The sequence below is a fragment of the Arachis ipaensis genome, chromosome B2 (genome assembly GCF_059453495.1).
Source record: "Arachis ipaensis isolate K30076 ecotype BB chromosome B2, ASM5945349v1, whole genome shotgun sequence".
Taxonomy (NCBI): domain Eukaryota; kingdom Viridiplantae; phylum Streptophyta; class Magnoliopsida; order Fabales; family Fabaceae; genus Arachis; species Arachis ipaensis.
The window spans coordinates 8,930,267-9,002,355 of NC_142437.1; the positions used below are offsets into that span (position 1 = coordinate 8,930,267).

At 34.5% G+C, this 72,089-nt stretch overlaps 6 protein-coding genes and 1 pseudogene across 11 annotated transcripts in view; 3 read left to right on the forward strand and 4 right to left on the reverse strand.

Annotated features, from left to right (window-relative positions):
• The window catches only part of LOC107628157 (protein PIN-LIKES 3-like), a 7,419-nt gene extending 4,458 nt beyond the window's left edge, over window positions 1-2,961 (forward strand). For all 4 annotated transcript variants that reach the window (XM_088503549.1, XM_088503550.1, XM_016330952.3 and 1 more), the window contains 8 exons: window positions 203-327; window positions 461-582; window positions 1,272-1,505; window positions 1,716-1,811; window positions 1,942-2,042; window positions 2,174-2,226; window positions 2,315-2,500; window positions 2,588-2,961. In XM_088503549.1, the coding sequence (XP_088359675.1) occupies window positions 203-327; window positions 461-582; window positions 1,272-1,505; window positions 1,716-1,811; window positions 1,942-2,042; window positions 2,174-2,226; window positions 2,315-2,500; window positions 2,588-2,715 (1,045 nt within the window). In that variant the 3' untranslated portion in view covers window positions 2,716-2,961. The remainder of the gene's footprint in view (window positions 1-202; window positions 328-460; window positions 583-1,271; window positions 1,506-1,715; window positions 1,812-1,941; window positions 2,043-2,173; window positions 2,227-2,314; window positions 2,501-2,587) is intronic.
• A 176-nt stretch (window positions 2,962-3,137) lies between these two features.
• LOC107626758 (uncharacterized) lies at window positions 3,138-5,745 on the reverse strand. Of its 2 annotated transcripts, none has more exons than XM_016329660.3 (5): window positions 5,244-5,745; window positions 4,787-5,097; window positions 4,636-4,692; window positions 4,135-4,472; window positions 3,138-3,537 (listed from the first exon to the last, which is right to left on the reverse strand). In XM_016329660.3, the coding sequence occupies exons 1-5, from the start codon at window positions 5,741-5,743 to the stop codon at window positions 3,346-3,348; spliced, it is 1,398 nt and encodes a 465-aa protein (XP_016185146.2). In that variant the 5' UTR covers window positions 5,744-5,745; the 3' UTR covers window positions 3,138-3,345. The 2 variants fall into 2 exon arrangements, with proteins under 2 accessions (XP_016185146.2, XP_088361528.1); XM_088505402.1 differs by having other exon boundaries at window positions 3,138-3,543.
• Window positions 5,746-10,174: 4,429 nt separating this feature from the next.
• Window positions 10,175-13,083, reverse strand: LOC107624786 (FKBP-like peptidyl-prolyl cis-trans isomerase family protein). The gene is made up of 7 exons (XM_016327242.3): window positions 12,943-13,083; window positions 12,756-12,831; window positions 12,467-12,678; window positions 12,100-12,209; window positions 11,276-11,384; window positions 11,082-11,158; window positions 10,175-10,545 (listed from the first exon to the last, which is right to left on the reverse strand). The coding sequence occupies exons 1-7, from the start codon at window positions 12,965-12,967 to the stop codon at window positions 10,426-10,428; spliced, it is 729 nt and encodes a 242-aa protein (XP_016182728.1). The 5' UTR covers window positions 12,968-13,083; the 3' UTR covers window positions 10,175-10,425.
• Window positions 13,084-16,196: 3,113 nt separating this feature from the next.
• On the forward strand, window positions 16,197-16,658 carry LOC148572983 (uncharacterized). Its single transcript, XM_088503630.1, has one exon. The coding sequence runs from the start codon at window positions 16,197-16,199 to the stop codon at window positions 16,656-16,658; it is 462 nt and encodes a 153-aa protein (XP_088359756.1).
• Window positions 16,659-24,290: 7,632 nt separating this feature from the next.
• LOC148572984 (uncharacterized) lies at window positions 24,291-24,722 on the forward strand. Its single transcript, XM_088505611.1, has one exon. The coding sequence runs from the start codon at window positions 24,291-24,293 to the stop codon at window positions 24,720-24,722; it is 432 nt and encodes a 143-aa protein (XP_088361737.1).
• Window positions 24,723-36,806: 12,084 nt separating this feature from the next.
• Window positions 36,807-37,768, reverse strand: LOC107626759 (hydroquinone glucosyltransferase pseudogene; annotated as a pseudogene). Its single transcript, XR_015905249.1, has 2 exons — window positions 37,447-37,768; window positions 36,807-37,241 (listed from the first exon to the last, which is right to left on the reverse strand). The product of XR_015905249.1 is annotated as a hydroquinone glucosyltransferase pseudogene (transcript).
• On the reverse strand, window positions 37,476-46,359 carry LOC148572985 (hydroquinone glucosyltransferase-like). Its single transcript, XM_088505207.1, has 2 exons — window positions 45,619-46,359; window positions 37,476-37,772 (listed from the first exon to the last, which is right to left on the reverse strand). Coding segments are annotated over exons 1-2 (699 nt in total). The 5' UTR covers window positions 46,317-46,359; the 3' UTR covers window positions 37,476-37,771.
• Window positions 46,360-72,089: the final 25,730 nt, after the last annotated feature.

Consider the following 72,089-nt stretch of genomic DNA (forward strand, 5'->3'; position numbering starts at 1 on the left):
TGTATAAAATATTTTATATAATTATTAAATTATATTTGTTAATTTTTATTGTTATTTCTTTAATGAAAAGAAAAATATTTTTTCTGACCTAACAATATATAATTAGATATACATGTACACCTTTTTTATACAGCATTAAAAAAAATTAAAGTTTTGTTTAGGTTGAACAAGCTTTTGATATTTTCTTGAATTATGTATGTAGGTGGTTCATGCCGGTGAATGTTCTTCTCACATTTCTTATTGGAACAGCTCTTGGATGGTTACTTATTAAAATAATCAGAGTTCCTCTTCATCTTCATGGCCTTGTCTTAGGTTGTTGTGCTGCAGGTAGGAAAATTCAAATGATTTTCTTTTAAAGAAACAACCAATAAATAAATAAATAAAATCATATACCAACAAAAAAAAATCATTCAAGACTGGAATAATTACCTAAAAGTACAGCAATTTTATTTGTGTGCAGGGAATCTGGGAAATTTACCTCTTATTATAGTTCCAGCTGTCTGTAAAAAAAGAAACAACTCTTTTGGAGATGTGGATGTTTGCAAAAAGAATGCATTAGCATATGCTTCTCTCTCAATGGCAGTATGTCACTAGCTCAATAAATAATTCAAATGTATATATCATAGGAAAGCTTTTAAATATATCCAAAATACTGGTATTTAAATAATTTGATTTTAATCAATATATATTATATATTTTTTATAATTGTAATTAATAGTTAAAATTATTGGAACATCGGTGTACTAATTGATACACTTAAAATTCTTTCTATATTATATGATAAAATGATAAATAAGTCATTGACCTTTTATCTCGAAAACAAATAAGTCTTCAACTAATTGAAAATACAAAAACGTTATTCAATTTCTAAAAAGCGAGATATCTAAGTCCTTTCCAAGACCTATTTGACCTTATATATTTTGGATGAATAGGCTTAAATGTCTCGCATTTTAGAAGATGAATGACATTTTTGTTTTTCAATTAGTCAGAAACGTATGTGTCTTTAAATTAAAAAATCAGAACCTATTTATCTTTTTCTCTTAATTTTAATATATTATTAGTGTATAAAACTATTTTACACGTACATTCAAATACGTAATATCATATTAATAAAAATAAATATCTTTTACATTGACTGTGTAAAATATTTTACATATCAATGCATCAAAATTAACCTCGTATAACTATGCCTCATTATGCAATTCTAAGTTGTTTTGAACCTTTTTCACCAAGTTTATTTCTTTTTCTTTTCTTTTATTTTTTTTCCCCAGCTAGGAAGCATTTACATTTGGTCTTATGTATACAACATAGTCCGCATATATTCAAGCAAGGTTTCATCAGTTGATGATTCAAAAGTAAAAGCAGTGATCATTGCAACAGAAAATGATGATATTGATTCAGAAAACCCTTCAAAATTGGTCACTGTTGATGACAAATCACAAACTAATGATCATGTGAAGCAACTTGAAATTGAATCTGTAGTGTCTCACCAACAAATAGCAAAGGTACTTTATTAACATAAGTTCTTACATAATAGTTATATATACTTATACGAGTTTAATTTGCATGCACTGACAGTGATTAACGACTATTTAATACGCTCACGGATGATATACATCACATAATGCTACTACTTTAATAAAATCTGGTATGGATTGTTGAAATAAATGTGATAGAAATTATGATCTTACATATTGAAGAGTTTAATTTTACAGATATCATCAACAAAGGAAAAAATTAGGAATCAGATAAAGGTATTAGCAGAAAAGATCAATTTGAAGGTACTATTTGCACCAGCAACAATTGGAACGGTATGTCACTGGTGTCTATTTGTTCTTTCATTGTCTCAACTATGCCTAAATAAAGCATATAATATATATAATTAGTATATTTTTAGTTCTACTACCTAAACAAAGACATATACAATTCCTCATTATGCAGATAATTGGTTTAATAATTGGAATTGTTCCTCAATTTCGAAAAGTATTAGTTGATGAAAATGCACCTCTTTTTGTGATTCAAGACTCTTTAGTCATGTTGGGGTAAGTATATATATATATACAAAGTATTCGAGACTCTTTATATTTATTTAATTATGACCAGGTTAGTCGGTTCAACTAGTAATTTACCGGTTGAACTAATGATTCGGTTGTAATCTCTTGTTGGTTTGCAGGGATGCAGCAATTCCAGCAATGACCTTGTTGGTTGGTGCAAATCTTGTTAAGGGTAAGCAAGAATAATGTCATTTCATCTTTATTGCAGATAAATGTTATGATATGTATAAACTAAAATAATTTGATGTTTTAATTTTCAGGTTTAGAGGGAGTAAGAAAGCAACTTCCACTTGTTATTGGGATTACTATAGTTAGATTTATTGCCTTGCCAGCAATAGGTATAGGAATTGTTAAAGGTGCTACTCATTTTGGCTTGATCCACCATGATCCATTATATCAATTTCTTTTACTACTTCAATTTGCTCTTCCTCCTGCAGTAGCCATGAGTAAGTATGATAATTGAACATTCCAGTCATGCCATGCCATATATATGTATTTATCAAATAATTGAATTCTGTATATATATATGTCAGGTACAATGGTTCAATTATTTGGAGGTGGTGAAGGTGAATGCTCAGTTATCATGTTAGCAACTTATTCTTGTGCTGCAGTTTCCCTTACTCTTTGGTGCACATTCTTTGTGTGGCTTGTATTATCATAATTGTTTCTCCATGCCTTAGTTATAGTTACAAATTCTCCATTGTTGTAAAAGTCAAAGCTCTATGTAGAGAGTTTTGATTAAATTAGTATACATGCTTTTAAAGAGTTAACTTAATGTAATTAGTATTAGTAAAGGTTTTTAAATATTTTACTTTAATAAATACACAACAAATACATTGAAAAGTTACACTTTATATGTTTGTAAAATCTTTTTCAATGAGTAATCTTAACATGCGTTTTTAAGACAGATGTTAGCTGCTAAACTCTAACTATGACAAAAATAAGTATAAGTATAATTTGGCCTTCAATTTTAATTAATGAATTTGACCACAAAATTAGAAAGGACTGTTTAGAACCAAACTAAGACGAATTAAAACCCAAAAACCAAAGCAAAATGACAAAAAAATCAATATGAAGGTATGGACTATGGAGCTGAATCCTGTTATCATATTCACAATCATGTACAATTGAACAAACAATTCCATAGGTGTAAGAGTATGAAAATATAGATGATATGGTAAGTATTTACTATTTACACATAAAACCAGAAGCACATCAGTTGCAACATGTTTGAGAAATTCTCAGTTCCTTTCAGATGCCTAACAACTATCTTAGATTCAGCTTACCCAAATTACATCCGGTTCCAAGAGGCAGATTTGTTCCTTCTTTTCCTTTTGTTCTTAGGAACATTTGACTTTGATGTGGAGCATACTTTTAAAGTAGAATGAATATTAGGCACAACATCCTCAACAGAAAAGTCAGATTCAGAAACTTGCAACTCTTTCTTAGCTTCTTGATTTTGTATAAGGGTCCCATCTTTGATCTGCACCTTAAGAAAAGGCTAGTATAACTAAAATGTATGTAATGATTCTAAAATTTATGCAAAAAGATTGTTTAGAATTGGTCCTTCCAACATACACCATTATACTAGTTGGATAATTGATCCTACAACAAACATTTTATTACTTCAAAATTCCAAACAACTATAAAGTAAACATTGTAACACATACTATTAACAAATCTAATGCTGCCATAGGAAATGAGGGTGGAAATTTCATGCCAAAGAGTTCTTCCAAGAAGTACATATGAATAAGGTTTAGGAGAATAGGACTCCATCTGGCTTTAAAACTAAATCCGAACACCGCAGGAAAACAACAGGTCGAAAGAATCCACAAATGCAAATTTAACTACACATATGCACATACCAATTATTTTCTAATCAAGGAATATGGCATTATCTAGCCATATTGATGATTCATGGAAAAGTTACAATGGAAGAGTGACATTTTGAAGCATGACTGCAAGCCGCATAAATGAACGAACCATATTCACTTGATTCATAGAGCATAAGTATCTTAAAATGTTAAAAGGAAAAAATGCAAATCTAAATCTTGAAATTGCTTTAGCATATAAAGCTTACCTCTTCTCGCAAGTCCTCAATCCGAGGCTTATCAGTCATCTCAACAAGAAGATTAAACCCTTCATCAGTTAATGATGCATTTCCAGGGATAAGTGGATCTACCGTCTGATACCCGGGTTCATGCTGAGGTGTCCCAGGCTTGTCCAATTGAGTTCCGGAATCAAATTTTCCTGAATTTTCTTTAATTACCTTATCAATTCGAGTTTTCAATTTGTGAACTTGTGATTGTACTGCTTCAATCTTTTGAATGATGTCATCCAATGACTTATCACTATTTTCATAGTCAACATAAGACCACAGATCATCCAACTTGAACTCAATATCATCAATGTTACCACCTAAAATAAGAAAGCAAGGTAAGAAATGTAGAATCTCATGGAATCAAAAGATAAAGAAAGAAATCACATGCTTATAAGTCAATACATAACGATAAAGAAGAAAGGCACATATGTAATTAGTTGGGTTTGTTTGACCTTGATTCATAGTTTTACTTGTACTCACCATTAGCAGCACCATGAACATCTTTCAAACAAGTATCAACAGTGCGATCTTTTTGTTCTGGAAAATGACAAGTAAAAGAAGACATCAGAACTAAGAACAAAAACATAGAGAAATACACTAATATACTATAACAAATGAAGAAATCCCATACCATAGTAAGAGAATAAACTATGATTAGACATGTACGATGCTAAATCATACTTCTCTTCAACTCTATTCCTTTTTTTCCTCTTCATAATTTTATTCCTATGCCTCCGACCAGATATAGGTACCGATTTGATATCAGAGCCATCTAATGTTAGGTGTGCAAAATCAAGCTGCTTTCTATAATTGTACGCTTCAAGCTCTTTTTCATACTTAAGCTCTTGAGACTGAAGTTGCTTCAGACGCAGTTCGATCCACTTACAACGCCACATTAGAGGGTGTATGAACTTTCTCCAATGACTTGTAACCCCTTTCTTTCTGAATGGTTAATGCAATTTGATCCATTTTTAAATACACATGTATATGCATGTATAGGAAAATAGATAAATATGCAGACAGATGTGAATTCCGTCATTTATTACATTTTTCAGACTGATGCAACAACGATTCAAAGTGAACTATACCTTCTTGGAGGTGATTCAAAATAATCATTGGACATGGATGAGGATGCATTGTCAGCACAAAGACACGATTCGACTTCAGGGTCACTGAAGGATGGGACGTTCTCTGTGTCAGATTCTGTATGACCAAAAGAACTAGAACTCTCAGTGGCATCCTCACGAGAATCTTCCACCACCAAGGCTTGTCCAGAATTTGTGGATCCAGTGATATTAACCTCTACATTCTCATTCTCATTGGAGAAATGAGTTTGTTCAATTCGCGATGGAACCATCGCGCAACCATCACCAATGTAGTCGACTCTAGGCTCTGGAACCTTCTTCTGTCCAGTGATATTAACTTCTACATTCTCATTCTCACTAGAAAAATGAATTTGTTCAATTGCTGATGTTTCCATGCCACAAGCATCACCAATGTAGTCGGTTCTAGGCTCCGGAACCTTCTGTCGAGAAAATGCAGGGGAGTGTATACTCCCTGACTTCTTCAAATCCAAGTCAGGCCCCATTCTTGTGCATCACACAATCTATAATGTTCACATATCCTTACTCATTATTCAATCAATATAAACTCATGTTTTAGGGTGAGCTTTTAAAAAAAGATTTTTTTTTTAATTATCTTTTTTTAAAAGATTTTATACACAAATAAAAGTAATTTTATGTTTGGATATCTTATATAAAATGATATTTTTATTTATCAATTATATTTGGGTATAACAATATAAAAGTATTTTTTTGTTTATTTATTATATAACAACCACCTCTTCTAGAAACAAAATTAAATTCAAAATTTGAAAATCAGTTAAGAGAGAACTTAGAATTTTGAATTTATAGATAGGAATCTAGTAACGGCCCTCCGTTTGAATTTAAAATTATCCCAACCACCAAATGTATATAAATAGGGGTGCACCTATAGGTAGAAAATCACACTTCTCAAATACTAATCTTCTCCCTTTTCTCTCTACAAAAAATATATTCTGTGTGCAAACACAAGAGGCAAGCTCAAAGAAGCATTAGAAAAAGAGTAGGAAATTATGCTTTTCTTACTTTTACGTTGGCATGTAATATGTTCTATTTAATTTCTTTCCATCCATGCATGGCTACTATCTTTTATGTGTCTTATGGCATTAATTATCCTTTACTCATCTTTTATCCACATTGATCATGATTATCTATTATGTCATTCATGCTCATCCATTAATATATATCCCATATTTTCTATGTGCATTTACATTACCTTTTATACCATTATATTATTATTATTCCTTTAATGTTAAGAGTACATACTCCTTTATAATGTTTTTATTTAATCTACAATAATTTTACTATGTGCATTTACATGTCCTTTTATACCATTATATTTTTATCCTTTTAATGTTGAGAGTACATGCCTTTTTATGTCTTGTTCAATGTACCCTATTCTATTGTGCATCTAAATGACCTCTTATATCATTATGTTATTATTACTCCTTTAATTTAAGGTTAAGACATGCTTTCTTATAATATTTTATCAAAGTATTTAAAATACTCCATTCTTATTATGTGCACTTAGATTATATTTTATACATTATATTATTAATATTTCCTTATGATCAAGAGTACATGTTTCCTTATAATTGTTTTATTCAACTAACTAATATCCTCTATTTTATAATGTGGAATTATATGAACTTTTATACCATTGGATTAATAATATTTCTTTTGAGTCAAGAGTACATGCCTCTTATAACTATTTTATCCAACTCTTATACCCTCTTACTCTACCTATATGATATATTTGCGGGTGGAGTGAACCGCTGCACGCATTCGAAAATTTTTTCGGAAAAATTCCCACTAATGAGTTTTGCTTAGTATTTGAAATCAAAGCATTTGGCTGATCAACGAAAGGCAATTCGTGTGATGTGTTAACAGTCAATCAAATGCTACCAATATCTCCTATTATGAGGAGGAAAAAACAAAACTATTTAGGACAGCTGTCACTCTCTCAATCATCGTTTAATAGATACTTTTAAATAGTTGGATAAAATAGTTATAAGAGGATATGTACTCTTCACTCAAAAGAAATATTATTAATCCAATAGTATAAAAGTTCATATAATTTTACGTAATAAAATAGGAGATATTAATTAGTTGAATAAAATAATTATAAGAAAACATGTACTTTTTATCCTAAGAAAATATTAATAATATAATGTATAAAATATAATCTAAGTGCACATAATATGAATGGGGTATTTTAAATACTTGGATAAAATATTATAAGAAAGCATGTACCCTTGACCTTAAATTAAAGGAGTAATAATAACATAATGATATAAGAGGTCATTTAGATGCACATAATAGAATAGGGTACATTGAACAAGACATAAAAAGGCATGTACTCTCAACATTAAAGGGATAATAATAATATAATGATATAAAAAGACATGTAAATGCACATAGTAAAATTATTGTAGGTTAAATAAAAACATTATAAAGGAGTACGTACTCTCAACATTAAAGGAATAATAATAATATAATGGTATAAAAGGTCATGTAAATGCACATAGAAAATATGGGATATATATTAATGGATCAATAGGGCATGAATGACATAATAGATAATCATGATCAATGTGGATAAAAGATGAGTAAAGGATAATTAATGACATAAGACACATGAAAGATAGTAGCCATGCATGGATGGAAAGAAATTAAATAGAGCATACTACATGCCAACGTAAAAATAAGAAAAAACATAATTCCCTACTCTTTTTCTAACGCTTCTTTGAGCTTGCCTCTTGTGTAGAAGGGAGAGGATTAGTATTTGAGATGAGTGATTTTCTACCTATAGGTGCACCCCTATTTATATACATTTGGTGATAGTGTGGTTGGGATAATTTTAAATTCAAACGGAGGCGATCTCCTGATTTTCAAATTTTGAATTTAATTTTGTTTCTAAAAGGGGTGGTTGTTACATATTACAAGAAAAACATCTTTCTTTAAGAAAAAAAAATATTTTTAAAAAAATATGTAAATTATATCTTCTCAAAAAAGATATTTTTTTTTTATTTTTCTAGTGCTTTTATTTTTACTACTAGAAATTTGCCAAACACACTAAAAAATAAAAAAAAAATCTCTTTTCATTAAAAAAAGATCATTTTTTATCAAAATAATGATGCCCAAACAAGCACTTAGTACTTAACCACAAAACAAAAACATTAGGAAAAACCTCAATGAATGACACACCATATTATACCTATATGTATTTGGTTTCACTTTGCATGTCATGATCTAATATCTATATATATCAATTAGTTACATACCAAGTAATTTGTCAAATACAATCTGAAAAGAATGATTTTTAGAATTAAAACATTTATTATCCCTAAATTAGAATCAACAAGCTCCTAGAAAAAAGTCTAGACTCTAAACTAATTCAATAAACCAAATTCAAGTTCAAGGCACAAAATTTCAGTTACACACACAATCTTCTAACCTTCATTTTCCGTTAGTTACAAGTACAATATCAACAGAATTCAAAAGAAAGACAGAAATTCAATTACCAAAAGAAATGAGAAAAAAAATTTACCCAAAAACCAAAATCTAAAGCAAAACATCAAGAATTGAAGAAAAGTCGAGATTTTTGCAACACTTGTAATAAAACGAAAAGAGTACATAAAGAGTAGGTAAAGATAATAAAATTGTGAAAGAATAATGAAGAAAAAAAAAGAAAAGATGAAAAAATTTTATTAATTGTTGATTGATTAAAGATTGTAAACTATGAAAGTAAAACTAAGTATACATAGAGCATTAACCTATGAAAGATAAAAGATAAGATAAAGATAAAAGATAAGATAAAGATAAGATAAGATAAAGACTATCCTAATAAAACGAAAAGAGTACTAGGCAAAGATAATAAAATTGTGAAAGAATAATGAAAGAAAAGAAAAGATGAAGAAATTTTATTGATTGTTGATCGATTGAAGATTGTAAACTATGAAGGTAAAACTAAGTATATATAGAACATTGGCCTATGAAAAATAAAAGATAAGATAAAGATAAAGATAAAATAAAATAAAATAAAGACTAAAATTATAATTGAATTTGTGTATTCTATTAAACCATAAGACGTCTTTATTGTTGTCATGGCCAAGGTGGCCTAAAAGAAGAATAAAATTACAGAATGCTCCCTTATGAATTCCAAGAAAAGAAGAAAAAGGAACAAACTTTTTTAACTAAATTTTTGGTTTAGTGTTTGTTTCTCCTTCGGAATTGGAAACGTTAATTCTGTCGTACTCCTCAGCAATAATAAATTAATTCTATTTAATTCAATGAATTGAAACCTTTCTCTGTTCTGATTCTTTTTCGCCAAGCCAAAATTCAGAACCGTCGCGCATCAAATCAAATATTTCTTAAAATTAAATAAAAAAAAAAGGTGTATTTGAAATTAAAAAAAAATGTTTACTTTTCTTTATGAATGTTTCTTTTTTCTGCACCTTTTTTTAAATGTTATTTGAGTACTCATTAGCTAAACTCGGTTTAAAATAAGAGATTTCTTCAACTGATAATTTGGATTTAATAATGAATTTTTATGTTATTTAAAATATTTATTAATTTAAATTAATAGGCTGTTTGACATTTTTTAACTACATTTTCTTTTTTAATAAAAATCACTAAACTTTGTCATATTTTTTCTTTCCTTAATATGTATGTTATAAAAAATAATTCTTATATTTACCTTTTTGCTTTATTTAAAAATTAAAACAATGATTAGAATAATAATATGTAAGAGGATATCTCATAAAAAACACGTGTGCATAGCACAAGAATTTGCGGAGCAAGAATAGGCAAGTGAAGAAGTCTATGGATCCAGAATACATTTTGCAATTTGAGGAGTCAAAATAGGAACATATTTAATGACAGATTTTGGTGGTAAAAGAAATTCATTTTTATAACAATTATCCCTTCTAATTATAACAATTTTATTAATGTATGCATAATTTACATTACATTTTTGTTCTTTCAATAATGTGCATGATTTCCTATTTCTAGAGAAACATGGTTTTATCTTAACTTTCTACAAGAAGAAAATAAATTACAAATAATCAATTATGTCTCCAAGTTCCAACTCATCCTTAATAAATCTTCCATAGTTAACCATTTTGGTAAGAAATTATGAAGGTATAGGTAACAAATAAAGTAAGGAACTTCAGTTGCATACAACATCAGAGTAGAAAGCTATGGTCCTCCTTTCACAGTTCTGTATGCTTAATAATTCAACATCAAAAACTTCAAATTGTTTTGAGCTGAAAAAGGTTGAAGGTCCAACCTGCATAACACAAAAAACAATCAGATCATAGAAATTACTTGCTTTGGAAGCATAAAATAGAGAAGAACTAAGATTGATGTACTGTTGTTAAGAGCTGCATAGTATTGAAAACTATATGCTAATGCAATCCCAACATAGTTCTGATCAATGACAATTGACAAGTCCCAAAAATAGTACATTATTTCATTTTATTATAGGTTGATTAATTAGTTGTTAGGAAGAAAGTTGTTTTAACATAGTTCAATCTTGTTTAGAATGGCAGGATTCTAAGTTCTGGATCCAACTTATAGACTTCAATATCCGGTCAAATTTCTTCAGTATAAGACTAAAGGTGGACTCGAAAAGCTTCCGATGCGTTTGGTGCTGTGACTGTGACAGTTCGGGGGAGATTTCGGCTAAGGAGTGTGCATCAGTAAAAGATTTCAGTTCTAACATAAATGAAGAGAAATCTAGAACTATTATGCAACTGCTATTGCTATATATTATATTTATCTAGTAGTTTCTAGAACAAGAAAATGAGACATGTTAGAACTCACTGGTGGCCCAAGTTCAGGGGGAATAATGATTCTTCTCTTCCCACCTGGTCTCATGTCTCTAATTCCTTCCTCAAATCCTGCATCAGAAGAAAAAAAAATGAAAAAGTAATAAAAAATTTTCTCAAGAACAAAATGAATAATCTTTCACATCCATTTCTCAAGGGAAAAAATGGCACTAAGATTTGAAGTTTTACCAGGAACCAATGCTTTAGTCCCCATACGGATTCTGGCAGGAGAACCCTGTAAGTAAGTGCTGTCTATACGACGGCCAGATTCGTTATAGCCGACATAGTGAAACGTTACCTGCCAAACATGAACAAGTAATCAGGTAATGAACAAACTGATCAATATATTTTGTGCACTGAAATCAACTTAAAAATGTTAGTGCCTAACGGCCTAGAAGTTGCAATTTCGCAATGCCGAAAAGTGAAAATGATACTTTTTAAGTATCTTCAAAGCTATAATATTGGCAACTTTCACTATTCACCTCATCCTTTTTCATTCAATCACACTTGAGAAGACATAAATGACAGAAAGAGTATAGCATCATCTATTGATTTCACTTGAGCCAAAAACCAGGTTTAGCTACAAACCAACAACATAAGCATCTCCAACACTTGGTCTCAGTTCAATTTCATTTTGAGACCACATGTCATAAATAGTGATTTGAGACTAAATATAAAATCTATCACTCTAATGTTTGGTTCCAATTCATTTTAAACTTTATAGAAGGTGGCAAAATTTAATTGGTTTTCCACCAATGCAAAGTGAAATTTCGAATCGTTTTCACTTCATGTTCACATCAGATTTGAAACTCCAAAAACACTCCATTGGAGTTGAGACTACTCAAACATCAATATCCATTTTCCCCTAGCTCAAACCAGCACAAATTATTCCTATTTCCTAGAAACAAATAAGTATGCAATTGAAGAACAATTGCCCCAACAATGAACTTAAGATTGAATCACAAAGAACAATCTAGGAAGTAGCAGATTGGGAAGAAAAACAAAAGAAAAACCTGCTGACCATCCTTTGGGCAATCACCTTTACCAACTTCGAAATCCCGGTATATGAGCCCTGAATCACTCTTGGTATAGTTATCCGGTGCTACTACTTTAACTTCAAAACCTGAAATGTACATCAATAAATCAGATCATTACTTAAAAAATCATACACAAGAGGTTCACAACAAACAAATTTTCCTTGTCAATCATGCTAGGTGTACGCCAAGATCAGCCATCAATATAGAATACACATTGAAATACAAAATACACACTAAAAATAAGTTAAACTACACATGTACTTACATAGCATTTTTGTTTCCTTATTTGACTCAAAAAGTAACATATTTTACTTAAAATTTGCAGAATCACATTGTTAATTACCTTCTCTGATGAAATTTGGGAAATCCTCAGGTGCATTGTTTTCTTGCTGTATCCGTTTATTTTGTTGTAGGAGGCGTTTTTCATCATATGGATTCTTAGTCTTAGTCTTGGCATAAGAAGATAAGGTTGGAAAAACACAAGTTGATACAAAAGCAGAAAGAACAAGTGTCCTCCTTAATGTTATTTTCTCAGATATGCAACTACCCTGTAATCTGTCACAGAATCATAAACAAAAAACAGAAGGATAATAAGCAATAAATCGCAGGAGAATGTGAAGGGTCAGTCTTACATGTCCTGCTCATGATTTGTGCATTGGAGAGTTAATTGTTTAGCTCCATGAAGAGCACAAGGGAGGGGGGCTGTAACTGCCACAAAAGAAAAGGAATAAAGTGTGAAGAAGAAGAAGAAGAAGAAGAAGAAGAAGAAGAAGAAGAAGAAAGAAAGAAAGAGAAGGAGAGAAGGGTTGTTGCAATTACAGTGTGTGAGTGAGAGTGGAACCATGGCCTTCACTTGCCTTGTCTTCTCCGACCAGAGTTCAAGTGCTGCGCTCTGCTCTTTTTGTTAATGTTATCCACTCTCCATAACTATTTACCGAAACACATATATAGTTAAAATATTCATATATTAAGTACATTAGATATATTAAATTACATAATAATTTTAATTATTATTTTTATGTAAAGATATTACATTCACCTTCAAATATATTATTATAATTATAATTTATAATACAATTTTTTAGATAATTATTTAAGAAATTTAATTTTTATATTTGTCTGTAAAAAAATTATATAAACAACCAAGTATATATATATAACTAATTTTAGATTTATTATTTAAAAATTAACTAAACACACGATAGTCATATAAATTAAATTCCTATTTTAAGAATAAAATAATTAAAAAAAATATTTTTCTCTTGATGATAGTATACAATATTCCTATTAACATTGACTCAATTTAGTGAATTTTTTTTACCAAGGCGATCAGTTTATCGCGTGTTCAATTATGAAGAATTTGGTTAATTTACAGTATTTTGATTGAATTGTCTTTCTTCAGTTAAAAAGTATTTAAAAATATATATATTTTTTTTATTAAATTTTGAAGTATTTAGATATATAATTTGAGAAATAAAGTGTTTTTTTTTAAAAAAATTGTTTTTCTAAAAACCAATAAATAATGATTATCATGTGATTAAGCACCAAAAGAATTTGGTTAATTCAACTAGTTAAACCTGTAGATAATTTTATATGATCTCAGTTTTATACTTTTAGTAATTCAAGATTATATATCAACTAAATAATGATTATTTTTTTTTTTCAAAAGACAGTAAGTTATTTTCTTTTAAATGAAAGAAAATATTTTGTACAAAATTTAGGACTATATTAAAAAAAAGTGGAATTCTTTTAATTTTTTGCTTAAACATTAGCGAAGCACAATAAAAAAATGAAACTAAGAAGAAAGCAAAGTTGGAATTAAGTTGGGATTTCAGTGGGTAAGTTTACAAGTTCCTAATTTTGTTTGGTAGTAATTGTCAGAAATTTTTCAGGATTTATAGATTGGCGTTCGAACACCCTCCTACACCTTTCTTTCCATATATGCCGGGCCATAATCAAAGTAAAACGGACTGAGTTCTTACTCACAGATCGGTAACCTGGGGCAACAATTTGGAATCTCCACCAATCGAAAAAGGAGATGCAGTTCGAATTTGGAGTCAGGTTCGCTGTTGGACTCTTGCTCAAAGTTTCTGAAGCATCTGGACAGTTGAAGATGCAATGTAACAAGGATTCTGGTTTAGCATTGCAAATGGGACAAATTGGTGAAGTGATGACTGCGCATCATGTTGTATTTTTCTATACTTTTTCATATTAAAATTTAATTAATCATACTTAATTATTGAGTATTTTTGTGTTTAAATTGTATATTGCTTTCACCTCTTTAATTTGATTTATGTTGTAGAAAATGGGAAAATTCCGCCGCGGGGGGGGGGGAGCAATTCGATATTCTGAGAATTGGCACACTCCCCTTAGGATTAGGTCTTCGGACCCCTCCCTTCCACATTTCTCTTCTCTATTTCTTCCATATCACTTTGTAAATATTATGAGTCTTTAATTTCTATATTTGGGAAAGGAGCTCTGTTTCAATTTTAATTGAATTGATGTTTATTTCTTCTTCTTTTTTTAATTCTATCTTCATACATAGAAGAGAGTTTCGTTCTTCAAAGATCAACTTGGATCTATTAGAATTCTATGTGAACCTTGAGAAGAAATCATAGAATTCATTTTGAACTCTCTTTGCATAATGAAATTGATCTTGATTTAGAGTTGATATTATGACATGTAACCGCTCTAATATTGGGGTCATTGGAATTATGTAGTATGAGATTAGAAATCATGTTTGTTGATCTAAGAAAGAGTCTTTGTGTTTCATAGATCTAATTACTATCGAGAGAGGGATTGGATCTACTTGAATTACATGATAAACTTGAGAAAGGAGTCATGAAATTCAGTTTGAGGCTCTTCTCTCATAGTCCGGTATGTGACATGTAACCACTTTGAATTGAGGTCTTGAGGGTCGTGTGGCCTTTGAATTAGAAATTGAACTTCACTTCTTCTCATGAGCAATTAGATCAAGAGATTGACAATTGATTATGTGAAGAGAAATTAAATCACCAAGAGATTGTGGTTTAATTACTCATAATCCACTATAGATCTACTTTACATGATTGAGAAGGAGTTGAGACCTATTGATTCAAGAGGAATCAACATCTCCAATCCCCAATATTTTTTATCTTTAATTTCTAGCACATTTACTTTCCTGCACTTTATATTTCAGTACTTTACTTTATTATACTTTACATTTATGTTATTTACTTTATTGCACTTTGTAAGACCCAAGACTTTTGAAAAGTCCTATTTTGAACTAATCTCAAATTATATATATTTATTTATAGTTTTAATTTCAGAAATTATTTTTATTGAAAAATAATTAAAGGCAATTAATTGGATTTGAAATAAATTAAGGTTTTTATCTAAACTCTATTCCTAAGGATTATTTTTCTACTTATGATTTAAAGTTCTAGAAATTTAAAAATAATGAGGTTTGGCTATTTAAATTAGAATTTTGTCTAATTTTATAATTATTGAATTATTTTCTATATTTAAATTATAAAATTAGTGGTTATGAAATAATAAGAATTTTATAAGATTTGATTTTAGACAATTTAATTTATATCATTTAATACTTTAAGTTAAAGATAAAGAGAAATTAATTATATTATCATGAATTTTCAATTAGAGTAATTTATTGAAAATCAATTAGTATTTTTATACTACAAATAATATTTTAAAGTAACTTTAGAGATTAAATTAGTTTTTCAATATTAATATCTTATGCTCTAATTTTATTAAAATTACCAAATTATCTTTATACCTAATTTTTACCAAAACCCTAAATCCCCAAAATATCACCCTAACCCTTAGTCACCACCGCCACACCCCCCAAACCCTTCAGCCAAACCTCAGCCACTAACCAAGAAAGAAATGAAAAAAAAAAAGAGAAAGAAACGGGGAAAGAGGGAACGGGAGAGCAGAGGGGAAGAGAGATCGGTGAGGGAGAAGAGTATAAGGAGGAGCATCGCCGCCGCGCCACCACGCCTCGCCGTCGAGCTCATCCCGCCACCGCCCAGCTGCGCCCAGCCCACCGCTAGTCACTGCTGTCATAGCCAACAATGGAGGAGAGAGAAAGAGGCGAACGCGAGGAGAGAGGGAAGGAGCTCGCGAAGGAGCTGTCGTCGTCGAAGCTGGGTCTGTCGTCGTCTTCGCGGGTTCCGGTCGTCATCGTCGTCTCTGCCGTGAAGCCCGTCGCCGCCGTCCTTCTCGCCATGAAGCCAGCGCCGCCAACGTCATCATCATGGATTGCTGCTGCACGTGTCGCCACCGTCGCCGCCTCGGAGTCCATCGCCGTCAAGCAGAACGACGGGCAGAGAGAGGATCCCCAGGTGAGAGAGAGAGAAACCAGGGAAGGCCGCGACCTGTCCAGCCGCCGTGCCCAGTCGCCGCTCACGTTGCCGGCACCGTCTCCGTCTGAACCGTCGCCAGATCCGCCGCTGCTGAAGCTTCTGGCCGCGCCTCTGCGTCGCTGGAGCTCCACGCCACCGCCACTGCCACCAAAAACCACCACTGAGGCCTAAGTCTGTTTGGGTAAGCGATGCGTTCTGAAATCTTTAAATTAGTATTTCTGTTTTAAATTGTTTGAGGATCTGAGGTCTTGGTGTCATAGGATCGAGTTACGGGTCTTGATTGCTGAGTTCTATGGCTGCTGCATATAGCATCAAGGTGCTGCGTTGTCATCGGGGCTGCTGTTGCTCCATTTTCTCGATCATTCGTGAGCCCAGTAAGTCGTTCCTTGTTCCAAACTCTTTTAGCTGATGTTCTGTTATAGATTATTGAGTTTTACGCGACATTAATGTTTTAGGATTGAGCTAAGGTTGTGTTTAGAGGCTGTGGCTGCTGCTGGAACGGTCGGTATTGATGCTGTTGTTGTGGGATAAGAATAGAAATGCAGTTTGTCGCGTAATTGAATCGCGAATGAGGTAGGGTTTTTCTTAAAATCTAATTTATATTACAGAGTTGTGATAAATAGATATTAATGTGAGAGAACATATGCCTGTGATTATAATTGTCTTCTAAATGTGGTTGTTTGTTGGACTGAATGACTGATTGCTTGACTGCTTGAGTAGTTTGTGATTGCTGAAAAGAAATTAGTTTGAAAGGTTATTTAGTTGATTATTATGAAAAATGGCTTTTCTTGGTTTTGAAGCTATTTTTGATGATGTAAAGGAATTGGCTTTGGAAATGGTTTAATTTTGAGTTAGTGACTTTATAAATGATTTAGTATTTGAGCTGGTTTGATTTTAAAAAGAGATTTATTATGGGCACTGATTCGCTTTGAAACTTATTTGATATTGGAACTAGCCGAATCTTGGAAAATGATTGAGGTTTTGGAAAGGTTTGAGAAATGTTTGGATGGGACCCGAAAAGGGTGGCAGAATCCGAGTTTTAGAGGAGATGCTGCCGAAATTTTATATAATTAGAAGTTTCATTTGAAGTAGTTATTTTAAAAGGTTTAATTTTGAGCATTATACGATTTAAGACTACATTTATCAAAGATAAAGTTATGTTTTGGATTGAGAATTGTTAGTGAACGAAACGGAAAGAAGGATGATGAGGATTGATTTGAAATATGATTTTTGAATGAATTTGGAAAATGGGATATGGATTGACGAATGATGATGATATTGAGAATTGCTTAGATATTGATGAATAATGAATGAATTATTTATGTGGCTTATGAATTTGAAATATCTGAGATACGAGGTTCCCTGGATTAAGTGTCGTGGCTTGCCACCACGTGTACCAGGTTGAAAACTCGATACTCTGTTGACCCTACGATGTAAGTGTGTGACTGGGCACTATATAAATTCCCGAGAATGTTACCCCCATTGAGTAATATTGATTATTTGAGAAAAAGCTATGCATAGACTCTTGGGGATGCACATCGGGGGACAGTCTAAGTACAATTCAGACTTGTCGGGTTGGCTGGATAACCGACAGATGAGCCTCATCAGCCATAGGACAGGCATGCATCATATGCATTTGTATGCTTTGCTTGGGTTTGAACTTGTTTTGGTTTGCCTAATTGCTAAACTGTTCTTAACTGCTACTTAAACTATTTGCTGTAACTGCTACCTACTTGTGCTTTCCTTGTCTGTCTTGCCTGTGTTTGTCCTGGCGTGCTACATTTGAGAATGAACCTTGGTGCTGAATTAATAACTGTGTTGTTTGATTGTGTGGTTGGTTTCTGATTGAGATTTGCTTACGAGAAAGGAAAGACTTTGAATTTCTGAAAATGTTAAACACTGCCTCTTTGAAAAGGTTTTAAACGATTAGCTATTGGATTTTTTAGAAGTATTTATAAGACAATGATAATCACAGAATCTGAAAACAGTTTTTTTATTGAATATCTTCTTATGACAACTTTGAAACTGCGTGGTGAGACCGTGTGGTTAGGTTCTCACCCCCCCTACAGCTTTACCTTTTCAGGAACCGGATGAAGAAGCGTTAAGAAGAGTTATACTACGTTTGGTTGATATGTTGTTGTATTAATTAGATTATTTTGTTCCCTCGTCTTTGTTATTACAAGTTTGTAAGAGGGATAGGAATTGTATGTTTTATATGTATATTATATTATGAGTTATTATGTAAGGAGACTTGTATATGAATCTATGCATGTTTGTATTTTTCTTAAGATAAAGTGTTTATTTTCGGTTTTCAAGGAAATCAGCGATACAGTATCGAGTCACAGGCTCCTATTTTAGTATTTAGTATGTAAAGTAGTCGTAATACTCCTTGCTATCAGAGTAGCGCAGCCGGAAACGTGACTTCTGATAGTGAGGATGTTACACACTTTATTGCTTTATTTTAATTTCTAGTAATTTACATTCCTTGTTTCTCATAACTCCAAATTGAACCGTCTAACAAGAATAATCAACTAACTATTGATTACTTAATCCTTTAATCCTCATGGGATCGACCTCACTCTAAGTGAGTTTTATTACTTGATACGACCCGGTATACTTGCCGGCAGTTACTACGGAATTAAATTTTTCCATATCATGAAGTACTTGGGAATCGCTGATTTATGAGCTGCATGATGGAGAGTTTTTCATGGAGGGACTTCCACCCGAATACCTAAAACTTGTGTGGGACTGTCAGACTCCAAAAGAAATTCCAGATTTTCGGTTGTTGCATGATATTTGGACAAAATTCTAGAGAAACATGGTGGAAAAGGTAAGCAACTCTATATTCTAAAGCTATATCATATAGCTTGGATCTGTTGAGTGTCCATTGAATTTCATCCTCCCCTTCTCCTGGTACTGTAGATAGAATTCTCTGGGCAATATCTTGAGAGAATATTGAATTAATTAGGGACTGATATAGAATTCTCTGGGCAACATCTTGAGAGAATATTAAATTAATTAGGGACTGATTCCATTGCTTATGTACAGAGAACAAATCACAAACTAAGAAGATTGAATGTCTAGTTTGGGACTGACTTGTAAGAGCTGGTACTGAAAATGGATATGGAGGTGGGAGCCATGGATCTCTAAAGATTTGGATTGCTGTTCCAGAACCAACTCTCCAGTTTAACCCCTTTTCAACGACACTTCTACTTGCAAGGATACTCCTCCATCCCCAAGAAGGTAAGGACCCCAATTCTGCATCTAGAATATAATTATATCTGAAATATTTTTCTTTTAAGATTCTAGATAATAAAGAATCAGGATTAGTGGCAATTCTCCAACATTGTTTACCTAAGAGAGCCAAATTTTGTGCACGTAGATCTTTAAAACCAAGCCCTCCTTCTTTTTTAGCCCTTGTCATTGTATCCCAACTAATTCAAACTATACGATGTTCCGCAGCTTGTTGACCCCACCAGAATTGATTAAGAATGCCATGGATTTTCTTGATTAGATTATCTGGAAGTCTGAAACAAGACAGGGTATATATTGGGATTGCTTCTCCTACTGCCCTTAGTAATACTTGTCTTCCTCCATTAGATAAAAGACATCATTTTCAGCCTTGAACCTTTTTTATAACCCTTTTTCTGACAGTAGAAAATGTGGCCTTTTTCGATTTATTTACTAAAGAAGGCAGTTCCAAATACTTGTCTTGAGTTCCAATGTGTGAAATATTCATGCTAATAGCAAGTGATGTGCGTATATCATGAGGAGTGTTATTGCTGAAGAAGATTGCATATTTATTAAGGTTAACTTTTTGGCTGCTGAAGCTTTCAAAGTCCCCTAATAAATCTAACATCCTCCCATAATTGTCTTCTGATGCCTTACAGAATAATATAGAATCATCTGCAAAAAGTAAATGATTAACTTTAGGACATCTTCTTGTAATTTGGATCCCTTGAATGTGTTAATTTTGCTTTGCTTTTTGTAGCAAGAAGGAGAGACCTTCTGCACAAAATAGAAAAAGAAAAGGAGATAGAGGGTCACCGTAACGGATGCCTCTATTTGGTTTAAAAAAATCATATGGTTGGCCTTCCACAACCACAGAGTAAGAAACCGTCATTACCAATTCATGAATCCAACCTATCCATGTAGAATCAAATCCCATCTTCTTCATGATAAACCATAAAAATTGCCACTCAATCTTGTCATATGCTTTACTCATGTAAAATTTAAGGGTCATCTCATACTCTAAATCTCTCTTTTTCTACTTGAGATAGTGCATACACTCATGTGCTATCAGGATATTATCTGAAATGAGTCTCCCCTTTAGGAATGCGCTCTGATTAGGGCTAATAATTTTATTCATACACCCTCGTAATCTATGAACCAGTATCTTATAGATGATTTTGTAGAATATAGAGGATAAACTAATGGGTCGTACCTGGGACATGTCACAAGCATCAGGAATCTTAGGAATGAGACAGATGTTAGTGTGGTTGAAACTCCTTAAAATGCACCCTCCTCGAAAGAAACTTCTAACTACCTTGAATACATCCTCGCCCACAGTATCCCAGTAAAATTGGAAGAACTTAGCTGTTATCCTATCTTCCCCTGGAGCACTCTGCGGGTGTACACTAAAGGTAGCTTTCTTTACTTCCTTAAAATAGACCGGACGTTATAGCCTACGGTTCATGCTAACTGTAACCTTAGGCTTAAAGTCTAAGAAAAAATGCCCAGGATCTGCCTGATTGGTGGAAGTAAAGATGTCCTTGAAATACTCCTCTGTCACCCCTGCGATGGCTGCATTAGAAGTAGCCTACTCTCCATTCTCAGCCTTGAGTCTCCAAATCTTGTTCTTCCTAGATCTAGCCTTAAATTTTCGATGGAAGAAGCTAGTGTTTTTGTCTCCTTCTTTTAGCCATTTAATTCTAGATTTATCCTTCTAATAGAGCTCTTCATTCAAGTAGGTCTTCTCTAATTTTTGCTCAAGTTCCATGATTTCAGAACCTCCCATTAAACCTGATGTCCTCATTTCTTCTAGCTGTCCTATAATTTCATCAATTTATTTTTTAGAGTTTGAAAGACTACTCCTCTGACCAGTCGATGTCGAACAAGTTTAAGCTTTTGAGCTAGTCAAAACATGGGGGAGCCTTCAATTTCTGTGTTCCAAACCTCACTAATCAAAATTTGGACTGAATCCTCCTCACACCATCGGGTCTGGAATTTAAATCTTCTTTTTGAACGTTCAGTTTGTGGATTAGTGTAAAAAAGGAGAGGGGCATAGTCTGAACCTGTCTTGGACAATCTAAGAATTGCTGGAATAGGAAACAATTGCAGCCATGTTTCTCCCACTAAGATTCTATCTAGTCATTCTTGAATCAATTCCCCTACTCTCTATCTATTACTCCAAGTAAAAGGTCTACCAATCATTCCCAAGTCAAGTAAAGCATTATCACGAATAAAATAATTAAAATCTGCTATAGAAAACTGTAATTTAAGACTAGCTCCACTTTTTTCACTTTAATCAACAATAGTATTAAAGTCTCCTAAAATACATGAGTTACCTTGTTGATGCTGTAAGATTGCTAACACCTCTTGAAATTGTGTTGAATGGATCTGTTCATGGCTACTAAAATGAACACCAACGAGATTCTATTCCACATTAACGGCTGTATATTTCACCAAAGCCACGATGAAAAAATCTGAACTATCAATTATTTGCACTACCACATTGTCCATCCAAGCTAGTGCCAAGCCTCCGGCGATACCCACTGGATCAATAGTCTTCCAATTTATAAAACCACATGACCTCAACTTCATTTCAACTTGTCGAGATTGTTTTTTAGTTTCGCATAGAAAAACCATCTCGAGAGAATGGGATTATGACATCCCTTTGAGATTGTGGATTGTTAGGGGTCTCCTCAAACCCCAACAATTCCACGTAATGAGCTTCATATCTCTTCGGGTGCCATTGAACGGCTAGCACTCTCCACCCTCGTTTCAGCAATCATATCATCAACCATACAGATCTTCTTAGCCTCATTTTTCATTTTCCTTCCTTTGATTTCTTCTTTTTGTTTTTCCGATCAGCTTACTTGAATCCGTCTCTTATCTAGCAAGTTGTTTCTACTTAGAACTCCTGCTAGTCATTCCTTCATTAGGTAAGTTCTGTGGGGCAAATTCATCAGTGTTTATAGTACTAGCAATATCTTGCAGGACTAATGCCTCACTAGTCTTCTCAATTGACTGCCAAACCACTTCCGAAAAATTATCATCCTCCTTACTACCTCCAGATGTCTCCATAGAGTTATTTTTTGTCTCTTTGGGGAGTGCTTGAGTTTGAGTTATTGAAGCTAAAGTTATCACCAGTTCCTCCATATTCGATCCTCTTGCCCACTTGATCTGCTTTGACCCGCTCACCAATACGATCCTGTTTAATAGCGCCCACTAATGAATCCTCCATGAATTTAGAACAGTGTTTGTAATCATGTCCTAAATGAGCATAGTAGGTACAGAAAATTCTAATCCTCTCGTATCGCAATCTAATTTTCAGCACCTTACCATTCAGTTCAGCCATACGAATGTTGTTTTTCACGCTTTTATCACCATCCAGCCAGACTTTGGTCTTGAGAATTCGAGATTCTCTTCCACGAACAGAGAAAAAACCAATGTCTATCACCTCTTAAATTTTCTCTCCAAGTCTTTTTCCAACATGAATAGTTTTAAACTGCTCAGACAGACTCCAAAATTGGATCCAGATTGGAAAACAAGTAATGCTTTTCTGGTCCTATTCATCCGATTCAACCCATCTTCTCACATGCAAGATATAATTCTTAAAGAGACAAGGAGATCCTTTTTCAATTATGAGAATATCAAGATCATTCTCAAAGAAGAATTGGAATTGATTAGGACTTCTCTCAATCGATTGGAATCCCTCCGGTTTACCCCATATCATCCTTAGGACATTGTCAATTATGCCAATCGAAAACACCTTATCTGTAAAGAGTCTCCACGAGATCAAAGCTCTAAATAGAGCACTAATAAAATCCTAGCAGAGCACTGGTAAAACCCTGACAAAACACTAAAAGAGAGTACTCAATAATGATTAGTTACTTCTACTATATATAATAGAAATATAAAAAAATTCTAGTACATAATTTTCTTTTATAAAATATTTTTTATCATATATAGTTTATAAAAAAATATATTTGATTATTTATATGACTTAAATCTAAAATTTCTTAATTAAAGTACAAAATACTTATTAGATTAGTCTCTTATTATTATTATTATTATTATTATTATTATTATTATTATTATTATTATTATTATTATTATTATTATTATTATCTAATTAAGTATGGATTAATACAGAGGTTATTAGTGAAACACTCTTCCATTCCTCCATGAAGAACTAACATCACTGAGCTCCACCAATCATCTTGTTGATATTCTCTTTAGCTTATTGTCAACACATGCTCTTGATGCTGCAAAGGAATTCACAAGGACAGAGGAGGTGTTTCCTTTTGTTTTTAGTTTTTCATTCTGTGGCATCGGCTGACTAGAAGTTTTGGAGTAACTGTTGAATTATTTTTCTGTGATTTCTCAATCCGTGAAATTAATTACTAATACAATTATTAGGTTTGGTTGTCTGTATTACATCCAAATCCTTCTCTATATCTCATGTTAAGGCGAAGGAAAAGTATTTAGACTGACCGGTCACTTCAAAAACAATGGGAAGTGGCTGCAGTTCACCTTCACAGTGATGACAACCGTAGGACTGCTCAGTACGAAGTGATTATGGAGATGGTCAGAAGAGGAAGCCCTTATTTCATGGTCATAGGTGACTTTAATGCAATAATTGCTCATCATGAAAAAGAGGGTGGGAGAATAAAATCGACATCTTCTATTGAGGCGTTTAACAACTTTATTAGTGGTGAAAATTTGGTGGATTTAGGATATGTGGGGAGCAAATTCACTTGGAGCAATAAGCAATATGATGGAGAACTTATTAGAGAAAGATTAGATAAATGCTTAACTTCAACGCAACTGAGACTAGACTACCCAAATGCACAAATCATCCATCTAGAAGATACAGGATCAGATCACCGCCCTCTTTTGCTTCAGTCAGACAGTGAAGAGAGAAGAGCTAAAAGAAGGCTTCGTTTTCAAGAAAGATGGTGTGAGCAGGAAGAAGTTATAAGGATTGTAAAGGAAACATGGCAGCTGTAAACGGATGGCTCACCAATGTATAAGTTATGCTGCAAACTAAAAAAATGCAGACATTTGCTTGTTGAGTGGCAGCGGAGTAATAATCACAATTCGCAAAAAAGAATTACTGAGATAAGAGAAAAGCTGGAAGTGGAGAAGGCTAAAGGGGAGTTGGCAGAGAAGAGAAGAATTTAACTTTTAGAGGCCGAATTAACAGATGCCTACGAACTAGAGGAGATATACTGGAAGGAGAAATCTAGGGTGCAATGGCTACAATGGGGGACCAGAATACAAAATTTTTTCATGCAAAATTTCAGAGCAGAAACCGAAAAAATAAGATACATAGACTCCAAGACAATTCAGGTTCCTACACAGCTGATCCGAAAGGCATGGCACACATTGCTCAAGTATACTTCAGTGAGCTTTTCTCCACTTCTAATCCAAGAAGGGCTATGGAGGATTTGGAAGAGATGAAAATGAGAGTGGAAGAGGAGACTAACAGGAGGCTTACAAAGAGGGTCACAGAGGAGGAAATCAAGAAAGCTACCTTCTCCATCAACCCTTTTTCAGCTCCGGGTGATGATGGTTTCACAGGTAAATTCTTCCAATTCTTTTGGAATATCATAAAAAAGATGTGGTAGATGCGGTTTCAAGTTTCTTTTGTGGTGGGAGAATGTTAAGGAGTTTCAATCATACCCATATTTGTTTAATTCCTAAGGTTTCACATGCCGACACTATGTCATAGATTAGACCAATCAGTTTGAGTAGTATTTTTTATAAAATTATTTCGAAAGTACTGGTTCACCGTATGCAGGGAGTTTTAAATAGGGTGATTAGTGAAAATCAAAGTACTTTTATTAAAGGTCGACTAATTAGTGATAATATCTTAATTGCTCATGAGCTGATGCATTTTTTGAAAAATAAGAGAAGAGGTGATTATGAAGTAGCTTTGAAGATTGATCTGAGCAAAGCGTACGATAGGGTAGAGTGGTGCTTTGTTTGGGAAGTAATGAAGAAGTTGGGTTTCTGCAATCAGTGGATTAGGTGGATGAAGGAGTGTGTAACTATTGTATCCTACTCTGTTATTGTGGATGGTCAACCACATGGTTTTTTCAAACCATGCAAGGGGTTGCGACAAGGCGACCCTCTTTCTCTCTATCTTTTTCTTATTTGTGCAGAAGGGCTCTCCCATCTGCTCCACAGAGGAGAACAGAGATTAGAAATCTCAAGATTGAGGATTAACAGTAGATTCCCGGAAATCAGCCACCTGTTATTCACGGATGATTCGATTCTATTTTGCAAAGCAAACGAGAATGCATGCCAAAATCCGATTCAAGTGCTACAAAATTATAATGAGCTAAGTGGACAGCAAATAAATCTTAATAAATCATCCTGTTTTTCAGCAAAAACACCCCCCCGCAAGTCAGAGACGATCTAGCGCAGAGAATGGATATTCCCCATGTTGGTGCCCAAGACAAATATTTGGGATTGCTTGCGGTTATACAGCGATCTAAGAAGAACACCTTCAACTATATCAAAGATAAAGTAGAAAAAAGATTGCAAAACTGGAAAAGATCCTTGCTCTCGGTAAGCGGAAGAGAAGTGCTTGTCAAGGCAGTAGCAACAGCTGTCCACTTTATACTCTGAGTTGTTTCAGATTACCTGATTCCTTATTAGAGGAAGTTCAAAGGAAGATAATGAATTTTTGGTGGGGGCAAAAGGGTTCGGAAAGGAAATAGTGGTGGATTAAATGGGATGTTATTAGTAGAGAGAAGAACCAAGGAGGCCTGGGATTCAAGGATCTAAAAGCATTTAAATTAGTCATGCTAGCCAAACAAGGATGGAGAATAGCCACTAAACCCGATTCACTAGTTATTAAGCTTTACAAAGAAAGATATTTTAGGTATTCTACTTTCCTGAAAGTTGAGACAGGTCACAATTCATCCTGGGCTTGGAGGAGCCTACTTGAAGGGAGGAAGGTTTTGGAGAAAGGTCTGCTATGGAAAATTGGTCGGGGGAACTCAGTGCGAATTCTTGAAGACCCTTGGATCAAAACTCATTACCTATTGCTACTATGCAAAATCAGATCCCTAATACTCAACTCGAATGGGTCAATCAACTCATTAACAACAACAGGCAATGGGATGAACACACAATAACAGCAAACTTTGATCCAGATATTGCAACTAGAATATTACAGACAGAAATCGAAGAAGGGGATGATAGACTAACCTGAGCCAGAGAAGCATCTGGGACATACTCAATAGCCACGGGTTACAAAATTGCGTACCACTTTTTTCACCCACCCATGGAGCAATTACCAGAAGTGTGCAGAGATAAGAAGATGTGGAAAGCCTTCTGGAGCTTGCGATGCGCCCCAAAAATAAAAGTGTTCATTTGGAAGGCTTGCCATGATGGACTTTCTGTGAGAGGAAGACTGAATAAAAGGTTCCACCGCATCCCAAATGTCTGCCCTAGGTGTGAGGAAGAGGAAGAATCAGTCAATCACTGCTTAATCCAGTGCCACCTCGCAAACCAAACATGGCAGCTTTCACCGGTTAGCCACTTGGTCCAAGCATTGGGAACTCAAGCGTTCTGGAAGTGGTGGTCGCATGGGTACACCAGTCGAACCAAACGACACAGGGGATGAAGAATGTGGTGTTCGTGGCAGTTTTATGCTGGGTGAACTGGAGAGCCAGAAACTTAAAGATCTTTGAGAACAATATTATTTCTCTTCAACAAGTTCTGGAACAAGCCATGAAATTGTCACAAGAGGTCCAAACAAGAACAAGGCTTTAGCGTGCCTTTTTCTTTCTCTCTTCTCTTTCTCTTTCCCTTTCTTTCTCTTCAGTTGTTTTATTAAAATCTTTCCTTAGTTATAAGGATTTTTTGGAAAGCCCCCAGTTCAGAAAGTGGCTTTTGATGTCCAAGATAGGACCGAATAACTCCTTGTATTCATTTTGATATTTTAATGAATATCTTTTTACCTTTGAAAAAAAAAGTTATAACAAATTTAATTAATAATTATTAATTTTAAATTTTTAAAAATTAAAATTTGAATATTCAACAACGTTAAACATATTTCAATTCAAATAATAAGAATCAGGCAAATAAGGCAACAGCAACCTCTTCTAAACGTCTTCATCTCTCTCATCGATCACGAGATCTCCACATCGCAGCTTCCGAAGTGCCCCGGCTCCCGTCGCGCAGACCGCCGCATCGCCGCCTCCACAGTGCACCGCACACATCGCCTCTCTCTCGTCGTACCGCCTTCTGATCCGCACCGCACTCGCACGCACAATACTTGCCTATGGTATCCTCGCCGCTCGCATTTCCAGGCCAAGCCCGCGCCTGCGCCGTCACGGCCTCCACCCCGACTATCCTCTGGGCAGTGACGGTGCCCTCCGCAACCAATCCCTGTGGCCGTAACGTGCACTTTGCCCCTCAGGACCACCGCAGGACCATCCCCCTCACGATCTGCATCGCCGCCGTCCACCGCAGCGTGCTCTCTCTATCTCTTTTCCACCTTCTCAATTCGATCAAAAACACTTCCACTAGAAGATATATGTATAAGAAGATACATGTAATAGACACTTCCATTAGACACAGTCATTAAAAAAAAATACAGTCCAATTAAAAAATATTTCTATTAGAAGTCCAATGCAGCGTGTGTGGAAGTCGAGCAGTGACGATGGTAACATTCGTGTGGAACGGCAACGGTGGCGCTGAGCACGGCAATGGTAAAAAAAAGTAGGAAAAAATGGTAAAATGTAATTCTAAATTATAGTAAATTTAAATAATTAAGGTGTGTTTTTTTTTCTTTAATGAATTTTGAAGTCTAACCCAACAAAAATTGACCGGAGCAATTAAAATGTGTTTTTTTGTTCGAAATACTTGTACACTTAACTGTCCTATCATTAATCTCTCTATTATAATAGGGTTATATTTTGAATTTGAAATTTCTTCTGGTGAATTTAATTTGTCCTTTACTTCCTGCTGCATGGTTAAGCAGAAAGTTTTAGAAAAATAGCAGTAGTTATAGTTTTTTGATAGGGTATGTAAATCTTATGTTGAAGAGTAATGAGAAAAAATCATATACAAGTTAATTTAATTATGACATCTTAGTTAAGTAGACTAATAAATTAACTACTAGACCAATTCAATTTAGTTGAATTTATATATCTCTCTTTTATCTTTAGCTTTTTGCACTTTCTTTTGATGAAGATGGATAAAAAAATTTTTTTTTTTTTGGTCATGGATAAAAAGTTATCTTCATGCTTGTAACGGACCTCCCACTCTGCCCACTAAAAAAACATTTATGATAAAAAATAGTTTTTGATCCAAATACATTTAATTTCAAAACTCCTAATTCCTAATGGTATAAAGCCCAACTAAAGGAATATAAATGATTTTTTTTGTTTTTTAGGACTGCTTTCTTAGAATTTCAAGTAAAGACAAATAAAATTCATCCATTATCATAACATTCAAATAAAGTTATTAAAGGTAACTAACTTGGGTTGGTCGAGTGGTCAACTCACTCGTCCGTTTAAGCAAGTGTCGTGAGTTCGAACCCTACCTTGTGCATGTAGCAATTCATTAGCCAGCGGCAAACCCTTAAATGGAGCTCAGATCCACAACGAATTAGTCCTTAACTTGTCGAGTTGGGAAATATCGTTTGGGTAAACAAAAAAAAAATTATTAAAGGCTAAGCAATAATTCCAATTGATGATCATTTTGTAGTGGTTGAAAGATCACCTTTAACTTGTCGAATTGGGGGATACCGTTTGGGTAAACCAAAAAAAAAAAAATTATTAAAGGCTAAGCAATAATTCCAATTGATGATCATTTTGTAGTGGTTGAAAGATCACCTTTAGCATTTAATATGAATGAAGAAAGTTTGTGTATAATCAACTAGAAAAATAATAAGATATGCTGGCTAGAATGATACATAAGATTAGGTTCCGCAAGTCAACAAAGTATCCATGAAAGTGGATGAAATAAATGGTGAAGAAGTAATTTTGATACTAAAATGTGTATTGTATGATCTTAATTATTTTATAGCGACTAAGTAGTATATAGTGCATGTTTGGGCGCTATTATTTTATTAAAAAAAGATCTTTTTTTTAATAAAAAAAGATCTTTTTTTATTTTTTAACGTGTTTGGTAAATTTCTAGTAGTAAAAATAAAAGCACTAGTAAAATAAAAAAAAGATGTTTTTCATGTAATAAATAAACAAAAAAGTACTTTTATATTGTTATACCCAAACATAATTGATTGATAAAAAGACCTTTTTACATGAGATATCCAAACATAAAATTACTTTTACTTCTCTATAAGATCTTTTAAAAAAAGATAACTCAAAAAAAGATTTTTTCTTAGAAGCTCACCCAAACAAGCCCATAATACGCATTAATATCTTTTATATTAATATCTTAATTATTTGATAGCGACTAATATGATCGGCTAACTGCTACATATTGAGGATGGTAGGGTAGAACCTCTTATTGTAGTGCCATAATAAGTCAAGTTAAACAGGTGAAATGACAAGACAATGATTTAGAACTACTTTTACATATTCAAGATGTATACAGATTTTGACTTAAAAAAATAGCTAGATTTAAAAATAGGTAGAATAATTTCTATCACTTATTAATTTGATTAAATATTCTATTTTGTTTAATAGAATATTCAGTTAATTTTAATATTTTTGTGATGAGAGAAATTTAATTACAAATTATAATATATTATAGGAATTTAATTAAAAAAATAAAAAATAAAAAATTAATTAAAAATTTAATAAAATTATAAAAAATAATAAAATAATTAAACTATAAAATAACATCAAGACCAAGTATCCTCATGGTATATGTTGATCATAATATATGAATCATCTAATTGTAATGATACTTTGTATCTAGCCATGTTAATCAGTGATAACAAGAGGAGACAAATTTTTAAGGGCTAAACGATAATTCCAATTGATGATTATTTTTGTAGTGGTTGAAGGGTCACTAACCTTTAAACTTTAAAGGCTAAGCAATAATTAATAATATAAGTTTTATTAAAGGCTAAGCGATAATTCCAATTGATGATCATTTTGTAGTGGTTGAAGGGTCACCTTTAACCTTTAACCTTTAACATGAATAAAGAAAGTTTGTGTATAATCAATTAGAAAAATGATAAGATAAGGTAGAATGATACATAAGATTAGGTTCAAGTCAATAAAATTACTGGTGAGCAACTTGAAGATGAAGAAAAGAGATTTGTCATTTATTAGGAGCAGCCAGTAGTTAAAAGTGTATATAATATAGAGATACTGAATTGTTTGGATTGACTTTTTTTTAATAAAAAAATGATTTTTTTTAAGAAATAAAGTACTTTTATTCAATTTGAAATTTATTTAAATACATCTTTTAAAAAAAATTATTTAAAAAAATAAATTATTTATTTTTCTAAAAACTAACAATACTTTACTTTTAAAAAAGTAAGAGTATTTAAATTTTTTTTAAAAAATCTATCTAAATATAAAATAATTTTTGTTTGTTAAAAAATATTTTTTTAAAAAAGATAAAAAATAAGTATTTTTTTAAAAGTCAATTGACCTTTAATAAAATAGACAAAAGAGGTCTATTTAATTTTTATCTCATTTTTATATAAATGTAAATGTAATTATATAAAATAATTATCAAATACATTAATTTTTTGTTAAATACAATAATAAAACTTTGTGGTTTGGACCAACCTCCCTATGTTTCAATTTTATTGTTGTATTCCTAAGAGTAAAGTATCGTTTTTGTCTCCAACGTTTGGGGTAAGCCCTATTTGTGTCCCTAACGTTTAAATCGTCCTATTTATATCCTTAACGTTTATAAAAGTGATTCAATGTTATCCTACTATCAATTATACTAACAAATCAGATTATATTTTTCAATTATTCTCACTTGGATATATTCATTCTCAATTAGGTCTCACTTGGGTGTGGTCGATTTTAATATTATACCCATTATTTGTGTTTAGATTCAATTATGTCCTAGAAAAGTGAATTATGTAAATGTTGTAGGAATTAATTTCAACATTTGATGAGCTATTTTTCGGAGTAGATCATCGATTCTATCCCAGACATTTGTATTCTAACTTCAAGAAGAGATTTTTAAAACTCAAACTAAAGCGCTCATTATGTGTAATTGAGGGCAGGATAACATTGAATCACTTTTACAAACGTTAGGGATACAAATAGGACGATTTAAACGTTAGGAACACAAATAGAATTTACCCCAAACGTTAGGGACAAAAACGATACTTTACTCTATTCCTAATTGAATAGACTTGCCATCTTTGTCTACCATAATCCCTTGTTGAATATAATTAGAAAAGAAATAAGAAAATAAACTTTTATTTTTATTTATAATTAATAAACTAATAATACATGATAACGAAATGTAACTCAAATGATATAGTCTCTCCATCTTCACTTTTTTTTTGAACAATTGGAGCTCAACACAGTAAAGTGGAGCAAAAGAAAGTATAACAAAAAAGACAACATAAGCACAAATAAAACGGTATAATCCGTTGTCATCTCCGGCATTGCCATCAACAACCAAACGGATCAACTCCACACCATTCCTTGTAACTCAAAAACGACCTAATCTTTACTCTTTCAACACTTGTCTCTGAGTTCTGAAACACTTTGCTATTCCGCTCCAACCAAATGTTCCAAACATAGTTGTAAGAACCGGACCAGTGATCGAACCGGTCAAGTTACTGGTTCATTGGTTTATTGGTTCAATCATAAACCGCTGGTTGAACCGATAAAACCGATTTCACATGAATAAAAAATATAAAATAGTAAAAAAAAATTAGTAAAGTGATAATTAGGTTCTTGAAATTTTTTACTTTGGATTAATTAGTCCTTGAAAAAAATAAAGTATCAATTTGGTCCTTCACGACAGTAAACCATGGATACGTTATGTCCATCTATCAATTTATTATGTGAAATTTAATAGTGATGCTTATATATCTCTACTAATTAATCCTAAGTCAAAATCTTCGAAGACATACTACTTAACTTAATATTTTAAAAAATTTAAAATAAATATATTAACTAACATTTTAATAATAGTATAAATCCTAAAGAATTATATATTAAAAAAAAGGTGAGTATAAAACTAAAATTAAATTAAATAAATATAAAACAATTCAATTATATATATATATATATATATATATATATATATATATATATATATATATATATATATTAACTAGCACATAAAGTATAAAAGTGACAAAGCAGCGAAATGGATCATCTCCAGTTTTTTTAACACTTGACAAAATACAGTGCAATCTCTCACCTTTGATTTTAATAGTGGGACCAGAAATAAATAAGAGAGAGAATGTGGTGAATGGTTAGATTAAACACTGCACACCATCCAGTTTTTTATTCACTGGAGAGGATCCACTCCCGCTTGGTGGCATACCTTGTTGAGTGCAACAAGAGAGACATGAGTTTGAGTCCTGTAGCATGCATTTTTTAATATTGAAATCAATATTCAACTGCTGGAGCACCGAAGATCTGCGAGGGAAAGGAGCATACGAGTAATGTTCGAGCCTACCATGAGGCGCTGGACGGCTGGAGCACCGTAGACCTGTGAAATGCTGGGAGCACCATAGGACCGGCTGGTTCGTACATTTGTATCGAACCGGCCGATTTTAGCCGATTTCTGACAAATCGTCCGGTTCTTGCCGGTTTAATTGCGTGTTCGGTTCAAACTATAAATCGAATCGGCCAGACCACCGGTTCACCGATTTTCCGGTCGAACCGGCCAGTCCGGTCCGGTTCTTACAACTATGGTTCCAAATAACCGCAAAGAAACCTAACAGCCATTTCTTTCGCTCAGACTTGCATTTTGGTACACCAGTCCAACTCTCAAAGAACTCTTTAACGGTCCCCGGAATGGCCCATGCTCTATCAGCATACTTCAACCAAGCACACCACACCTGCCACGTAAACTCACAGGCAAAAAAGAGGTGATGTACAAATTCTATATCCTTTTTACACAAAACACATATATTGTCATTATGATTAATAATGCCGAGCCTACTTAGCCTCTCCTTCGTGTTGACCTTGCCTATTAGGACAAACCATGCAAATAGTTCAATTCTTGGAGGCACCAAGTCTCTCCAAATAGAGCTAGTGAAGCTGTAACCCGTGATGTCCTGTGAGAGAGTCTCTCACTGCAACACCTGCACAAAGGAATTAGTAGAAAAAATATATTTTTTGTCAAATTTCCAAATAACTGAATCCTCTTTATCACTCGACAATCTCACAACCCGAAGCCGGTCATGAAGCTGGTTAAGCAACTCTAACTCCCATTGGAACAATTCTCTTCTCCACTGGAAGTTCCATACCCACTTTACCCCATCCCATAACCCACAGTCCCCTATTACGAACCCTTGTTGATTTGAAACAGAGAAGAGTCTCGAAAAACTAGCTCTCAAAGGTCCACCTTGTAACCAAGCATCCTCCCAAAAACGAGTTCTTCTACCATTTCCCACCTCCATAGACAAACCACTGATCATCATATCTCTTACCTGCTGCTCCTTTATATTAAGCTGGCAAATATCTTTCCATGGGCCCCCTCTTGATGGCAAAGTTTGGTTTGACAGCACTACAGTTGGGTCCAACTGATTACAAGAGCATACAACTTTCTTCCACAGTGGGCATTCCTCCTTTGAGAAGCGCCACCATCACTTAAACAGAAGCGCCACATTTCTAAGTAAAGCATCTCCCACCCCCAAGCCACCTAGCTTTTTTGGAGCTTGAACTACCTCCCACTTTATTAGTGGTATACCATTATTCCCATCCTCTTTACACCACAAGAATCTTCTCTACAGTCGAATTATCTTTTCTGCAATTGCCTTTGGCATCTTATACAAGTTTAAGTAGTAAATCGGCAGGCTATTGAGAACAGATTTTATGAGGACCAACTTACCCGCTTTATTAAGAGATCTAGCTTTCCATAAGCTTAGCTTCTCTTCAACCTTGTCTATGATTGGTTTCCAAGTCCTTACCAGCCGAAGATTAGCACCAAGAGAAATTCCTAGGTATCTGACAGGTAACATAGCTTCGGCACATCCCAACAAACCACACATATTCGTCACCCAATCCTTCTTACAGTTGATTGGAATTATGCTCGAATTATCAAAGTTTGATACTCAGGCCAGACATTAACTTAAAGCACCTCAAGAGCCTCTTATAATTCACAAGCGTCTCCATTTCCTGTGGACAAAACAATATCGTATCATCTGCAAACTGAAGATGCGATAGTTCTATATTGTCCCTTCCCACCAGCAGTGGAGAAATTCTTTTATTTCTTACCGTCTCTCCCACCATCCTGTGCAGCACATCAACAACAAGAACAAATAGGAAAGGTGAGAGGAGGTCTCCTTGTCTGAGTCCTCTCTCCATCTTGAATGGCTTGGATGGTGAACCATTGATCAACACCGATATAGACGTTGTAGTCACACATTCTTTCACCCAAGTCCTCCATGTAATACCAAACCCCATCTTCTGTAGCACTATATCCACGAAACTCCATCTCACTCTGTCGTACGCTTTCTGAAAGTCTAATTTAACAATAGCCACCTGCTTCTTTCTCAACTTCAGCCATTGGACCGTTTCACAAGCAATGAGCGCACCATCATGTATCTTGTGGCCCTTAACAAACACAGACTGAGTCTCCCCCACTAACTGTGGCATCACTAACCGCATTCTTCTTACCAGGACTTTGGATATCACCTTATAAACACAGCCAACCATACTAATTGGTCTAAGGTCTTTGATTTCCTTAGCCCCCATAAATTTTGGAGCTAGCACCACCCAAGTAACATTAGCATCTGTTGGTAGCATAGCAGTCTAGAAAAAGCCCAATACAACTGCAGTAAACTCCTGTCCAATCTCACCCCAACACTTCTTTATGAAGTTCATATTATAACCATCACCACCCGGTGCTTTACTGGACTCACAATCCCAAACTGCCTCTCGTACTTCCTCGACTGATGGCATTTCCTCTAACACTGCTGCCTTGTCTTCATCAATCTTCTTGACCAGCCCCTCACGGATCCCAACCAAAGGAGCATGCTCCTGCCTATACAGTAATTTCTAAAAGCCCATAATCGCAGTCTTTATTCTGGCCTGATTCCGTATCAGTCTTCCATTAATTACTAAAGAATCGATTCGGTTGTTCCTCCTTCTTGCTGATGCTATGTTGTGGAAGTACCTAGTGTTCTTGTCCATTTCTCGAGCATGTTGAGATCGGGACATCTGCTTCCAATGGATCTCTTTTCTGACATACCACTTCGCACAGCAAGTCACTAGAGCCTTTCTTCTAGCCTCCATTCTCGAATTCGAATCTCACTCCTAACTTAGGAAAAAAAACTAATAATACAAAAACTTCATTATTAGAAAAAGGGAAGCACTACTGTAAAGATTTATTTTGTACAGATTAAGTTTTTGTGGTTAAAAATAAGGTTTAATTACTCTATTGGTCCTTATAATTTCACGAAATTTTTAATTAGGTCCCTATACTTTTTTTCCTTTTAATTGAGTCCTTGTACCAAATTTTTTTTTTAATTGGGTCCTTATACTTTTTTTTTGTTTTATTTAGGTCCCTATACCAATTCTTTTTTGTTTAGTTGGGTCCCTATAAAATTAAGCCGATTACTACTAAGAAGGACTTAATTGAAAAAAAATTTAGTGCAGGGACTCCATTAAAAAGAAAAAAAGTATAGGGACCTAATTAAAAATTTCACGAAACTATAGGGACCAATAGAGTAATTAAACCTAAAAATAACTACACATGTATATCAACAGTGACACTAACATTATTAAATAATAATTTATATGGTTTAAAATAAATATCTGTATGTCTCTGTATGAATTTACATCTGTATGCTATAATTCATCTTAGAAAAAATGCATAGGATGTGCATTATCCCACTACCTATTCAAGAAGTGGATGGTTTGCATGACAGCTACATGCATTATTATTGTTCACACAGAGAAAAGTAACTAAAAAATATCTATGAAAATATCTCAATGATACTGACATGTTACTCAAATGCTTTGCCATTTCAGTGCAAGACTAGACAATGCCTTCGTAGAGGAACCATTTTCACTAAGTGCAGCAGCAACAGCATCACTCAACTCTTTGATTCTCTTTCTCATTTCCAACTCTTCTTCATTCTCCTCCATGATCCTCTTCACAACTCTGGCCACTTCTTCTCTTTTAACTATCCCATCTTCATTAGCTTGGCCTCACTGCCACTTTAAGCACATCTTTGAGCAACACTGCATTCATTCTCTGCTCTGCAAACAGTGGCCATGCAATCACAGGCATATCATGTGACACACTCTCTAGAGTTGAGTTCCAACCACAATGGCTCAAGAAAGCACCAATGGAACCATGATCAAGAATCTCAATTTGTGGGGCAAAATGATGGAATCACCAAGCCTTGTCCTTTGGTTCTCTCCACAAAACCTGATGGTAACAAAATTTTTTCAAAAACAGTCCAAATCAATAAAAAATTATCATATTTTGTATTTATTTAATTGTCTTAGAATAAATGTATAAAATCATGAATGTTAGTTTAAAGATGGTTTAATATGTTTAACTAAATTGTTATCTAACAGTTTTCAACTATCAATTTTAGACGAAAAGTTTTCACTAAATTTAAATAAAGTACCGGATGGTAAATAGTGTAATGGATCTTCCTTTTGTTGACTAAGATATACATAACCACCAAAGTTGCTAGGAGCTCTCACAACCCACAAGAACTTGTATCCACTCAGTTCTAATCCAAATGCAATCTCATTGAGTTGTTCTTGAGAAAGTGTTCCACCACTTCCAAAAGAGATATACAACACTGATCTTGGTGGCTGATTATCCAACCATGTTAAACACTCTAACTTGTTTACCTCATTACTTGTCTCACTTTGAATGATTGGTCCAATTGGGTAAACAAAAGGAACATTCTTTTCTCCATTATTATTTTGTTCTTGTTGTAGAGCTCTGATGCGTGAGCATCTTTCCTATCTTTTCCTAGTGAATTTGCATTTAAATTGTTGAGTTTAATTAAAAATTAATTATATTTTAGCCAATATGGATGCTACTTTGAGTCTTGTGCAATTCTGTTTATTTTAGGTAGCATTTGGCTGAATTTGATGGAGTTTCTGCAGAAGAAGAGATGAAGGCGAATGATGCTGTCAACCCGGACCTCTCTGCACTCAAACCTGAATAACTCGAGCTACAGAGGTCCAATGGACGTGATTTCAGTGGCGTTGGAAAGCTAACTTTCATAGCTTTCCAACGATATATAATAGTCCATACTTCTTCTCTGAACTCGCTGCCAAGGCTGCGCCTAACTTGAGATTTCTCAAGTTAGGCGCAAGACACAACAACAATACGCGAGATTGCTCCTGCCCACTTCAAGTTAGACGCACTAAAGCCCAAGTTAGGCGCAGCTTCACTCAACCAAACTCCAATTCATGCTGCCAAGCCCAAGTTAGGTGTAGATCCTAGTGAAGCCAAGTGGTCCCTACCCATCAGCTGAAGACTTGTTAATTAATTCAAATTTAAATTCAAATATTATTTTTAGGAAAAGATATTATTTTTAGTTTTAGATATTTTGATTTTAAATTTTATTAGGATTAGTTATAAAAAGGGAGAAACTTTCCTTCCCTAGGAGATCCATCATATTGGAACTCAGTACATTTTACCTGAATCCTTATTTTCCCTTTCAATCATGGGCAACTAATCCTCCATTGTTAAGGTTAGGAGCTCTGTCTATTTCTATGGATTAATTTAATTACTTTTTATATTTTAATTCATGTATGGATTTATAATTTAAGAATTTTTTTCGCTCTTTATCTTATGAATTTGGATGGAACGGAAATATGACCCTCTTTCTACTTGAGTTCTTATAAAACTTGGAAAAGCTCTTTACTTGAACAACAGCTTGAAAACATATTCTCCTAAATTTTAATTATCTAGATTTAATGGGATACGTGACATATAACCCCTTTATTTTTGGGTAATTAGAGTTTTTGTGGCATACAAAGTGGAATTTGATCATCACCCTCTAATTGGAATTAATTGACCAAAGAATTGGCTGTTGATGAATGTTAGAGGAGACTAGGAAGGTCTAAGGAATTAGGGTCTACTCACATATAGTTTGCCATAAATTAAATCCTACATAATTAAAATTGTTAGTAAGAAAAGTTAATCCGGAAGAATAGATAACTCTGAAGCCTTAACTATCTTCTCCATATTTTTTTTCCAAAGTATTTACTTGCCTTTCTTCAATATTCTTTATATTATTTAATGTCTTTTTTATTGCATCTCAATATCATTTTCTGTTTGTCTAATTAATCCTATCAAGCACTATTGTTGCTTAATCCATCCATTCTCGTGGGATCGACCTTACTCACGTAAGGTATTACTTGGTACGACCCGGTGCACTTGCCGATAAGTTAGTGTGTTACAAATACTGCACCAAGTTTTTGGCGCCGTTGCCGGAGATTGATTGTAATTGACAACTACTCGTTGTTTGATTTCTTAGATTAGATAATTTTTATTTTATTAATATTAATTTTCTTGATTTTGCTATTTTTTTTTCTTTCTTCCGTTCTTTTGTTTTCGTTTCCCTGTTTCCTTTTTTTTTATTTTACTTCTTTTTATTTTTTTTCTTTTCCTTTAAAAAAAAAACTTTACGTCATATTTTTCTTTTTTTTTTCCTTACACTTTCTTTCTTTCGTTTACTTTCCCCCTCCTCTTTATACCGTATCTTTTTTTTTTATTTTTTATTTAATTAAAAAAAATAAAAAAATATATAAATAAATAAATAATTAACATTAATACTTTTTCTTAATTTCTGAATTTAAGTTTGATGTCCTGTTAATTTATTTATTTATTTATTTATTTTTTGTTTATTTTTCTGGTTCTTTTCAACTTTTTTTTTGTCTTAATTCTACCTATAATTTTTGAAAATTATTTATTTATTTTATTTAGTACTTTTATTTTATTATTTTACACAGGTTACCTCACGGGGACTTCTCTGCACTCTGACGTAGAGAGTCCCATCTTTTCTTGTCTTCTGTTTGTTTATGCGCAGGAATAGAGACAAAGAACATCTCTTAGACTTTGATCCTGAACCTGAAAGAACTTTCAGGCGGCGTTTACAACAAGCAAGAATTTGCAAGGCTACATAATCCACTATGGATCCTAATAATAATGCTAATGCCAATGTGGCAAATCCGAATGGGGGATGATCAACAAAGGAGAGTGCTTGGCTCTTATTCTGCTCTTACTGCAGATCTTTATGGAAAGAGCATTGTGGTGCCTCCTATAACTGCAAACAACTTTGAGTTGAAGCCACAATTGGTCACCCTGGTGCAACAAAATTGCCAGTATCATGGTCTTCCTCACGAAGACCCAAATCAATTTATATATGATTTTCTGCAGATATGTGATACTGTGAAGACAAATGGAGTGAACCCAGATGTGTATAGACTCATGCTTTTTTCGTTTGCTCTGAGGGATAAAGCAAAGCTATGGCTAGATTCACAACCAAAGGAGAGTCTGAATACTTGGGAAAAGGTTGTTACAAAATTTCTCACTAAATTTTTCCCACCAAAGAAGCTGACTAAGCTTAGGTTGGAAGTTCAGACCTTCAGGCAAAAGGAGGGTGAAACTCTTTATGAGTCTTGGGAGAGGTATAAGTTGCTGACTAGGCAATGCCCTCCGGACATGTTCTCCAAGTGGACCCAACTAGATATTTTTTATGAAGGCTTGGGTGAGATGTCCAAGATGAGCTTAGATACTTCTGCAGGCGGTTCACTGCACAAGAAGAAGACACCAGAGGAGACTATTGAGCTGATTGAATTGGTTGCAAGCAACCAATATTTATACTCATCTAACAGGAATCCTGTGAACTCTGAGACCCCTCAAAAGAGAGGTGTGTTAGAAGTAGAAGCTGTTAATGCTCTTCTTGCTCAAAACAAGCTGATGTCTCAGCAAATAAATCTACTTACTCAATAGATGGGTGGCATGCAAGTCTCAATTATCAACACCCAAAATCCACCATAGGAAGTCTCCTATGACACGGCAGGTAACTTTATGCAAAATAATAATTATAATTATGCTCAATCTTCTTCTGAACAGGTCAATTACATGGGGAGTGATCCTAGAAATCCCAACAATGATCCATATTCTAAGACATACAATCAGGGGTGGAGGAATCACCCAAATTTTGGATGGAGAGATCAACCTCAGAGACCTCAGAACTTCAACAATAGTTTTCAGGGCAGTTTCCAGCAGAACAATGATTTGGAAGCAATATTGACAGGTTTTAGACAGGAAACCAGAGCATCCATCAAGAACCTGGAGATTCAAATGGGTCAATTAGCCACAAAAGTTAATGAAATTGATCAGAGGACCACTAATAGCCTTCCTGGTAACATAATTCCAAATCCAAGAGAGGAATGTAAGGCTATCACCGTAATAAGTGAACAAGTGGCAAGTACGGAAGCACAAGTTATGCAGGAAACCATAGCCTTTATTAGAAACTTAGAGGTGCTAGTGGGCCAACTGAGCAAGCAAATACTTGAGAGGTCGGCAAGTACATTTCAAGGTGATACAGTGGTGAACCCAGGAGAAGATTGCAAGGTTATTCAATTGAGAAGTGGTAAAGTAGCTGGCTCTGAGACCAAGGCCAATGAAGAGCTAGTTGAAAAGGAAGCTCCAGAGGAGAAGAAGGAAGAAGTAGAGCACGCCCCTCCAAAGCGTGCGAACAACCCATTCCCAGACTCTATTGACACTTATCCTACATTGCCAAAGGCTCCTGAGTACAAACCAAAAATGCCATATCCTCAGAGACTTCAAAAGGAGACCAAGGACAAGCAGTTTTCAAAGTTCTTGGAAGTCTTCAGAAAGTTACAAATCAATATTCCTTTTGTTGATGTTTTGGAACAAATGCCTCTCTATGCCAAGTTCATGAAGGAGCTGTTGTCAAAGAAGAAGCCTTTAAAGGGAAATGAGACAGTGGTCCTAACTAAAGAATGCAGTGCCATCATTCAGAATAACTTACCAAAGAAGATGCCAGATCCAGGGAGCTTTCAAATTCCATGCACCATTGGGAGCACAACCTTTGAGAAAGCATTATGTGATTTGGGAGCAAGCATCAATTTAATGCCCTTGTCTGTGATGAAGAAGCTGCATATCCAAGAGGCACAACCCACAAAGATAGCATTACAGATGGCAGACAAATCTATGAAGCCTGCATACGGATTAGTGGAGAATATCTTGGTCAAAGTGGGTAAGTTCTTCCTCCCAGTAGATTTTGTAATTCTTGATATAGGGGAAGATGAGAATGCCTCTATAATTCTAGGAAGACCATTCCTAGCCACTGGAAGAGCTCTAATTGATGTAGAAGTAGGTGAATTAGTGCTTAGAGTGCATAATGAGCAACTGGTCTTTCATGTCTTCAAAGATATACATTCAATAGGTGAAGAAGAGAGGTGCATGCAGGCTGAGCTTATTGATCCAAACCTTCAAGAACCCCCTAATAATGCACAGCAGAGTCTGCAACTCAAACCTCCTTTGGTGAGAATCAGAAAAATTACTCCTGACATCAAACTTAAGTTTGGTGTTGGAAATGCATCATCCACCAAGGAGGAGGTTCTCAAAAAGAAGAAAATACCAAGGGGATGGAGAAACAAAAAGATCCCCACTGAAGGTTTCTCCCCAGGAATGAAGGTGGTGTTGACTCAGACTCCAGCATGGATTTATACAGTAAACAGAATCCTCTCTCTGGAGCATATTGAGCTAATTTATGAAGACACAGGAAAGAAGTTCAAAGTAAGGGGTGAATAGCTGAGCCCCTATGATCCCCCTCCTTAGAGGAGCTGATCGTCAAGCTAGTGACGTTAAAGAAGCGCTTGTCGAGAGGCAACCCGATAATTTCGTATCCTTAGTTATTCTTCGTAGTAGTAGCTTTCTTACTTATTTGATTTTTATTGAGTTTTTATTATTTTTCTGATCATGCAGCTATTTTAGAACAGAAAGCGGAGATTCCTCTTACTATTTATTTTTATTTTCAATTATTCTTTGCTTGAGGAAAAGCAAACCTTTAAGTTTGGTGTTGACACTTCGCTTAAGGGTTTTCTGTTTATTTTTATTGCACTAAGGGAGGTGAATCATCTTCACAAAGAAGCACAACCTGAAGAATAAAATGACCGCTCGGATAACTAAGGTGGTTGAGTTCCTTTCATTTTTTATTCCTTTCTGCTTTTATTATGTTATGTTCCGGTTTCCTGCTATTTTGCTTTGTTTGTTGCATGATCTTTTATTAGTTAGAATCCTAGGTCTAGTTTAGTTTTCTCTTAATTGCTTTAATTCCAAAAACATGTCTCATGTATTACTCACTGAGCTTGAAATTCAAATAAAAAAAATACAGAAGTGATGTATTGCATGAGAAAGTGAGTTTATATTGAAGAATAGTCTTATTTACTTAGATGTGGTGGTACTTTCTGTGATTCTGAATGCATGACTTGAACAGTGCATATTTTTGATAGTGAAGTTTATGAATGTTAAAATTGTTGGCTCTTGAAAGAATGATGAAAAAGAGAAATGTTATTGATAATCTGAAAAATCATAAAATTGATTCTTGAAGCAAGAAAAAGTAGTGAAAAACACAAAGCTTGCGAAAAAAAATATAAAATAAAGAAAAAAAAATAAAAAAAGCAAGCAAAAAAAAAAAAGCCAATAATCCTTTAAACTAAAAGGCAAAGGGTCAAAAGGATCCAAGGCTTTGAGCATTAATGGATAGGAGGGCCCAAAGGAATAAAATCCTGGCCTAAGCGGCTGAACCAAGCTGTCCCTAACCATGTGCTTGTGGCGTGAAGGTGTCAAGTGAAAAGCTTGAGACTGAGTGGTTAAAGTCGTGGTCCAAAGCAAAAAGAGTGTGCTTAAGAGCTCTGGGCACCTCTGACTGGGGACTCTAGCAAAGCTGAGTCACAATCTGAAAAGGTTCACCCAGCTATGTGTCTGTGGTATTTATGTATCCAGTGGTAATACTCAAAAACAAAATGCTTAGGGTCACAGCCAAGACTCATAAAGTAGCTGTGTTCAAGAATCAACATATTGAACTAGGAGAATCAATAACACTATCTGAATTATGAGTTCCTATAGATGCCAATCATTCTGAACTTCAAAGGATAAAGTGAGATGCCAAAACTATTCAGGATTGCAGTTGTAAACCCCACTATAAGAAGAGACATGAGCTTAAGCGAACTCTCATTCTCATGCAAATTCACATCCTAAGCTTATATTAGTTTTGGTTGCTTGAGGACAAGCAACAATTCAAGTTTGGTGTTGTGACACGTGAGCATCTTTTCTATCTTTTTCTAGTGAATTTGCATTTAAATTGTTGAGTTTAATCAAGAATTAATTATCTTTTAGCCACTATAGATGCTACTTTGAGTCTTGTACAATTCTGTTTATTTTAGGTAGTATTTGGCTGGATTTGATGGCGTTTCTGCAGAAGAAGAGATGAAGGCGAATGATGCTGTCAACCCGGACCTCTCTGCACTCAAACCTGAATAACTCAAGCTACAGAGGTTCAATGGACGTGATTTCAGTGGCATTGGAAAGCTAACTTCTATAGATTTCCAACGATATATAATAGTCTATACTTCTTCTCCGAACTCGCTGCCAAGGCTGCGCCTAACTTGAGATTTCTCAAGTTAGGCGCAAGACACAACAACAATACGCGAGATTGGTCCTGCCCACTTCAAGTTAGACGCACTAAAGCCCAAGTTAGGCGCAACTTCACTCAACTAAACTCCAATTCATGCTGCCAAGCCCAAGTTAGGTGTGGATCCTAGTGAAGCCAAGTGGTCCCCACCCATCAGCTGAAGACTTGTTAATTAATTTAAATTTAAATTCAAATATTATTTTTAGGAAAAGATATTATTTTTAGTTTTAGATATTTTGATTTTAAATTTTATTAGGATTAGTTATAAAAAGGGAGAAACTTTCCTTCCCTAGGAGATCCATCAGATTGGAACTCAGTACATTTTACCTGAATCCTTATTTTCCCTCTCAATCATGAGCGACTAATCCTCCATTGTTAAGGTTAGGAGCTCTGTCTATTTCTATGGATTAATTTAATTACTTTTTCTATTTTAATTCATGTATGGATTTATAATTTAAGAATTGTTTTCGCTCTTTATCTTATGAATTTGGGTGGAACGGAAGTATGACCCTCTTTCTACTTGAGTTCTTGTAAAACTTGGAAAAGCTCTTTACTTGAACAATAGCTTGAAAACATATTCTCCTAAATTTTAATTATCTGGATTTAACGAGATACGTGACATATAACCCCTTTATTTTTGGGTAATTAGAGTTTTTGTGGCATACAAACTGGAATTTGATCATCACCCTCTAATTGGAATTAATTGACCAAGGAATTGGCTGTTGATGAATTTTAGAGGAGACTAGGAAGGTCTAAGGAATTAGGGTCTAGTCACATATAGTTTGCCATAAATTAAATCCTATATAATTAAAATAGTTAGTAAGAAAAGTTAATCCGGAAGAATAGATAACTCTGAAGCCTTAACTATCTTCTCCATATTTTTTTTCCAAAGTATTTACTTGCCTTTCTTCAATATTCTTTATATTGTTTAATGTCTTTTATATTGCATCTCAATACCATTTTCTATTTGTCTAACTAATCCTATCAAACACTATTGTTGCTTAATCCATCAATCCTCGTGGGATCGACCTTTACTCACGTAAGGTATTACTTGGTACGACCCGGTGCACTTGCCAGTAAGTTAGTGGGTTACAAATACCGCACCAAGCTTTTACTGCATCTGGTTCCAAATCTGTGAAGGTGTTATTTATGACACCATCAACCAATGAGTAGTTCTTTACCACAGCAAGAAATGATTTGTAGACTTCACTTGATCTTTCAAAAAGAACTGGATTAGGAAGATCGTTGACCTGAAATGGAACAGAACAACCAAGAACATGAACAGGATCTATTAACTCCAACAAGGAGTTCTTAGAGGAATCATCAGCTTCCTGATCAAGTTGTGGAAAATGAAAACAGAATGAAAAGAGTGTTGCTCCACTTGCAAAGAAGAGATAAGTTAAGAGGTTGAATTCACTTGCAAGATCAATAACATCAGTTGAGAACACACTGAACAAGATAGCAACAAGGTGATTGGTGAAACTGAGTGAGGTGAGTTCTTGAGGGATGAATGGAAGAGAGTGTTTCACTGTTTCTTTCATCTGAGTTGCAGGATCAGATTTCTCAGTGAGGTCTTCAATGTTGATTTGGGGGAGAATGATGAATGATGAGTTTGGTGGAAGAGAGTTGTTGAGGATGGATTTCATGGAAGAAGAAGGAGCACCAAGTGTTGGAACTATGAACTTCACATGCAAATTTTCTCTTTGAAATGATAGTAATCTCTTTGAGAACTCAACCAGTGCAATCAAATGGCTAAGTCCTGGGGAAGGAACCATAACAATGCATGGATTTTTCTTCTCCATTATTGCGTATATAATATGGTGATTAATAATTAATGTGGAGCTTGTATGTGAAGATTTAATTTCATGAAGAGAGATTTTATAGTGAGTGAATGAATTATTAGGGGAAAAGAGTGCATAATGTAAGCTCTTGCGCAGATTCAAGACATTATATATTCATCATCAAGATCAGAGCTGAGATAAGATGACATGAGTAGACCCAAATTAAGATGATAAATTATGTATGTTCTTTTATTCATTCCATTAATTAAACGTATAATAATAATTCGCAAATCGGCTATTTTTTTTAATATTGTTCTTGCTGAGATTGGCCGGTGTATAACTCGTCCGCCGGTAAATATTTGTGCTCCGTCAAGATGAGGTATACATCGGTAAGGAGAGAACAAGGGGTACCTGCAAAAGACACTCCGACGCTCAAGTCAGTAAGTGTTTAAGAGGTATAAGAATAATTCTATGAATATAGAATGTAAGACATGAAATAGAAGTCATCATGTGTTGTATATTATAATAATTCTATGAATATAGAATATATCTAGAATGTCTCTAGAATGTATCTAAAATATATCTAAAATGTATGATGTATATAGAAATTGGTGCCTTTTATAGGCATAGAGTTGATGAATAGAGTTGATGGTATGGCCGTTGATCATTAAGTTAGAATAATGGTCATTAAGTCGGTAATGAAGGTGTCAGTTATAGAATGAATGATAATTAAGACCGAGTTATAACTCATAATGCACAACAATAAAGATCGAGTTATAAGGTGACGGATCATAGCCCCCAAGCTTTGTCTGCCAATCATATGATCCAGGCTAAGCTTAGAAAATAAAGTGATTTATAACTCGGTTAAAAGATAAGTGAATAATGATATGGTGAGCCCCCAAGCTTAGTCGGGTTATTATGTCAGCACTTATTCAAAAAATAATTGAGTGATAAGAGTCATTCGATCAAGATAGTTGTGTGGGGGAATACTTTTCCGCTTAAGAACAATTTTAGCATTTGATTGTATGTGAACTGAAAAGTTCAGAGATAGATATCCATTGATGGAATCGATTGTATGATCCGGGGATATAATGGTTAATTGTCTTGGAAATTTTTTCGGCCCACAACAACTTATTGATAAATTTCTCGCTCAAAGCAATTAGTTATTGAATATTTACAATTTATAGTGAAGGTCTGACATGAATAAGATACATTGAGAAAATGAATAGGTATAAAGTCGTAACATATATTGAATAATGTATATTATAAAAGTAAAATAGTTCAAAGTAAAAAAAATATACCTTGAAAGTTGATAATTGTAGAGAAGAAGACGACATATATGAATGTCATACATGTATGTCAAATGCGAATATCTGAATTTTGTTTTGTAGGACATGCTTTAATTTGATAATAAAACAATAAGATAACAGTTATTGAATTATACATTTAGTATAATGCTTCTAGCAGTTACAGTATGACGAAGAATATTCCTCGTGCAATAATAGTAAATTTTGAATGTTTGCATGTGTTTTTGCTTAACTTTTTGTATTAAACAAATAGTAACATAAAAGTTAATAGCATAAAATGAATAGTGTAACAGTTATATACAATTGATATACAATTAATTTTTTATGGAATCCAATTTTAAGATTTGAACTCATCATTACCGTCATTTAATTGTATAAATGAAATCATTAAGCAATAAGAATATAATACATAATGAAATAAAAATGTAATTGACATGGTTGTTATATGTCATTATTGTATAGAACATATATTGAGATTTGAATATAACTAATAAATCAGTAAATATTAGTTACACAAAATATAAATGCAAAAGTATGTTGAATAAAATATATAATTTTACTTGTGTAAGTAGAGAACTTTGAAAAAGTTAGCAAAATTGATAGGTGAGTTTGTACTTAGATTGATTGAAAACTGAGTTTTTGTTTTTTTTTTGTTTTTTTTGTCGGATTGGTTGAAAGCCGAGTTTGTTCTCGGATTGATTATGACATGTGAAATATTATGATACGTTAGATTAAAATTTGATAAAATGTATTAAATAAAATCTTAAACGAGATTGTTGAAATTGGTTCAAAAATTTGAATGTAATTCAAGTTTTATGAACCTGAGGGGAGTAGGAATTATTTTACTCGATCCCCACAGACGGCACCAATTGTTCTTGCTGAGATTGGCCGGTATATAACTCGTCCGCCGGTGAATAATTGTAAGCTCTCCGTCAAGATGAGGTATACGTCGGTAAAGAGAGAACAAGGGGGTGGATACCTGCAAAAGACACTCCGAAGCTTAAGTCAGTAAGCGTTTAAGAGGTATAAGAATAATTCTATGAATATAGAATGTAAGACATGAAATAGAAGTCATCATGTGTTGTATATTATAATAATTCTATGAATATAGAATATATCTAGAATGTCTCTAGAATGTATCTAAAATATATCTAGAATATATGATGTATATAGAAATTGGTGCCTTTTATAGGCATAGAGTTGATGAATAGAGTTGATGGTATGACCGTTGATCATTAAGTCAGAATAATGGTCATTAAGTCGGTAATGAAGGTGTTGGTTATAGAATGAATGATAATTAAGACCGAGTTATAACTCATAATGCATAACAATAAAGATCGAGTTATAAGGTGACGGATCAAATATGAATGAAAATGATGTGTTATGACAATGGAATAATTGGTGTTTTTTTTAATATGGTATTAATTTTTTAAATTATTATTAAATAAATTAGACGGTCAAATTTGTTGACTCAAATAAAAAATGAAAATGGAGGCTATACTTGCAATTTTTTTTGAATACCACACAAATAAAGTACAGAAATTAGTAGGTCTGATTTTAGGATTTTTTATTTTAATAAATTAAATAAATAATTTATTTATTGAAATAAATAATTTTATAAAAATACGTTAACCTTTCTTATCTCGTTTACACTGTAAACGAGATAATTTTGTACATATTTTGTTTATAGTGAAAATAAAATATGTGTACTTTTTTAATTTTCATATATCTCGTTTACCGTGTGTTTTGTCGATTTTTAGTAAATTGATAGTAGTTCGATTCTAATAGTCTGGGAGCGAAACCTATTCCTCTTTTGCAGGTACCAATTTTTCTATAAGTGCATCAAAAGTTCTCGAATTAGACGAGCATTAAGATAGGAAATAAATTCAAAAAGTGCAAATGACTGAAAGAAGTGTAAAATAAAAGATTCAAAAAGTAAAACTGACTGAAATCGAAATAGTTTGCATTGAATTTTAAAGAAAGCGATTAAGATGCCTTTGATTGAATTGAAGGACTTTAGACATGGAAATTAAAGGTACTGAAATGTAAATTTGACATGGAAATTAAACAATGCTTGAAAGATAAATTTGCTTGAAAAAAAAGTTTGCAAAATAGTTAAATTGAAAAGATAAAAATATGGAAGGAACCCTACAGAAAAGAAACTCGAACGCAGACTCAGAAATTCTTGGGATGTGAGTGTGCTTGAGTGTTTTTCTGAAGCAAAGTTCCAACCTCTATCTCCTAAATCTTACTCATATTTATAACTTGCTTCCATAACCGACCATCAATTGCATAATGTTGCCTTGCGTGCGGATTTCCAGGAAACCGTTCCCGCTCCTTTGCCCATGAGCGTTACCAACAAATTCCTAACTCAGAGAAAGCCTTCAAAGTCCCCACTCGTGTAACCGCTCGATTCCTTGTTCGAGAAACCGCTCGATTCTCCATTTCGAATAACTGTTCGATTTATCAAAGTGTCAAAATCAAGTCCGTGTCAAATATTTTCCACTTAATAATTGTACGTGTATCTTTCAGCCTCTACTTCCCTTCTGATACTTTACCAATATTTTGAATTAGCTTAATCCTTCGAAAGTAAATATTTCGATTAACAAATTGCCCCCCTAGGATTAATGTGTTTGCTTTCGAAGTAATTTTTTGGAAGATGAAACACTTAATCCTAATCCAGTCTTCAGTCACTTTAACTTATCATAATTGCCATTTACCTTCTCCATTAATTCTGGCCCGTTTGACATGTCTCCCACAATTCACACTTTCTCTCCCTCTCTCTCCACCACTTCGTCTTCTTCGCAAAGTTATCTCCTTTCTTTTTGAATTCTCTCCACAATAACGGCTAAGTCAAAGCACCCTTTAAATTCAACACTTCCATCTTTGCTCAACTTTCTCGAATTCCTATTCTCTCAACTTCTCTTGCATTCCTCTTTCTTATATAACTTCTATTTTTTGTCCTTTACTTTCCATTGCTCATCAATAATTGCTTCTTCATCTCACATTGCTGCTCAAGATAAAGGCAAGCATCCTATGGTGCAACCACTGGATCCTCCGGCCTTACACGTGCTAAACCAGGTCAATGATGAAATTATCGATGACCCACAGCTCCAACTTGATGACCCCAGAATCCTTATCCCCTTCACTGTGGGTGATGACACCCATTGTTTTGTTGGTCCCATTGAAAATTTAGAAAGGGCGAACAAAAGGCTCCCTTACTTCCCAATGCTCAAGGGGAAGACTTATTGATTAATCAAGACATTGACATCTCCTTTTTTACCAATCAAAAACCTTTCAGGAATAACCCTAAAATCACCCCTCGTGGAACTGATTTTACGGTCTAGCATGAGCGTTTCGCACCAGTGAAGAACTCTGCTTGGGGAGCTCTTGGGATTCAAGATCTTCTGACACTTTCTCACTTTTCTCCTTCAACGCTTCCTTGGATGATTGGGGCTGTAACTCCTTTCTGGAACAGAACTACTAATAATTTCCACCTTCCTTGTGGGATGATTGGTATGTCAATTCTCAATGTAGCTGCCATCATAGGGCTCCCTAGTTAGCTCTCCAGATTTTACTTCTGACATGCAACCTAAGCAACAGTACAACATTCCCCCCATGACTTCCTACAGTGACTTCATTGCTCACCATATGGGCACAGAAAATGACCATGTTACAGATGATGAACACGTGGCCTTTTTATTCTACTGGTTGAATGCAATAATCTTCTACTCTCAAAGTGTTCAAATGCAGAAACTTTTCCTCCCTCTTGCTGTCCTCCTTCATGAGGAAAACAACCTCAATTTGGCCAAGTTGCTTCTAGAACATATTTTTGAAGAACTTGGCCAGTTCGTCAATTGTCTTCGGAACAATTACTTGATTAGTACGGGAGGTCCTCTCTGGCTTCTCCAGCTTTGGCTCAATGCCATTTTTGAGAAGCACATGATAAAGCCTGGAGGTGGCATTTCGGACAAACTGCACATTGAAGGCTTTCGATTGGCTAATTTCAAACCAAATTTTACAGAGGCTCAATCGGATGAAGACCAATTTTGGGCTGTTTTCTCCCTTTTCCACTCTCGTAAAAACTTCCATAATGAGGACCTCAATTTCACCCCTTTTTTGCGTCGAAATTGTGGTCCTGCCTGGCTTGATCGTCTCATCTTCCCCCATGACACTGAAGAAAATGAACTTGTCAACAGGAGTTGGGCAAGCCTACTAGCTGTGCAAATGATTCCAACAGGGCTACCTCAACACAAAAAAGAACATTTCAAAGCAACTCTGTATGTCCCTCATTATACAGCTAGACAGCTAGGCTTTTCCCAAGCTATCCCAACTCCACTCCCCAAGAACAGTAAACCCTTTTGCCACATTACTTTGGCTTCAAAGAAAGAGCTTGATGTTTGTCTCTCAAAAAACCAACAACATAGAGAGGGCTATAATCATCTTGTTTATGATCGTAGCTCTTTCATTACCAAATCTTGTTTTGACTGGTGGACTACTTACTATTCTAAGTACAGTCGTACCTTAGAAGAAATCAAGAATTCTGTTGTTCGAGCGGTCCCTGTTACTGAAGGCTCTCCTAAGAGGCCTCCAAAAAGGAAAACTGAAGCCACATCTTCTTCACGACAGCCGGCAAAGAAAATTCGACGGACTCCTTCAAGGACCTCCAGAAAGGTAACTATTTTTTACTTGTATATATATATATTTAAATCAACATTCTTCGAATACTATATTTACTTGCACTCTTCTTGATTTCAATCTTTCTTTAGCTACAATTGCCACCATCAAGCGATAGTTCTTTCGCTAATAGTGAACCATCCATTCAAAATCTCCTTGCTGCATCCTCGAAGTCAGATGATACAATTGATTTAGATTCGGGCTCTCCTTTAATTCGAAGAAGAAGACCTGTTCCGGTAACATTATATTATCTTTTGAGTATATATTGATTCAATTAAAGTGAACCCTGACTGATGTATATTGTCAGCCTGTTACTGCTGCTCAATCAATCACCTCATCTCTTGCACTTGACCAACCACAACAAACACATCAATAAGATTTAGGGCAGCAAGCGTCTCATTCATCAATTCAAACTATTGAATCTGCTAAACCCCTCCAGGTAGCTCTTCCAACTTCAATCGAGACCTAAATAGTTGATTTAACAGAGGAACATGCTCATCATTCTCCAACACAAGTTTTAAATGTTGAACATTCTTCTCCATTAAACCAAATTGAAGCCTCGACTGGATTCCAGGTGGCTCTTGATTCTGACTCTCCTTCTTAAGTCCCTGAAACTATTGTCCCTGATTCAGATTCTCCATCCCGAGTCCTGGAAACCATCCCTTCACCACAAAGAACTTCCAGTCCACTCAAGGATGCTGAACTTTTGACTCCTCCTAGTTTAGGATCTGGAGATCTGGGCATAGTTTCTGAATCCACAGATGCTGACCTGATTACATTAGTTACCATCCTGAATCAGGCTGTTCGGGAAGATAGGGTGTCTCTTTCTACCACTGCACTCACAGGCCCTTCTACCTCCAATTTTCCACTTGAACCCAATACTGGTGATCGGGAACAACTTTTGGCCCTTCTCAAGCTTCTGGATCATTCACCTGCTGAATGGATAAATGATGCAACCTTAAACTCAACTCTATCTGCTATCCTAAGTTCATCTCTGAGTCTAACTCATTCAACTCATCAAACATTGCATTCCAATAATCATCAACTGGAAAATCATCTTGCTTGGACACTCTCATAGTGTTAAGATTGATTTCCAATGGTAGCACTGCATCATGGCCATATACTAATTTATAAGGTAAAGTTCCTGTTGATCCCTTGGTGAATTCTGATAAGCCCACAGTACTTGACTTAAAGTTTCATGCCAAGTTTGGGGTCTGCTTTCGATTTGTTTTTTGATCAAACTAATCAGAACTTTATTTGCTGCCTCAACTTGGCCATTGGCCTGTGCATAATAAGGAGTTGAAGTAACCATATTAATATTCCTCAAAGCTGCAAAATTTTTAATTCGCTGACCAGTAAACACAATCCCTTGGTCAGTACTTAATGTTTGAGGAATTCTAAATCGATGGATTATATGTTCCTCAATAAAATCTATTATTTCATTTTGCCCAACTTCTATTAAAGGAATTGCTTTGACCCACTTTGTAAAATAGTCAATTGCTACCAAAATAAATTTATGAAGTTTGATAAAGGGGTGAATCAATCCAATTAGATCCAGAGCCCAACCTCTAAACGGCCATGGCTTAATAATCGAATGCAACTCAGACACTGGGATCTGTTGTATCGACCCATGCCTTTGGCATTCTTGACACGCCTTTGCGTATTCGATACAATCTTTGATCATGGAGGGCCAATAGACATTATTTCGATATAGTACCTATTTCATTTTCATCCCAGCCTGATGAGCACCACATAAGCCTTTATGGACCTTGCCTAGAGCAATGTCTTTATCCTCTTGACTTAGACATCTCGAAAGACTCCCGTCGATTCCCTTCTTATGCAACTCATCAACCATCAAGACAAAATTCATTACTTGCAATTTTATCTTTCTATCGACTCGAATGCTAGGATTCTTTAAGTACTCAGTAATAGGTTTCCTCCAATCATTATCTTCCCAATCATCCACACACAGAACCTCTCTTTTATCCACAGGCACCAATATTTGGCGGATGTTTGCCAACTTTTTTAATGTTTCTGGGCCTATCCTGTACCTCGAAGCAATCTGGGCCAACTCGTTAGCCATTTCATTCTGGATCCTTGGAATATGGACCAGTGAGACTTTTTGGAAAGAAGTTAACAATTCCCAAGTGATGAGTATTTTCGGAAAACGAATTCCAAACACACAATCTAACCGGCAAGTGCACCGGGTCGCATCAAGTAATAATAACTCACGTGAGTGAGGTCGATCCCACAGGGATTGAAGGATTGAGCAATTTTAGTTTAGTGGTTGATTTAGTCAAGCGAATCAAGATTTGGTTGAGTGATTTGTGATTAACAGAATTTAAATTGCATGGAAAATAAAGGGAGAGGGGTAGATTGCAGAAAATTAAAGAGCAAAGAAAGTAAATAAGCTGAATCTTAAAGAACAAGTAATGTAAATTGCAGAAACTTAGATTGCAAGAAATGTAAATGGCTGAATCTTAAAGTGCAAGAAATGTAAATTACTTGAATTATAAAGGGAGTTGGGAAGTGGGTTTGCAGAATTTAAACAAGGAAGAGTAAATTGCAAAAGAAAAGAGAGCTTGAAGCAGTAGACAGAATTGAAATTTAAATTCTAGAATTATGCAGAAAGCAAACAAAAGAGCTCAAGGTAACCAACAGAGAAATTAAAATGAAAACTCCAGATCTCAGGACCCAAGAGACTAGATAACCAAGTCTAGATCTCAACGCCTTCCTAGATCCAAATTCAGAATTCAATTGCAAGAAATAAAGAAAAGTAAATTGCAGAATGAGTAGAAGAAGAGGCAATGAACAGAAATTGAAATTCAATTATGCAGTAAATAAAACAGAGAGATCTCAAAGTGAGAATGAAACAGAATTCCTTCAATTCTCCAACCCAAGATCCAAGACAAATGTAAATGAAATTGAAAACAAGAAAACTAAGAGAAAGAGAATTCAATTCTCCTTCCCCGAGACTCAGAAACTCAAAGTAACTCAAAACCAAAAGCTCTCCCAAAATTACTCTTGCAAAACTAAAACGGAAAAAAAGCCCCGAAAACTTAAATCCTAAGCTATTTATACACTTTCTTCAAATGGTCTTCAAGCCTTGAATTGGGCCTTTGCTCTTGATGGAATTGGGTTGATAAAAGCCTCTGTTGATTGCTCTTGGAGTTGGAGAGAAACCTATTGTGAACCGGGCCATGAATCATAAAAGCTTGAGTCAAAGTTTGAGGCAAACTTTGGCTCAAGCTTTTCATATCAGCTGCCCCCCTTTTGCTGCTATCAACGTTTGGGCTAAAGTTTGAGGTCAAACTTTTAGCCAAACGTTGAGTCTCCTTGCATGCCTTGTGGCGCCAACGTTTGCCAAAAAGTTTGAGGCAAATGTTGGCGCAAACTTTTGCTCTCCTGGGTGTGTTGATGGTGGCGCCAACGTTTGCCAAAAATCTTGAGGTAAACGTTGGCGCAAGCTTTTCTCCTCCAGGGTGTTGGTGTGTGGTGCCAACGTTTGCCAAAAAGCTTGAGGCAAACGTTGGCGCAAGCTTTTCTCCTCCAGGGTGTTGGTGTGTGGTGCCAACGTTTGCCAAAAAGCTTGAGGCAAACGTTGGCACAAGCTTTTGCTTCTTCCAGGGAGATTTCAACTTTTCCAAAAGTTTGAGCTAAAGTTTGAGGCAAACTTTGGCTCAAGCTTTTTGTTCTCTCTTGCTCCTAGCCATTCCTTCTTTCTTCAACCTTCTTCAAAGCTCTTTTCACCTATCATCAATCAACCAAACACATCAAAGCTATGCTCAAAATCATGAGATTGTTATTCTTTCATAATATATGACAATTATAGCATAAAACCTCATGAAATTGTATTAATTCATTCATGGTTGATTGAATCAAAGGAAACATGAAATTCTACCCAATTGGCTTGCTTATGGCTCAAGAAAGTGCATAAAAACAATTGAAAACAAAAGAAAAAGACTAGTGAAACTAGGCTAAGATGACTTGTCATCACCAAGCCGTTGTCAAATATTTCTGCAACCTCTCATTGTTACACTTAAACTCCTTTGACAATTGTTTCAAGACCAATTGAGAATCCCCTAGGATCTGGACTTCTAAAGCACCTTTCCCGATCAAGATTTCCAAGCCTAAAATCAAAGTCTCATACTCTGTCATATTATTCGAGCAAGGATACTTTAGTTCGAACAAAAATTCTGATGGGATTCCTTTCGGTGACACAATGAGAATTCCTACCCCTGCACCATCCTTGTGCTTTGATCCATCAAAATATAACTTCCAATAATCAACTTTAACGTCGAGTACATTTGTCCCCTGGTCATTCAGATTATTCGAGTTATCAACTAAAAAATCTGCAATAACCTGGCCTTTCATAGCTTTTGCTGGGACATACTGCAAGTCAAATTCTGTCAAAGCTAACATCCATTTCCCCAAACGACCTCGTAACATTGGAAAACTCAACATGTACTTGACAAGATCAGTTTGTGCAACAACTTTGACAGTTTTGGCTACCATATAACACTTTAATTTCATGCATGCATAATATAGGGATAAACACAATCTTTCTATTGGGGAATACCTTGCCTCGATATCAGTCAAAACTCGACTAAGGTAATAAATCACCCGTTCATGTCCATTCTCATCATCTTGGGCTAACATACACTGAATTATGTTTATAGATGCTGCAATGTACAATTTCAAGGGCTTATGTGGGCGAACATTCGCCATTATTGGAGCTTTAGATAGATAAGCCTTTATCGATTCGAATGCCTGTTGATGCTCATGTGTCCATTCAAACTGTGAATCAATCTTTAGCTTTACTAAAGGTGCAAATACTCGATTTCAATCAGAAAGATTCGAAATAAACCTTCGAAGATAATTTACTTTTTCCAGGAACGATTGCACTTCTATTTTCGACTTAGGAGAAGACAATGCTAAAATTGCGTCAACCTTACTCTTATCAATATATACCTCCATAAATCTCCTAATATACTGATGGAATATGGCATTCATTGTACATTGGTAAGTTGCACCAGCATTTTTTAAACCGAAAGGCATAACTACCCACTCATAAGTGCCTAGTGCCCCAGGACAACGGAAAGCAGTTTTGGTCACATCATCTTTCGTAATGAAGATTTGGTTATATCCTGAATAATCATCCATAAAACTTAAAATGCCGTTCCCTGCTGTAGAATCAATTAACATATCTATTATGGGCATGAAATATTCATCTTTCGGGGTGGTATTATTCAAATCTCTAAAATCAATACACACCCTTAACTTTTCATTTTTCTTCATTAGAGGAACAATATTCAAAACCCATTCAACATAACACACGGTTCGAATAAATTTCGCTTTAATCAAGTGTTCTATTTCTTCCTTAATCTTTTGATTGATTTATGGAGCAAAATGTCGAGGAGTTTGCTTCACAGGTTGAGCATTTAATTTTAATACTAATCGATATTCTACGAGAGAACGATCGAGACCAGGCATCTTATGATAATTCCAAGCAAAACAATCTTTAAATTCATGTAAAAGATAGAAAAGTTCAGCTCGAAAAGGATCCGCTAGATCTTTACAGATATAAGTAATTCGAACATCATCAATAGATCCCAAATTAATTTCCTCTAAAGGATCTTGGGACTTAAATCCTTTTAAGTGATCCCCATCTTTTACTGAATATTTTTTAAAACCCAAAGGTTCTAAATCATAGATGCAATCAAAAGATAAATCAATAGATTCATTAGGAATAGAATGAAATTGATCATTTGCTGGATTAAAAATAGCTTCATTTTCGATACAATGAACCTCTGCTATTTTATCAGCAGTTTGACTTAAAATATCATTTGAATTACATAATGAAGAAAAACTTAAACCATGACTAAATTCGATTGAAGACATCGAATTGTTGCTACTAAAAGAAGAAATTACGTTCCTAAATGATTCAACTTCATCAGATGAAACAACTTTATTTTCTACTGAAGGGAAATTACTTATTTAATTATTTAAAATTACCAGATAATCTGAGACACTTTGGGCATGTTCCATCGAACAACGTCTCGAATCCATTCTAAGACGAACAATCCCAACCAGTTGGGGGCACAGTGAGATGTGGATAGCGCAGTTTTACCGTCAGACCTTCTAAAGACAAATAGCAGCCCTCACAGTTGTAAGAATTTAACACCCCGTCAACATTTAAATGCTTTAATTTTGGACTATATACCCTAAAATCGACATGTAGCTGTTCGACATACAAATTCGAATCAGCCTTAACAATTTCAGGTTTTCCATCTTTTGTCCAAAGGAGGAAACTCTGATACACAGTAGATGGTAGAGCTCCAACTCCGTGAATCCAGTCCCGACCTAGTAAAGCATTATAACTTGCCTTCGAATGCACCACCACAAAAATAGTGTTTCGCTTAGAAGACCCCACTTTCACCCCCAAAGTAACTAGACCTTTCGCAGGAGTAGAAGCACCACGAAAGTCTGTTACAGCAATGTTGGTAGGAACCAAATCATCAGGATGCTTACCAACTTTCATTAACATCATCTCCGGTAAGAGACTTATCGCTGCTCCACCATCAATTAAAACTTTATTTACTTTAATTTCACTCAAAGTAGTAGTAATATGAAGTGGGCGAAGATGAGATTTTTGTTTTTCAGAAGGCCTCAAAAAATACCCTGGTTCATCCTCATAACGAATGAAAGAAAAAGCTTCTTCAGCATCCATGTTGATGTCGTAGTCTTCTTCAGGGTCGCCTTCATACTCACCCAACTATTTAGTTGGAATAATTGAAATAGTTCTAACCATTTCATCATCTCCCTCTTCAAAATACTCTTCATCCAAGTCAACATCCTTGTCTTTGTCAACACCTGGGGTATTAGCTATCACCTTGCCTTTATCCAACTTCGCAGGGGAAGGAATATCCTTTGGGCATGTTTCCCCATCAGAAGGAAAAACTATTCGAGAGTACACCGAAAGTGTTGCCCCCTTGCCTTTACCAGAATTAGTTTTCTTATTTTGTGGTAGATCCCGTCTTCCTCTACCCCTTGAATACCCTCTGAATCGACAACGGTGGTAAGGATATTGACCTCGAGGAGGCCTCCGATGTCCCCACTGTGGGTTCCGTCGGTATTGGGCATCTCGACTCTGAAATTCTTGACAATTTCGAATCCATTGAACTCCTATAGCCTGAGAACGGCTCATCGGTGCGACAACATTCTGCTGAGGAGCCTTGGAACTTTGTCCCTTCATTCGTCTAATTGGTTGCTTTTGACTAGCCTGCTCCTCTCTATGAGCCAACTCCTTTTTCATCCTCTCCTTCTCGAAAATTGCTGCAGCTTCAGCATCAAACACAGCATTGCATCAAGGACACAGAGATACGTCCTGATCTTTAATTTTTTGCTACATAAGGAACTCCAATAATCCATCCCCTACACTAGGGTATTCAGATCGGACTTGTGACTCAACTAGAGCCACGTCAAAATCATAAAATATTCCAACCATATTTACTCCAAAATATGATTCAACAAAACCGGCCTCAGCATCGAAAGAATTAACATCAACTTTCATCTTTTTCTTCCCATCATCAAACTTTAAACGACCTTCCATAATGGCCTCCTGTATCAAGTCCCTAAAACGAACACAATTGTTAGTCGAATGACTGGTTGCTTGGTGAAATTTACAATAGGGCTTCCCTTTTAAATTTTTCACCGAAAGTAAAGTTCTACCCTCAGGCAAAATTAACTGTTTATCTTTAAGCAACACATCAAAAATCTGATCAGATTTTGAGATATCAAAAATATATTTCTTTCCACTCTTTAGTTTTGAATCATTCAACTTTTCATTACTAGGGAGCATTTTAAGTAAAGAACAAACATATAGAGGACCCTTCATGAGTTCAGCCAGATCTACCTCCGCTTCAAAATTGAACTCCTCTTCTGAGGAATCCATGGCCACATAAGCAACCTTCTCCTTTCGAGTAAAAGATTTACTCTTTTACCTTTGTTCATTCTTATATTTCTCCTTTTCATTCTTCATAAGCTCGACCTGATGAACCCTTTCAGCCAAATGGGCTAAGTCAGGTATATGTACATTAAGCAGTTTTCAACGCATATAGAATCCTAATCCTATAATTGCTATTTTCACCACTTCACTCTCAGGTAATGACACATAACATCTACTTCTAGCATTTTTAAAACGTATCATATAATCATCAATGGTTTCACCATCTTCTTGTTTCAAAGCAACTAGATCAGTAACTGCTACAATCAACTCCCCTCGGTAAAATTGGGCATGAAAAGCAGTTTCCAATTGATTCCACGTCGTTATCGAATTTGGTCTGAGATTTGAAAACTAAGTAAACACATTTTTCGTTAATGAAGAAGGAAAAAACTTCATTTTTAAATTCTCATTAATGGCTAGATTTTCAATCTCGATCAAATATCGAGCGACATGCTCAGTAGTCGACTCTCCCACTTCCCCTACAAATTTTGTAATTATTTTGGGATTTTTCACCCCTCTTGGCACTTCAGTCATTTGAACAACTTGAGGGAAAGCAGACACAAAATGGGGTTGGTTCATGAACCCAATGTTCAAACTAACTCGATTAAGTACATCTTCTACAATTCTTGTGACTTGATAACGTTCACCACCATGATTAGCACCTAATCGGGCTAGAACATCATCTGCATTTTGATCGTGGGAAATTATCTGAGGATTCTCTCTGTTTAAAACATTATTTCATTTTGGAATACATTTTCGAATCCCTCATTAGTCCCGCTGACATCACGCCTTCCACCTTAATCATAATCAATGATTCGACCAATCTGTTCAACTTGTCTTGCAAGACGTTCGAATTTCGATTCGTGATCAGCCATCATAGGATTTAGAATTGTAGTCATTTGTTGAGTCAATAAGTTGACCAAATCATGATGACTTTCCTCTACATGCTGTCGAAATACCGCCATGGAATTAGAGGCATTCGACATAGAGTCCACATTATAACCACGAGAGAATTCAAAATGCTGTTGCAGGTTTTGAGAATTATTTACTCCATTTATACTCCCAAAACGAATAAGAGGAACAAAACCACTCACCGGTGGAGTGTAACCGGGAGGAAGGCCATAAGGAGGCCAACCAGTAGTTACTGGAGGCTGGAATGGTGGTAGATTACCATGTGGGCGAATATTACGCTCATTATTTCCAATTTGTACACTAGTAAGTATTGTACTTTCACTTACAACCAAACCTTCTAAACGTGAAGTACCATCCGAAGACTACACAATTACTGGTATGTTGTCATCGGTGGATGAACCACCATTCACATTTGACACTTCATCAGCCATGTGAATAATTCTTCCACTTCTCAATTGTATACACCAAATGACACCAAAAAATCTTTTGACACACTTCAGTCTAAAACTGTCCCACCAGGCGTGCTAATTTATTTTGTCGATTTTTAGCAAATCGATGGTGGTTCGATTCTAATAGTCTGAGAGCGAAACCTACTCCTCTTTTGCAGGTACCACTTTTTCTATAAGTGCATTAAAGGTCTTCGAATTAGATGAGCATTAAGATAGGAAATGAATTCAAAAAGTGCAAAGGACTAAAAGAAGTGTAAAATAAAAGATTCGAAAAGTAAAACTGACTGAAATCGAAATGGTTTGCATTGAATTTTGAAGAAAGCGATTAAGATGCCTTTGATTGAATCAAAGGACTTTAGACATGGAAATTAAAGGTACTGAAATGTAAATTTGACATGGAAATTAAACAATGCTTGAAAGATAAATTTGCTTGAAAAATAAAGTTTGCAGAAAAATTTAAATTGAAAAGATAAAAATATGGAAGGAACCCTACAGAAAAGAAACTCGAACGTAGACTCAGAAATTCGCTGGAATGTGAGTGTGCTTGAGTGTTTTTCTGAAGCAAAGTTCCAACCTCTATCTCCTAAATCTTACTCATATTTATAACTTGCTTCCATAACCGACCATCAATTGCACGATGTTGCCTTGCGTGCGGATTTTGGAATAACTGTTCCCACTCCTTTGCCCATGAGCGTTACCAACAAATTCCTAACTCAGAGAAAGCCTTCAAAGTCCCCACTCGTGTAACCGCTCGATTCCTCATTCGAGAAACCGCTCGATTCTCCATTTTGAATAACTGTTCAATTTATCAAAGTGTCAAAATCGAGTCCGTGTCAAATATTTTCCACCCAACACTTGCACGTGTATCTCTCGGCCTCTGCTTCCCTTCCGATACTTTACCAACATTTCGAATCAGCTTAATCCTTCGAAAGTAAATATTTCGATTAACACCGTGTAAACGAGATATATGTATTTGTAAATAAAAAAATATATTTTTTAAAAATAATAAAAATATTAATAATTTAAATTGGACTAAACTCTTAAAAATGGAACATTTCAAATAATATGAAAGATATTTGGATGTGCGATATATGTTCCAATTGCTCCACATTCTCGTACCAAAATAGGACCCCAAAATAATTAGATAATTATGTAGAATATGATTCTCCCTCTATAGTGAGGTATCTTGAGATACAAATTACAAACAGAAGATATGTTTAAAGCTCGATTTGCATATTGTCATTTTGATAAATCAAAATTTTAAACATTAAGAGGAGAGAATAAACTTCTCGAAAAGGAACTTAATTGAAATGCATCATCCTTGATGCATTTAGATCTTCAATAAAGGCAATGTGAACTAGAAGTTTAAAAGATTATAAATTTGCAAAGAATAACAAATGAATTACCTGATGCATTTTCTGATACGAAAAGGATAACTACATCCTATATACCTGTTGAAAATGCTCCTATTTGAATTGATATTCCAGTCGAAAAAATGGCCACCGAAACAAATTCACCTCGGAAGCGTGGTAGGTCTGTTGGTTCTAAAGACAAAAATCTTCGAAAAAGAAAAGAGGCAATTACTATTCTTGTTTAAAAAGATAAAGACATAGTAAAGACACTTGTAGTTGTCCATAATTCTTATATAATTTTGACGCAATAAAATATTCAGGTACCTGAAAATTCTAAAAATTATGAAAATGATAGGATCTCAATAAATTGAGTCTTTATAGGAGAAAAATAAAAGAAAAATAAAAGAATTGTCAATGAAATATTTACATATAATGCGGCATTACACATCATGCATGAAAATAAGGATCTTGAGCCAATAATAGTTGAAGAATGTCGACAAAGGAATGATTGACCAAAATGAGAAGAAGCTATGAAAGCTGAGTTAGACTCACTTACAAAGCGTGAAGTTTTTGAACCTGTAGTCCGTACACCAAAATATGTAAAACCTGTTGGATACAAATGGGTATTTGAAGAAAACAAAATGAGAAAAATAAAGTTGTACGTACAAAGCTTTACTTGTGGCACAAGATTTTTCACAAAGGTTCGGTATAGACTATTGTTGCGAAATTTATAACCCACAAACTAACCGGCAAGTGCACCAGGTTGTACCAAGTAGTACCTCAAGTGAATGAGGGTCAATCCCACGAGGATTGATGGATTAAGCAAAAATGGTCAAGTGATTTACTTAGTTAGACTAACAGAAAATGGTGTTTGAGAGTTCAAAAGCATTAATAGTAAATTCAGAATATCAGAAAGCAAGCAGTAAACAAGTTGTGATTAATATATGGAGAAATAGTTAAGGCTTCAGAGTTATCTATTTTCCGGATTGACTTTTTTTACTAACTATTTTAATCATGCAAGATTTAATTCATGGCAAACTGTATATGACTAAACCCTAATTCCTTAGACCTTTTTAGTCTCCTCTAAAATTCATCAACCGCCAATTCCTTGGTCACTTAATTCCAATTAGAGGGTGAAGTTCAATTTCTAGTTTATATGCCACAAAAATCCTAATTACCCAAATATAAGAGGATTATATGTCATGTATTCCGTTAAGTCCAGATAATTAGAAATTTAGGAGAATATGTTTTCAAGTTGTTGTTCAAGTAAAGAGCTTTTCCAAGTTATACAAGAACTCAATTAGAACAAGGGTCATACTTTCGTTCCACCCAAATTCATAAGATAAAGAACGAAAACAATTCTTGAAATACAAATCAGGACATGAATTAAAATAGGAAAATAATAGTATCAATCCATACAATAGATAGAGCTCCTAACCTTGACAGTGGAGGTTTAGTTGCTCATGGTTCAGAGAGAAAACTAGGATTCTGAAAAACTGTAAATTGTGGAATAAGGTAGAAGAGAAGAGAGAGACCCGAAGGGCTGATTCTTTTCTCTTTTATATCTAATCCTAATTAGTGTAAAATATATTTCCTAAAACTAACATAATATCTTTTCCTATTTTAAAATAAAATACAAATTCAATCAAAATTAATTTAGCTACTCGTACAAGCCCTTGGACGTACATGGGGACCACTGGAGTATTGAGGATCCACGTTGAACTTGGGGTTTTCAAGTTCAGCATGGATAAGGCAGTGTTAATTTATTGGCTTTAAATCCAAGTTCAGCGTGGGATGATGTGCGATTCCTCCTTTGTAAGTGGACTCCACGCTGAACTTGGAAATTCCCAAATTCAGCGTGGAGGAGGTAGTGTTGCTTCCATTGGTTTTCCCCTTGAGTCCATGTTGAACTTGAGCTATTTCAAGTTCAGCGTGGGGTGATATGCGTTGGACTCCTTTGGTGCGTTGGACTCCACGCTGAACTTGAAAAAGCTCAAGTTCAACGTGGAGGAGGCCGAGAATGCTGGAGAAGAAGTATGCACTATTATACATCGTTAAAAAGCTCTAAAAGTTAGCTTTCCAATGCCGCTGAAATCACGTTAATTAAACCTCTGTAGCTCAAATTATTTCTATTTGAGTGCAAGGAGGTCGGGGTTGACAGCATCATTCGCTTTCTTCCTTTTCTGCTACAAAATTTCGTCAAATCCATCCAAATGCTACCTGAAATAAACAGAATTGCAAACAAATCAAAGTAGCATTTATAGTGGCTAAATTTAATTAAATCTTGATTAAACTCAACAATTTGAATGTAATTTCACTAGGAAAAGATAGAGAAGATGCTCACGCATCACAACACCAAACTTGAATTGTTGCTTGTCCTCAAGCAACCAAACTAATATAGGCTCAGGATGTGAATTTGCATGAGAGAAGAGTATTCAATAAAGCTCCTGTCTCTTCTCAAAGTGGGGTTTATATACTCTAATCTATTTACTTCGGATTAATCCTTGAACACAGCAAATTCCATTTTATTCTCTTTTCCTTGGTGCTTTACACCTTGGGCCTAGCCGTGACTTTAAATGTTTTGTCTCAAGCTTTACTTGACACAAAAAACACCACAAGCACTTGACTGGGGAACTCTCTTTAAGTTCTGATTTTTCTTTCAGTTACTCCCAAACAATGGTGCTCAAAGCCTTTGGCATACTCTGCTAAATGTATTTGGCCTCGACTCTAGATGTTCTGTCTCAAGGATTACTTGACACAAGAATACCACAAGCATATGACTAAGGAAATAACTTTTTGAGCATTTAATCATGTCTGAACTCCTAAGTCATTGATGCTTAGAGCCTTGGACCATGCTTTTATTTTTCTTTTACTGTTTCTTTTGCTTCAAGGATTAAGCTTTCACTAATTTAAGAAAATTCATAATAGTTCTCAAAATTTATATTCCTTATACATCAACATCCCTTGATTCAAATTCAAAAATGCATTGTTCATATCATGCATTCAAAATCATAAATAATATCACCACATTTAAGTAAATAAGACTACTCTTAAATATAAACTCAATTTCTCATGTAATACATCGCTTCTTTTCTTTTCTTTTTAGATTCAAGTTCAGTAAGTGATACATGAGACAAATTTTTTTTTTTTGCTAAAAGCAAATAACAGAATGCAACTAAATCTAAGAACTGAAAGCACTAAAGATCATGCAAGAAATCAAAGCAACAGAAAATAGAAGACAACAAAATAAGAACAGAAGAGGAAATAGAATGAAAGGAACTCAACCACCTCAGTTATGCTGGTGGCCATCTCATTTCTCCGGCTGTGCTCCTCCATGAAGAACATCCATCTTCCCATGGTGCCACTGATGATAAGCTAAATAGAGAGCGCACTCTACAACACCAAACTTGAAAGTTTACTTGTCCCTAAGCAAAGAAAAACTCCAGGGTATCAAAAATTCCTTTTTAATTGCTCCTGTTCTTATTCTAACCTCTCTGCATGACCAAAACACATGTAAATCATGAAAATTTCTAAAAAAATTGAGATAAAGTAATTTAAAACCAAAACTAAAATAGCTATAATGCTAAAATCAAAATAACTATAAAATTAAAACTAAAGTAACTGCAAAACCAAGCATACTAGTAGTTGGGTTGCCTCCCAACAAGCGCTTTTTCTAATGTCACTAGCTTGACACTTGATAGTTGAATTTTCTTTCTCTTCTTCCAGTTGGTTAAAAGAAATGTCTCCAAGGGGGGAGAGGTGAAAATTAGTGCCCCTTGATATAAATTCCTCCAAACAAGCTTTTTTTTATTGTGATTAGCTTGATTCACCTTGCTTGTTAGGGTAGATGTTGGATTATTTTTCGCTGACCTTTTCTTCTTCATAGATATTTTCTTCTGTTTCTTGGTCACAATTCCCTTTTCAGTACTTTTCTTGGTTGCCTTCACTTCTTTGATTTCAAAATTTGGATGTTGTGTGATAGTTAGAGTGTACCCTTCATCAAGAATTTCTTGAATTGGTGGTTCAATAAACTCACCTTCTATGCCACTCTCTTCTTCATTGCAGTGTAAATTTTCATAATTATTTTCATCCCTTACAACCTCATTTGTTTGTGCATCTTTGTCTTCTTCCATGTGTGAGGGTGGAAAGTTCTCTAATTCACTGGAGTATGAACTTCTTTGATTGATTTTCTCACTTTCTTCCATAGGATCTTGCATTATATCTCTTGGGAAGGAATTTGCTTGTTCCTCTTCTTGGGGCTTGATAAACAACTACACATATTTCTCTATATTTTTGACACTCGTCCTTATATCATGTATGAATTCTTTCATGAGAAGCTCAAGAGCTAATGGTTCTTGATATGAATAAGGAGATGATGGCTCTTGATATGAATAAGAAGGAGAAGATGGTTCTTGATAAGAGTAAAAAGAGGATGGTTCTTGGTATAAATAGGGAGATGGTGGCTCTTGATAGTTGAAATATGGAGCACTGAAGTTTCTTTGGTTTTGACTTTACCAACCAAAATTCGGGTAGTTCTTCCATCCACAATAATAAGAATCACTCCTTGGGTGTGAGTAGTAACCCATGTGATCTCTCTCTATTATTTTTATTTGCACAAAACACCAAAAAGAATTAAACGCACCATGTGGTAAATAAGAAAGCAAAGAAAAAAAACATAAAGAAAAATAAAATAAAATATAAAATAAAACAAAAATAAAAATAAAATAAAATAAAAAAAATAAACTGAATAATTAAGAAAATAAAATAACTAATAAGAAAAAAGGAGTATAAAATTTAAACTCAATAAATAAAATAACTAGGAAGAATAAAACAACTAAGGGGACACCAAACTTAAATTCAAAAATTAAGAAAAAGAAAAATTTTAAATAAAATAAATCAAAATAATTTTTTTTTTGAAAATTTAAAGAAATAAGTTAAATGAAATTAAAGCAAAAACGCCTAATCTAAGAAATCAAACAACCAGTAGTTGTCAATCACAGTCAATCCCCGTCAACGGCGCCAAAAACTTGGTGCGGAATTTATAACCCACAAACTAACAAGTAAGTGCACCGGGTCGTACCAAGTAGTACCTCAAGTGAATGAGGTCGATCCCACGAGGATTGATGAATTAAGAAACAATGATCAAGTGATTTACTTAGTTAGACTAACAGAAAACGGTGTTTGAGAGTTCAAAAGTATTAACAGTAAATTTAGAATATCAGAAAGCAAGCAGTAAACAAGTTGTGAATAATATATGGAGAAACAGTTAAGGCTTCAGAGTTATCTATTTTTTGGATTGACGTTTTTTACTAACTATTTTAATCATGCAAGATTTAATTCATGGCAAACTGTATATGACTAAACCCTAATTCCTTAGACCTTTTTAGTCTCCTCTAAAATTCATCAACCGCCAATTCCTTGGTCACTTAATTCCAATTAGAGGGTGAAGTTCAATTTCTAGTTTATATGCCACAAAAACCCTAATTACCCAAATATAAGAGAATTATATGTCTCGTATCCCGTCAAGTCCATATAATTAGAAATTTAGGAGAATATATTTTCAAACTGTTGTTCAAGTAAAGAGCTTTTTTAAGTTATACAAGAACTCAATTAGAACAAGGGTCATACTTCCATTCCACCCAAATTCATAAGATAAAGAACGAAAACAATTCTTAAAATATAAATCAGGACATGAATTAAAATAGGAAAATAATAGTATCAATCCATACAATAGACAGAGCTCCTAACCTTAACAGTGGAGGTTTAGTTGCTCACGGTTCAGAGAGAAAATTAGGATTCTGAAAAACTATAAATTGCGGAATGAGGTAGAAGAGAAGAGAGAGACCCGAAGGGCTGATTCTTTTCTCTTTTATATCTAATCCTAATTAGTGTAAAATATATTTCCTAAAACTAACATAATATCTTTTCCTATTTTAAAATAAAATACAAATTCAATCAAAATTAATTTAGCTACTCGTACAAGCCCTTGGACGTACATGGGGACCACTGGAGTATTGAGGATCCACACTAAACTTGGGGAATTTCAAATTCAGCGTGGATGAGGCAGTGTTAATTTATTGGCTTTCCCTTGAGTCTACGCTGAACTTGGATTTTTCCAAGTTCAGCGTGGGATGATGTGCGATTCCTCCTTTGTAAGTGGACTCCACGCTGAACTTGAAAATTCCCAAGTTTAGCATGGAGGAGGCAGTGTTGCTTCCATTGGTTTTCCCCTTGAGTCCACGTTGAACTTGAGCCTTTTCAAGTTCAGCGTGGGGTGATATGCGTTGGACTCCTTTGGTGCGTTGGACTCCACGCTGAACTTGAAAAAGCTCAAGTTCAACGTGGAGGAGGCTGAGAATGGTGGAAAAGAAGTATGCACTATTATATATCGTTAGAAAGTTCTGAAAGTTAGCTTTTCAATGCCACTGAAATCACATCAATTGGACCTCTGTAGCTCAAGTTATTTATGTTTGAGTGCAAGGAGGTCGGGGTTGACAGCATCATTCGCTTTCTTCCTTTTCTGCTACAAAATTCCGTCAAATCCATCCAAATGCTACCTAAAATAAACAGAAATTGCAAACAACTCAAAGTAGCATTCATAGTGGCTAAAGTTAATTAAATCTTGATTAAACTCAACAATTTGAATGCAATTTCACTAGGAAAAGATAGAGAAGATGCTCACGCATCAACTATGAAAAAGCTTATTCCCTTGTAGTAGATACAATAGCATTGCGTTATTTAGTCATTTTATCTGCATACCATAAACTACATATACATCTAATGGATGTGGTGACAGCCTATTTATACGGATCATTAGATCGTGATATATATATATATATATATATGAAAAGTCCTGAAGGACTAAAGATATCTAAATCATCCAATAAATATTTACAGGGGTTATACTTAGTTAAATTGTAATGATCTTTTATATGGTCTAAAGTAATCTAGAAGAATGTGGTATAATCGTCTTACTGAATATCTGACCAAAAACAGATTCAAGAATGATAATATCTGCCCATCTGTTTTCATAAAAAAATTTGTATCTAAATTCATTATAATTATTGCGTGCGTTGATGATTTAAATATAATTGGAATCTCTAAAGAGATTCCAACAATTATAAAAGCTCTAAAAGAAGAATTTGAGATGAAAAATTTTAGAAAGACTAAATTTTGTTTCAGCCTGCAGATCGAGCATACAAAAAATGGGATCTTTATTTATCAAACAACATACACAGAAAAGATCTAGAAGAGATTTTATATGATAAATCACATCCATTAAGTACTCTAATGATTGTAAGGTCTTTGGATGTGAAAAATGATCAATTCCATCCTAAAGAAAAATGAAGATATCCTTGGTCTTGAAGTACCATATTTCAGTATCATTGGAACACTAATATATCTTGCTAATAATACACGACCTGACATATCATTTGCCGTGAATTTACTAGTAAGATATAGTTCCTCTCCAACTAGAAAATATTGGAATGGAATCAAATAAATTTTTTGATATCTTCATGGAACAGTTGATATGTGACTGTTTTATACTTTTATCCATATGAATCCAAGTCATAATTAGTTGGTTATACAGATGCAGGATATTTGTCTGATCCATACAAAAGAAGATTTCAAACAGAATATCTATTTACATATGGTGATACAGCTATATCATGGAGGCCACGAAACAGATGATAGCAGCAACATTCTCTAATTATACTGAAATACTAGCGATATATAAAGCAAGTCGCGAGTGATTTTGGCTCAAGAATTTAATTCAATATATTTTATCATCATGTGGACTGACTGATAGAAGAATAGCTCAAATTGTTCTGTTTGAAGATAATACAGCATACATTGCTCAACTTAAGGGTGAATACATCAAAGGTAATAGAACAATTGATAGCTCCAAATTCTTCTTCACTCATGACCTTCAAAATCAACGAACAATTGATGTCTAACAAACCGCTCAAGCGATAATTTGGCAGATTTATTTACAAAGTCACTTTCCAAAATCCTCCTTTGAAAGATTGGTACATCAAATTGGGATGCGCCGATTTCGAGATATTAAATAATGTATGTTGACAAGAGGAGGAGGCTGTACTCTTTTTTCTTTAGTCGGATTTTTCTCCCTATTAGGTTTTTCTTAACAAGATTTTTAATGTGACATTGCTCATCACAAAAGATATTGTACTCTTTTTTCTTTACTAAAATTTTTTTCTATTGAGTTTTTCTTTAATAAGATTTTAACGAGATATAATTGTAAATGGTCATTCAAAAAGAAATGTTGTAATAAAGATAATGTGGATGCACATTAATATTTAAGTAGTTCAGATTCTCAACGAAAAAAGTTCAAATTCTCATTATTAAAATTTGAAATTAAAAAATTTGGTAAGTATATAAATAGAAGAAATAATTTTTTTCGTGGAATATAGTCAAAAAGTTAAAGCAAGAAGAATTTTTAATGTATTTAATCGTAATTTACAAAAAACAAAAGGTTAATTGGGTGTCCATGATCCTCCATATCTCTAACACCCTTTACTCTTCTTCTTGCTCTTCCGTCACCCATCTTCCTTAGTCATATCTTCATCTTCTTGTTTGGTTCCCTCACCTCGCCAACTCATTTGTCAGAATTCTTCTGCCGCACGCTATAATACACACAGGGTGGCGCGTCTCCCTGAACTTTTTCTTCCCCACTCTCTTCTTGGGGTGGCTAGCGGCCAACACCACCTCTGACCTCCCCCTCCAACAGCAGCAATGACAAGACGATGTTCTTTTGATGAGCTACTTTGCTTTTATATGTGAATACACATCAACTTTATTTTTTAATGTCATTTGTGATCAAATATTGAACAATAATTAGCAACTTAATCATAAACTAAGAAGCCATCCCGATATAATTAACATGTGTCATGTGTGATATGAACTATCAAACATTTCTATACCAACACGTTCAGGTAAATCACTTCAAACTTCTACATCGATAAATTATACCATAATTCTTCTAAGATAAAAATTAATTTTCGATATTAGAAGGGTAGAAAATGAAAATAATAAATTTTAAATTTAGACATATTAAGTAGAATTAGAAAATT

What these genes read in the sequence shown, in the direction of transcription:
- LOC107626758 (XM_088505402.1), bottom strand. Translation starts at nt 5,743, where the DNA reads ATGGGGCCTGACTTGGATTTGAAGAAGTCAGGGAGTATACACTCCCCT. An exon ending in TTTGAATCACCTCCAAGAAG is followed by an intron (nt 5,098 to 5,243) that starts GTATAGTTCACT and finishes TTAACCATTCAG; the next exon opens with AAAGAAAGGGGTTACAAGTC. An exon ending in TTGAGGACTTGCGAGAAGAG is followed by an intron (nt 3,544 to 4,134) that starts GTAAGCTTTATA and finishes CCTTTTCTTAAG; the next exon opens with GTGCAGATCAAAGATGGGAC.
- LOC107624786 (XM_016327242.3), bottom strand. Translation starts at nt 12,967, where the DNA reads ATGGTTCCACTCTCACTCACACACT. An exon ending in CCCAAATTTCATCAGAGAAG is followed by an intron (nt 12,210 to 12,466) that starts GTAATTAACAAT and finishes TGTACATTTCAG; the next exon opens with GTTTTGAAGTTAAAGTAGTA. An exon ending in GACTAAAGCATTGGTTCCTG is followed by an intron (nt 11,159 to 11,275) that starts GTAAAACTTCAA and finishes CTTCTGATGCAG; the next exon opens with GATTTGAGGAAGGAATTAGA.
- LOC148572983 (XM_088503630.1), top strand. Translation starts at nt 16,197, where the DNA reads ATGGAGGAGAGAGAAAGAGGCGAACGCGAGGAGAGAGGGAAGGAGCTC.
- LOC148572984 (XM_088505611.1), top strand. Translation starts at nt 24,291, where the DNA reads ATGGAGATGGTCAGAAGAGGAAGCCCTTATTTCATGGTCATAGGTGAC.
- LOC148572985 (XM_088505207.1), bottom strand. Translation starts at nt 46,316, where the DNA reads ATGGAGAAGAAAAATCCATGCATTGTTATGGTTCCTTCCCCAGGACTT.